This window comes from Bombyx mori, chromosome 28, assembly GCF_030269925.1.
Source record: "Bombyx mori chromosome 28, ASM3026992v2".
In the NCBI taxonomy this organism is placed as follows: domain Eukaryota; kingdom Metazoa; phylum Arthropoda; class Insecta; order Lepidoptera; family Bombycidae; genus Bombyx; species Bombyx mori.
In genome coordinates, this window is record NC_085134.1 from 8,996,312 (window position 1) to 9,068,400 (window position 72,089).

Here is a 72,089-nt window from a genome sequence, read left to right on the forward strand (position 1 = left end):
TATTTACGTACTCATTTTCAAATTGTAAAATCACGCGTTCGATTCTTAGCGTCCCCCGCCATCTTTTGTTTCGCAAAATGTCGGAAGGTGAAGAATTATCGCCGTGTGAACAAGATATTTTCGAAAGGGATTTAATTCTTGATGAACTCAAACGTATCATTCTACTCGCGAAGACGAACGAACAACAATTTCGCTCGCGTACTATAGACCTAGCGGCTCACCAAAGAAAGTTTACAAAGGTTCAGACTAAAATTGAAAAGTTTCTCATCAGATCCAAATCATTTAGCAAAGATGATAACATAAAGATTCGTAATGATTTTAACGACTTTTACTACGAAATTGTCGGTCACTTAAATTCGTTAAAGTCGATGGATGAGCGTCAGCGCCGTTTCAATCGGTCAAGTAATTGTTCATTTGATGCGATAGGTAACGATAAAAGAAATTTACCTACTTTACCTTTACCTGAATTCAAAGGCGATCCTACGGATTGGCCATCATTTTATGATTTATTCAAATCTTTAGTGCATAGCAACAATGCCTACTCTAAAGCAGAGAAACTTAGATATCTTCTACTTGCAGTTAAAAACGAACCGTATAACCTGATCAAATCCATACCTATCACGGAAGATAACTACCCGATCGCGTTAGAAATATTGTTAACCCGCTACGAAAATAAAAGGGTAATTGCGTCGAAACATCTAGATCGAATTTTAGACATAGAATCGTGTTCAGATAGATCTCCGTATAGTGTACGAAAATTGTTAAATGTCTATCAGGAAAACATGAAGGCGTTAGAGGTCATGGACTTTCCGACTCATGAGTGGAGTTTCGTTCTCCTACAAATTTTACTACGTAAAATTCCGAGTAGTATGAGAAAGGGATTCGAACGTTCATTGGCCAAGCCATCCGATATTCCAGAAGTAGACACATTGGTTTCATATTTACAACATGAAATCGCCGCGGAAGAAATGGTATCTCCTAGCTCCTCAAGTACCTCCGCACAGCACGCTAACAAACAGATATCGCGGGTAGGTAATCCGCTGCCATTACAGCCGCGTAGCTACAATGTAAGTCCGAACAGTTTTGCGCCGGTAAAGCGATCGTTTGCCGCCAACGTGTCATCAGACCAAACTCGACCTACGGCCGATGCTAATAAGGTTCGAACTTGCTTGAAGTGTAACGGTTCACACATGTTGACAAAATGTGCAGAGTTTTTAAATCTTTCCCCGCAGGATAGGTATTCCCTTGTACAAAACAAAAGTGTTTGTTATAATTGTTTGAATGTCGGTCACGACGTAAAAAATTGCATTTCTAATTTTGTGTGTAGAACGTGTCATAAACGACATCATAGTTTATTACATTTTACGAATCAACCGGCTCAAGCGCTAGCGGTTGCAAGCGAAACCAAGCAACCTATTGTTGTTCCGCTCACTCCTATGCAGGAGAAGCCGACTCCGATCGCGGTACACGGAAATTGCGCATCTAACTTACCTCTCGCTCGCACTGGAACAGTGTTGTTATCGACAGCACTAGTGGATATTGTCATAGGTAATAATATGACGATTTCCACTGTTAGATGCATGGTAGACACGGGGAGCCAGGCATCGTTTATTACCGAAGCTTGTGTGCAGCGCTTAGGTCTAGCGCGCCGGCATAGCAACGTGCCGGTGTTCGGTATTGGTGACACCGGACCCGTGCATCCAAAAGGTTTAGTTTCGTGTTCCATTGCGCCTAAAGGTAAACAACAACCTGTCATTCCGGTAAATGCGTTAATTTTGCCCGAATTAATTCCAAAAATGCCAAGTGTACCTTTACCGTATACCGGGTGGTCACATTTGAAAAATCTAAAGTTAGCTGATCCGGACTTTCATACGCCCCAGCCTGTTGAAATGTTACTAGGAGCGGATATACTATCCCACGTGTTACTAGGCAACACTATCGTAGGCCCGCCGGGCACGCCGATCGCTATGAATAGTGTGTTCGGTTATTTACTTTTAGGCAAATTAGATTTAGATTTTTCTGTTCCAACTTCATTTCAAGTGTGTTTTAGCTCGTTTGACAACGACAACCTTCAGAGATTTTGGGAGCTGGAATCAATACCAGAGAAACGGAGTTACACTCCAGATGAGGAGTTGTGCGAATCCTTTTTTCAAAAGACGCACACTCGTAATGCGGACGGGCGATACGTGGTCGCCCTCCCGTTTAAGCCCGACGCACCGTCTCTCGGCGAGTCGCGGTCCATTGCGCTAGCTCGGTTTCATAAACTAGAATATCGGTTAGAACGCAACCTCAAGTTGAAGGCTGATTACCACGCTTGTCTCCAGGAATACGTAGACCTCAACCACATGGAGCTCGTCGATGATCAACCTTCAGTTAGTGAAAGTTATTACATTCCGCACCACTGCGTGGTCAAAGAATCGAGTGAGTCGACGCCTACACGTGTGGTGTACGACGCCGGTTGTCGCTCAACTAGTGGGTATTCGCTCAATGACGTTTTACTAACGGGTCCTAAGCTTCACATGGACATAGTGGACGTCCTTCTTAAATTTCGTGTCCATTCAATCGCGCTTACTGCCGACATAAAACAAATGTATCGTAATATACTTGTTCGTGAAAGTGACAAAGATTTTCAGCGTATTGTGTGGCGCACATCACCAGAGCAAACTATTCGTGACTACCGTTTGCGTACAGTCACATTCGGTGTGAAATCGTCACCTTACCTCGCTCTGCGTACAATAAAACAACTCGCTCAAGATGAGGCCGAGTGGTTCAAACTCGCGTCGCCCGTTTTACTTAACGATGTTTTCGTCGACGACGTCGTATCTGGCGAGGACTCTGAAGTCAGCGCACTCGCGCTACAACAAGAGCTGATAGGTATTTGTAGGGCGGCTGGGTTTGAATTGCGCAAATGGCACAGCAACTCGCCAGCGTTACTCGCTGCGGTGCTGCCATCAGAGTCTCATGGTGAGCGGCCGGAGAACGTTCTCTTCGCTGAAATGGAGATCGACAAAAAGGTTAAGGTTCTGGGCTTACAGTGGAACCCTAAATCTGATTCATTCAATTTTAAAGTCCAAGTTTCATCGATTAAGTGTACAAAGCGTGTCATTCTTTCAGAAATAGCAAAAATATACGACCCCCTCGGGCTATTATCACCGGTCACATTGTTTGCCAAACATTTGATTCAACTCTTATGGATAGCCAAAGTCGATTGGGATGAGACGCCGCCTGTTGACATAATAAATTCGTGGTCTTCTTTCGTTGACGAGCTCCCACTCATCTCACAAATCTCATTTCCGCGTTATATATTTAACAATACCAATCCCGAACCGATACAAATTCACGGTTTTGCTGACGCTTCCGAGAAGGGTTTCGGAGCATGTGTATATATTCGTTACAAAGATCAAGAAGATTTCATTCAAACTCACCTGATTATAGCCAAAACTCGCGTCGCACCGTTGAGTGTGCGTCTCACTATTCCTCGCCTCGAACTAATGGCGGCAGTCCTCTTATCTAAATTAATTGAAAAGGTAATGCTCACTTACAGTGGTCGTGTTCGCTTCGACCAGGTCTACGCTTGGTCCGACGCATCCATCGTGCTAGCATGGCTACACTCATCTCCGCACGAATGGAAAACCTTCGTTTCGAACCGTGTCAGTGAGATTTTGCGCCGCATACCCGCGGACCGCTGGCGCCACGTCCCGTCGGCCGACAATCCCGCCGACGCTGCGTCTCGTGGCCTTTTGCCCGCCGCGCTCGTACAGCATGACTTATGGTACCACGGACCCTCGTGGCTACATCTGGGTCAGAACTCCTGGCCGATTCCAAATCCCGTAAGAGACACGTGCGAAGAAAAACGCAACGTATCGGTGTGTTCCAGCGCGTCAACGGCGCCGCCTATACAGGATGTTGATTTTATTACGCGATTTTCGTCGCTTGGAAAACTTGTTCGTGTCACCGCACTCATCTTTCGGTTTTTCAACAAATGTAAAAAAACACAACAATCGTTTTCAAGGTACATTACCGTGACAGAATATAATTTCGCATTAAATCGGCTCATTCGAATTACACAGCAATCCGTGTTTAGCGAAGACATAATCAATATCCGAGTGGGTAAATTACCATCAACGAATTTGCGTCGTTTAACGCCATACTTGGATGATACGGACGAGTTACTTAAAGTTGGTGGTCGAATCCATAAATCGCTTTTACAATTTGAATCCAAACATCAATTAATTCTACCTAAAAAAAAATGTGTGCGTGTACTAGTGTACACACGTAAGAAGTGAAACTTATTTATGGCCTTATTTTTCGAAAAATGATCTACATGCAACTTTCTAGAAATTGGTTAAATAAAGTTAAATTAGATAAAGTTTAAACAAAAGGATTTTATTATCATAGACATGAATACAAAAAAGTTAAATTAGATAAAGTTTAAACAAAAGGATTTTATTATCATAGACATGAATACAAAACAGATGGCGCGTAACGGAAAAATGTGACGCGTAACCGAAAAATGTGACGGTAAATTTTTTTCCAACGCCGATAAGGAAGTTTCACTTCAAAAACACCCTTTAACTAATCTTATTATTGACGATGCACACTTATGTAATTTACATGCCGGACCGCAGTCCGTTCGCTACGCGCTTTTACAACGCTATTGGATTTTGTCAAGCCGTAACATCGTGCGGCAGCGCATACATCGCTGCGTGCAGTGCTTCCGCGCGCGCCCGACGCACAATCAACCGCGCATGGGACCACTCCCAGCAGTTCGTGTTCGCCCCGCGCGACCGTTTCTAAAGACCGCGGTAGATTTTGCTGGTCCATTTTACGTGCGCGCCAATAAGGTGCGTAATGCAAAAATTATAAAATGTTACGTGTCGGTTTTCGTGTGTATGAGCGTTAAAGCGATACACCTCGACTTAGTTTCAGAGCTTTCCACAGAAGCCTTTATAGCAGCCCTGCGACGTTTCACGTCCCGTCGTGGTTTATGCACCGATATTTATTCAGACTGTGGAAAGAACTTTGTCGGGTGTGACCACTATCTTCAAGACCTTTACGAGTTTTTACGAAGGGAATCTGTGCAAAGCGCACTTAACCAACAAACCCTTCAACAGGGAATTACGTGGCACTTTCAACCTCCATACGCGAGCCATTTCGGAGGACTACATGAGTCTGGTGTTCGTAGTTTTAAACACCATCTTCATCGCGTTGTAGGTAATCGCATCCAAACGTACGACGAGATGCATACGTTCTTGTGTCAGGTCGAAGCGATCTTAAATTCGCGTCCACTTTGCGTTTTAAGTTCAGATGCTTCGGATCCCCTTTCATTAACACCTTCCCATTTTTTAATCGGAGAGCCCATGACAGCTCTGCCTGACGTATCATTGATAGATGAGTCACCGAATCGTCTCACTCGCTGGCGCTGGATTCAACAATCCATCCAGCACTTTTGGAAGAGATGGAGCAAAGAATATCTCCACGAACTTCAGCAAAGTAACAAGTGGCTTCAGGACAAGGGCGTCGCCCTTCGTGAAGGCACTGTTGTGGTGGTATGCGACGACCGCTTGCCGCCGTTGCAATGGAGGTTGGCGCGCATCCACGAACTTCATCCCGGCTCGGACAATATCACACGAGTTGTAACCATTAAAATGGGAAATTCCCTTTATAAACGACCCGTGGTTAAAATATGTCCTCTTCCCTTGGAGTAGTTCAAGTCATTAATTATTAGTTTTTTGAATTTATTAGTTTCGAGTAAGTTTTTTAAGCTTTACGTTCTTTCGATTTTAGTTTTAACTTTTGAATATTAAAAGCAATACGTACTTTTAAGGTGAGCGGCATGTTCCGTCCCGTAACAGTTTGTTCTAAAATACATATTTATATTATTTTTTTTATTGTGAATAATTTTTTTTTTTTTTTTTATTCTTTGAGTACGTAACGCGACACAATTTGGTTTATATGTATTATTCATTTCTTATTTTTTCTTGTACTGGGTCTGCGACATGTTGTGTGTATCGGAATGCACCATTTCCGTGGGAAATGGTTCTTCGGCGCGACACTAGCGCCACCACTTGCCTGCCTGTTAGTGCGGCAAAAAACAAAAAGAGAGTTTTTCGCGCGAAGCCGCTGTAGCCGCATCGGCACGCGCATTATATTTAAATAGTGTGTAAAGTTCCCCCTTTCTTATAAAAAACTGGAAAATAGTGACAGTGACCTATGACACTTTACATGTGAAGGATATATGAACTAATTCTGTCGGCAATACTCATCCTCGACCAGGACCTTCGGACGTGGTTGCGGGACGATTCACGGTAAGTCGTCAGACCTAGGCCATATCCTAATCACTCACCACTTAATTCCTCCCGCATTAGGAGAAGAAATCTCACACCCCCGATTACCTCTTCAGCCAACCTATAACCTGGGCCCAAGTACCTGGGCGACACCCTGGATGCATCCATGACATTCCGCCTCCATATAAAATCCGTCCGCGACCGTGCCGCGTTTCTTCTCAGCAAACTCTACCCCATGATCTGTAAGCAGAGTAAAATATCCGTTCGGAACAAGGTGACACTTTACAAAACTTGTATAAGGCACGTCATCACTTACGCGAGTATGGTGTTCGCTCACGCGGCCCGTATACACATAGACACCCTCCAATCCCTACAATCCCGCTTTTGCAGGCTAGCCGTCGGAGCTCCGTGATTCGTGAGGAACGTTGACCTACACGACGACCTGGGCCTCGAATCAATCCGGAAACACATGAAGTCAACGTCGGAACGATACTTCTATAAGGCTATGCGTCATGATAATCGCCTTATCGTTGCCGCTGCTGACGACTCCCCGAATCCTAATCACGCAGGAGCCAGTCACCGTCGACGCCCTAGACACGTCCTTACGGATCCATCAGATCCAATAACCCTTGCATTAGACCCCTTTAGAAACCTTTAGCTCTAACACTAGGAGTAGGGACCCCGGTAACCGTACTCGTCGAACTCGGCAAAAAGTTCGACGTCCAACCTAACCTAAACATCAGCCCTGCGCGGGGAGAGACCCAGACGTGGGGCGGCGTTCTTTCCACACTCACCCGTAGTAGGAAGCCGGGTGATGGTAGACCGTGTTCTCCCAACCGCTCCGGGGGAAGGTGTAACGCGGTGCCATCAAGGCAGGCTCTTGTCCCGCTGACCAAAGGAACCGGTGGTCGTGTCGCTGGCGGCCGCCGGTCCGGCGTCTGTGGGACGGCGGGATGGATGTAATGTGCTCTGCGTCAACCCTGTCCCGCCGTCTCAATAGTCCCGACTGGGCTCCGGCCTGATCCGTGGTAGGGCGGCGGCTGTGAGCGGCAGGAGTTTTCAGTGAGGTTCAAGTCCCAATACCCCACCCCACCTGCCGCGTGGGTGGGAACCCGGCGATTTTCTCCTGGGGAAAAAAAAAATCGTCATCCCGCTGAGTTTCTAGCTTATCATTTCAACGGGTCGCGATTCCGATCTGGTAGTAGATTCATTCACGAAGCAGCTACTCTTGAGGTGTTAGGTCTCCTTTGGAGGCGCTCGGGTAGCTGTTAGCAAATCCCACCCCTCCTGGCTGAGCCTTTGCTCGCCCACCTGCCCTGGTAAAACTGGAAAGGCCTCCGGGCCACCAGTAAATTCTCAAACATAAAAAAAAGTCAATATAATATATGAAACTGAACAGGCGTGTGTATTTATTTCTAAGGTTGACAATATTCAAAGTATAAACATTATTACGTCTTATCTACACTCTAAATAGAAATTCGAATTTCTTTACGACCGGACGAATCTCTCTCTCCAACTTTCTAAGCTAAAAGTTACTTGTATAGAATTGGGTTAAGGCCACTCACAGCTCTCTAGATTCTATACATACCATCTCTTCACTTTCCTAACATTGAAATGTATTGAAAGTAAATATATGACATGAATGCTTCCAAATATAATTGGAGTAATACAATTTTTCTGTCTCTCTGCAGACAGTTATCAGAAAAACGCATTAGAAAACAAGCCATCTTTTGTTGTTCAAAATACTTATGGCGTTTTGTTTTAGGGCCAGAAAAGTCAAACAATTAATTGAATATGCAATTTCGAAAAGGTCACATCTCTGAAAATGTAAAATGTTCAGGAAATGAAAAAAAACTGATTATTTTCTAAAGCAGTGTAAAATTTAAAATATTAACTTTTGAGATATATTTTAGTGTTAATCAGCAATTGAAAATTACTGGAATTATTATAAAATGAGTGTAGGTAAGCCTCAAAACTACATGTATATGAAAAGACGTATTTGACAAAATATGCGACATGTGCCCTTTTCGAAATTGCATGTTCAATTGATGTACTGTCTTTAACTTTGCGATTTACAGGTAACGCACTAAATTTTAATATAGAAACGGAGAACCGTTTTACTGGAGGGCAGTGTATTAGTTCGCTCGTCTTCTTCTTCTTCTTCTTAGTCGGATACTTCATTGCTGAAGGTCGTGTCCTTGAAAGCCCTTCGTGGCTCTTTGTACCCTCAGCTTCCATTTGCTTCGGTTTTCGGCTTCTCTCAGGGCGTTCGCAACAGAGAGTCCAGTGAGCGCAGTTATCTGATCCGACCAACGGTATGGTGGCCGGCCGGCGGGCCGAATTATACAAGTTTGTGTCAATAACTTTTGTCTCTAAAGTTTTTGCGCGGGCGGCTTTGTAGAATTCGCTCATAATATAATTAGGTATATAGGTATAATAATAATATAAACTTTGTTCTACTTCGTAGCGCACCTCCTAATAAATTCTTAATATTATAAAATGAAAGTTTAAGTAAACGGTTTAGTTTTCCGAGAATCTTAGGAATTGTTTATTTGCCGACTTTCTCTTAAAATTTAACGAAGGTCGAATTTTTTGTTGGTTTTCATTTTACACGCTTTATATTTGTATGTGTGGACGAGCTCACAGCCCACCTGGTGTTAAGTGGTTACTGGAGCCCAAAGACATCTACAACGTAAATGCGCCACACACCTTGAGATATGTTCCCATTAGAACATGTCCCCTCTCTAACTCTATTGAATTGCCCTTGCCTTCTATTCGATAATATGTCGCATTCCGCAGTAGCCAAAATATAAGTAATCTTGCAAATAAAAAATACACATTTATTAGCTTTGGCGATCGAATTAAATTTAAATGATAAACCCCGTCGCTAGAAAGTAATTCGCCTACGGCCGCACCCCACTTGTAAAGAATTACGTCTCCGTGTATAAAGCCGGGATATAAACAGGACGCGTAATTAGCGCGCGTCAGAGCGCTAAACTGACGCCGAGATGTGTTGTACTACTATGGTTAACATACCGTCAAACAGCAGAGCCCCAGCGCTATAAATACGCGGCGTTAGGACGCTTTGACGTCAGGCGTTGTAATTTTTTACAAATTTTATTTTAGCGTCTGAGTGAATGTGTATTAAAATACTAGATAATGCCCGAAAAAATGATATAAATAGTTAGAAAATACCCATGCTTATACAATGCCACATCTGAATCACTCGATTTCTTAATACTTTTAAATTTTCACACTCCTATCGAAAGGCACTATGATTTGGCGAATGCGTTGCGTCAACTCATCTAGTCAATTTGAAGAGCGCGACGTTAAGTACGCGGCGCTAAGTACGCGTTCTGTTTGACGAAGGCTTAAATCGCAAATGCAATTTTCAAAATAATAGGAACTTCAAAAATCTTTACCACTGCTCTTTCGACCAAATTAATCTTAACCGGCATTGTCGGGGAAATTTAATTGTGGCCACGACCAATAAATCAAGAGAGAACCCTTGTAAGTCGCTTTCGAACCGTAATTTGATACGTTAAACCACCTGCAGGAGAGCTCTGTGCTTGAGCGAGCTTTTCTTTAAATCTCTGCTTCGAACGACGCTTTTATTCGGAGCTTACCTTGGTTTTAGGGGTGTGTCGTACGTCATATTGTTCTATATGAGTCGACTATTATCAAAGCCGGCTATCTGACTTTTGGATAATTATTGGTAAATCAGAAAAACGAATTATTGACTTTGTATTCCATTGGCAGTCACAAAACTCTTCGGAACGACATCTTAGATAAATAACAGGTTAACTATTAACCTTTATTTAAGCGGCTTGGCTCTGCCCCTGGCATTGCTGAAGTCCATGGGCGACGGTAACCACTCACCATCAGGTGGGCCGTGTGCTCGTCTGCCTACAAGGGCAATAAAAAAAAAAAAACTGGTTTTGAACCGTATTCTTTGAAGGAGACGATTATATTCAAATGAATCTGTATTGACATATCAATAACATTTTTTTGTCCAAATGCACAGATTGCCACCTTTGATAATAGACGACTCATATGTAGGAAAGAGTTTTGTTATAAAAAACATTTAGTTTTGAGCACTGTAATGTTAAATTTGTTTTATCAAGACCCGAATTTATCTTTATAGAAGAGAAAATTTTAAATTGACTGATTTATTAGCGAACGTCATCGAATCATTTGATAAACTAAAAGTATCATAAAAGCATTTCATAGCTTTTATATATACAAATAAACAAAATAAACATTTTTTTTCCAAATCGAGAAGTGAAAGCATTTTTGGTTTAAGCGTCATTTTTGAAGGAAGGGCATTAAGGCTGAAAATTTGGAAAAAACATCCGAACATAAAAACGTTTAAGAGTAAACTTAATTGAAGGTCAATTATAACCGCTTAACATGCTAATACCAGATAAAACGCACCAATTACAAAAATAAAAGTCGTGTAACCAAATAGCATTTGACACCTCGATATAATATTGCGACGATAAATTAATTTTCTACTGGAAATAAGAATTGTAATGATGTTTGTCCAGAATATTAAATATTAAGAGGAAGTAATGTTATTTACACCGTGCGAGTGCAGTGTTGCATGGAGGCGCATATAATCTAATATATAAAATTCTCGTGTCACAATGTTCGTTCCCATACTCCTCCGAAACCGCTTGACCGATTCTCATGAAATTTTTTATGCATATTCAGTAAGTCTGAGAATCGGCTACTATCTATTTTTCTTACCCCTAAGTGATTAGGGTTGTCCCACCCCTAACATATTTTTTTTATTTGGACTTTTTTTTTTTGTTATAATGAGGTATTATGTGGTTGAATGAGGTTTTGTTATTTTTATTATATATTCCCTCATCGTTCACAGCACTACATACCTCTTTCACTCATTTACCACATCCTTACACACTTACAATAAGTTAGGTTTTTTTTCTACACTAGAAATTCCCTAGAAATCTTATATATGGCAAAACAATGTCTGCCGGGTCAGCTAGTAATCTATATATTTTATATAAAAATTCATTGCTGTTCGTCAGTCTCGCTAAAACTCGAGAACGGCTGGACCGATTTGGCTAATTTTGTTCTTGATTTATTTGTGGAAGTCCAGAGAAGGTTTAAAGTAGAGAAATAAATATAAAAATGCTCGGAATTAAATAAAATTAACAATTTTGTTTTTCCTTTGACGTGTCCCCCGTCGGACGGATTCCTTTTTTTGTTTTAAGTTACAAAAGCTTAGGTCTTTTATTTATCGATTGAGGCACTACAAAGTCTGCCGGGCCAGCTAGTGTATAATAATAATATAACCCTTGTGGATTTATTAAAAACTAGCTGAGTCCCGCGATGTTACCCCGCGGTTATTATCATACCGCGGGTGACGCCGCGGGGCGAAGCTTGTCTAAAAAAAGTAGCCTAAGTTACTCCGTATATCATCAGCTAGCTATCACTGAAGGTCTCTTCAAAATCGGCCAGCCGTTCCAGAGATTAGACTGAACATACAAACAGAAACAAAAATTGTAAAAAATGTTATTGTGGTGTATGTACCCTGTTAATGTGTATTTAGTAAAAAGTATTTCAATATTACAAACAGACACTGCAATTTTATTTATAACTATAGAAGCCCGAACTTGTTATATTTTGAAGGCACTAACCTTTGAATATCGAGAATTTGATAGATCGCGGTAATTGGAAACGGGATTGACGCAGATTATATTATTAGAAGGAGATTAATTAGAACTTGTTATGCAGGAGAGATCCATTCGTTCCTTTATTAATTAAAATTTTATTTTTTCGTGGAAGATACGTTATTTAGGGCCCTATTATCTTGTATGTCGATCTTTATGTTTTTATCGGTTTAAAAAAATCTAATAAGCATGCAATAATTGTATCCGATTAGATGCCAAAACTACTGAGTCGATGAAGTTTAGAAATATCTCGCAGTCTTCGGTACAATACAAGATATTTGACAGAGGCTGAAATCTCGCTTATCATATATACAAGTTCCAAATAAGGACATTCGGACCGTCGGTCGATCGAGCAATTACACTCGTTTTTTTGTTATTGCTCAAATGGGTGGACGAGCTCACAGCCCACCTGGTGTTAAGTGGTTACCGGAGCACCTAAGACATCTACAAAGTGCACCACTCATCTTGACATAGAAGTTCTAAGGTATCAAGTATAGTTAAAACGGCTGCCCTACCTTTCAAACCGAAACGCATTACTGCTTCGCGGCAGAAATAGGCAGGGTGGTGGTACCTACCCGCGTTGCTCCCAACAGGTCCTACCACCCATAAGTGAAATGCCCTAGAGATGCGCCCAAAAATATTGTTTCTCCTGTCGAGCATACGCTTAGGGACGCGCCTTGATCGTAAGTCTTCTGGAAAAAAATCAATATTAGCACGTTAATCACTTCTTACTCTTTCTAATTTCTTGGTGTATGCATGCATAACGGGATCCAATTCTAATTCGATTCAAACCGATTCGTTAGCTATCCTTGTATTCTATTTATTAGTAGAGTTGCCTAATTTGTCGTATCGATTAGATTTGCGGGTGATTATTTACCGACGGAGTCACGTGTAATAGGTTAAGTTGTTGAAAAGCTACAAAAGCTTTCGTTTTCGCGTTCACCTAGATAAGCAGCTTAAAAGTCCTTTGATGAAATTTCTCCACAAAAAGCATTTTGGTAGGCAGCGACTTGGCTGTGTTTCTGACGTTGCTGACGTCTGCGAGCGACGGTAACCACTTACCATCAGGTAGGCTCGTTTGCCTACAAGGGCAATAAAAAAAATTATATATATATAGCACTGAGGTGTATCCGAATCTTGAGCTGGGGTAAGATTTACTGGTGGTAGAACCTTTTGTGAGTATGCGCGGGTAGGTACCACCACCCCGCCTATTTTTGCCGTGAAGTAGTAATGCGTTTCGGTTTGAAGGGTGGGGCAGCCGTTTTTTTTTTTTTTTTTTTTTTTTTTTTTTATTGCCTTTGTAGGCAGACGAGCATACGGCCCACCTGATGGTAAGTGGTCACCGTCGCTCATGGACGCCAGCAATGCCAGGGGCAGAGCCAAGCCGCTGCCTACCATAAAACTATACTTGAGACCTTAGAACTTATCTCAAGGTGGGTGGCGCATTTACGTCGTAGATGTATATGGGCTCCAGAAACCACTTAATACCAGGTGGGCTGTGAGCTCGTCCAACCATCTGAGCAATAAAAAAAAAAAAGATTGGATTCGCTGGTTGTGTTCTGTCCAAAGTTGGTTCTATGTCTCAACATAATTGAGGGTATTCACCAAACTTAGACCTATGACCTGTCTGCATAATCAGTCAATAAGTAAAATTCTCTTCAACTGGGCAAAGGATATCGGTTCATTGACCCCTCGAAATTCACGATTCTCAGTATAACTATTTACATGCAAACGATTTAGTTAATTGATTAAAATACTCCTAAAAGGATTCTAAAAGTGAAAAGCATAAAAATTAATTAAATTAGGATTAAAAAAAACATTTGGTTTGGATGTAAAGTTTGATACCAAAAATAATTTCATTTTTAAACAAATACTAAAGAGATACCCTTCAACCTTTTCGTATGAATTCCATAAAGTTATTTCAGAGATTAAAAATTACATAGAACTCTTCTTCTTTTTCTCCACCTTATCCCACTAGGTGGGGTCGGCACAGCTAATTTTTCTCTTCCATTCTCTTCTATCAGCCGTCATCCAACACTCACTCCTCTCTCTCTCATATCGTCATTCACACTCCATCCATGTCTTCTTCGGTCGACCTCTTCCCCCTCTACCTTGCACTACCGTTTCCATACATCTCCTAGTCACATGCATCTTCTCTCTACGCATCACATGTCCATACCACGCTAACCGCCCGCTCCTTAATTTGTTGCTTACCGGGGCCACTTTCATACTTCCTCTGATATACTCATTCTTTATCTTGTCTATTCTTGTCACTCCACCCATCCATTTCAACATTCGCATCTCTGCCGCATGCACTCCTCTTTCATGCTTAACTTTCGTCGCCCAACACTCAGATCCATACAGCACGACAGGTCTAATGATCGTTTTGTAAATGTTTTAAATTACATAGGACTATTTTCTAATAATTTACTATCTCCTATTATATAAGCGGTGGCTGGTTTAAAATTCATAATATTTTTTTTCTCAAATCGAAATATAAACGAACCGTTCCAGTGTTTTGTGTACTAATTGTTTATCGCCGAGAAAGTTCACGGAATCTACTTATGTAATTTATAAACAGCATTTTTCTTAATACATATAAACCAAAAATTCTGAACGTTTATATTTCCACATAGAGCGTGCTCGCAGAAGTCTGAGTCTATATCCTTATATATCGAAAAATACAAGAATCTACGGATGATTCAGAAACAGTTTTAGATTAATTAATACATTCCTAATACAATATTTAATGACTGTATTGATGGTGGTGTGTTTCCTGATCTAATGAAATATAGTAAAATAATACCTTTATTTAAATCTGGTAGTACTTTTGACCCCTCTAACTTTAGGCCCATTTCAGTACTACCTACATTGAGTAAAATTTTTGAAAAAATTATTCTGGAACAACTTTTGAACCACTTCAATTCCAATAACCTGCTTCATAACAAACAATATGGATTCACTAGAGGTCGGTCAACTATTGATGCAGGTGTAGATCTCATTAAAAATATTTTTCAGGCTTGGGAAGAGTCGCATAATGCCCTTGGGGTTTTCTGCGACTTATCTAAAGCTTTTGATTGTGTTGAGCATAATACATTGTTGAGGAAATTACTCCATTATGGTATTAGGGGCGTTTCATTAGAACTTATTAAATCTTATTTATCCGGAAGAATCCAAAAAGTAGACGTTAAAGGAACCAGATCTTCCGGTGTCTTACTTAATATGGGTGTTCCTCAGGGTTCCATATTGGGTCCCTTCCTATTTCTTGTATATATCAATGATTTACCTAAGTTTATTGAAACCCGTCACGAGGTCGTATTATTCGCTGATGATACATCATTATTGTTTAAAATTAAACGACATTTGGAAGATTATGACGATGTGAATGATGCTATCTCGCGCGTGGTACATTGGTTTAGTGTTAATAATCTGTTATTAAATAACAAAAAAACAAAATGTATAAAATTTAACACACCTAATGTTAGACAAGTTGACACTAATATTACTGTAAGTGGAGAGACACTGGAGCTTGTGGATTCGACAGGTTTTCTTGGTATAACAGTTGATTCCAAGCTGCAGTGGGGTCCTCACATATGCAAGTTAGCGAGTAGGCTTAGTTCTGCAGCGTTTGCGGTAAAAAAAATACGAATGTATATTAATGAAGATACGGCACGCCTGGTTTATTTTAGTTATTTTCATAGTGTTATGTCCTATGGCATTTTTCTATGGGGCAATGCTGCCGATGTCGAAACGATTTTCATCCTGCAGAAGAGGGCTATTCGTGCTATTTATAATATGCACCCGAGGGAATCCTTGAGGGACAAGTTTAAGGAAATAAAAATTCTAACTTTAGCGTCCCGATACATTTTTGAAAATTTATTGTACGTGCGTAAAAACATTGAAGAATTCCCCAGAGTCTGCGATTTGCACAATGTGAACACTAGGAACAAACATAGGCTTGCGTTGCCGGCGGCTCGAATTAAGAAAATAAGCAACTCTTTTAGGGGGCTGGGTGTACAGCTTTTCAACAAGATCCCACTAAACGTTCAACTACTACCTGTTCATAGATTTAAGAAAACTGTTAAGGAACGTTTGTGCAACAAGGCATATTATAAAGTTAAGGATTATTTACTAGATGGCACTACGTGGGAATGAGGCGCTCGCTCCTGGCCTTTTCATTTTTCATTATTATTATTATTATTTTTAATTGTATTTTTTTGACTTGTTTTTTCTTTTATTGTGAATATTTCTGTTTATTTAAAAAAAAGAAAATATTTGAGAAAAAACAAAAAAAAAAAGCCCGCTGAGTTTGTTTCGCCGGTTCTTCTCAGGACTGTGGCTTTTTTTGGAACCGGTGGTAGAGTTAACATTGTTATTTGTATTTTGACATTCAACAAGTGTGTCATACTGACATCTAAGTTGAAATAAATGATTTTGAATTTGAATTTGAATTGAATTTTCACGAATGGTCCCAACAAAATGCATTTAATGTATTTAAATAAAAAATCATTATACTAATTAATTTTCTTCGGTTATCTTTAGTAGCAAATAAAATTTGAAATACTTTTACGGTTTAATCTTGTCTTTATTATTGTCATTAACGAACGAGTAAGTTGTTGTTGGTGGTAGAGGGAATTGTGAGGCCACTTAGCTGGATACGTCCTGTCGTTTGCTGATAGTTGAACAATCACTACAACTGAGGATTTAATATCAAATCTTTTAGTGGAGGGTGGAATAGTGAAACGTAATGTCCTATATATGGTGAACCATGAGTTTTATCATCAGTCCTCGATGCGATCAACGCAGCTGAGGACACAGTGGGCGCAAGAAAGTCCACAAGAAACACATTCAGAAGGTCCATGAATGCTGAGGCATTGAGACTTATCGACTCGAAGAAGACAGCCATAATATTGTCAATCCATACTAACACTAAAATAATTAAAATATGAATGTACAATGCTGCACTTTCTCCTTTCATAGCGCACATTATTCTTGATAATTTCTTTGTTCAATGATACTCTGTATCACATAAAATAATGTAGAAACATGTAACGAAAAATGAAATAATATTATTTAAGTTGCAAAACTGATATCGTGTTAAATAATGGGGCGGACTCAGGAAGAAGTGTAATTATGAAAATTAAATTTTCAAGAATATTAGGAGTTAAAAGGAGAGTGAGGAGATTGTTTGGAAGAAAATATTGATACTATTACTAGGGTCCCTTTTTTTCCTACCTATGCTGTTAGCCTTAAGAGGCTATTTCAGCGTAACCTTAACTAGTAGGTGACGACGACACGAACCCTAGCAAGAGCAGTGCTTCGCAGAATCTACCACCGGAACGGAAACGCGACTCGATGAGAAGATCCGTAGAGAAACTCTGGGCTGTGTCTGTGGGTTAATTTACTATTTACTCGTCCAAGCCCTTCGTCGCAAGCGACGGGTTCGACGAGAACGATGACCGGTGCGTTTGAGGTACCTAAAAGCTCCATTAGTGGATCGGGACGATCCGATGACGTGATACGGTCCCATTCCTACATCTGCTGATCATCAGCAAATGTACTTAAATATCTTTTTTTTTTTTTTTTTTTTTTTTTTTTTTTTTATTGCCCTTGTAGGCAGACGAGCATACGGCCCACCTGATGGTGAGTGGTTACCGTCGCCCATGGACTTCAGCAATGCCAGGGGCAGAGCCAAGCCGCTGCCTACCGTTTAATACTCTCCACAAGCCTCGTTTGAAGAAGGACATGTCATAGCGCTCGGGAAACACCGTGGAGGGGAGCTCATTCCATAGCCGGATGGTACGTGGCAAAAAAGACCTCTGGAAACGCACTGTGGATGACCGTAGTGGCTCCAGGTAGTATGGATGAACTCTACTCCGGTGGCGGGCGGTGCGATGGTAAAAACGAGATGCCGGTATCATCTCGAACAATTCCTCAGAGCACTCCCCATGGAACATACGGTACAAAATGCAGAGGGAACCGAAGTCCCTCCGCAGACCCAGAGGCTCCAAACGATCCGTGAGAATGGGATTATCGACAATCCGAACGGCCCTCCTCTGTATGGAGTCAAATGGAAGAAGCTGGTATTTGGGAGCCCCGGCCCAGAGATGGGAGCAGTACTCCACGCGAGGCCGGACTTGTGCTTTATAAAGCAAAAGCCTTTGTCCAGGCGTGAAGTACCGCTTCGCTCTGTTGAGGACTCCCAGCATTTTGGACGCCAACTTGGCTTTGCCTTCCAGATGACTCCGAAACTGGACATCGCTCGAAATCTCGACCCCAAGTATCCCAATACTCTCGGAAGGTTGCAGGGATACTCCTTGGAATTGCGGCGCCATGACAAAGGGGTCCTTCTTCGCAGTGAACGCGCAAACTTGTGTCTTTATCGGGTTGAATTGAACCAAGTTCAATTCACCCCATTCGGAGACTCGCCTCAGAGAGTTCTCCACTTCAGACACAAGTTTAGATCGTCTCTCTTGCACCGCGCTCCGAGAGAGACTCTGATGGCCGATATATCGCGCATCCCCCGTGCTGTCATCCGCATAGCAATGCATGCCATCAATAGACAGCATGTCATTGATATACAGGATGAAAAGCGTGGGGGAGAGCACCGAACCTTGTGGAACGCCAGCGTTAATGGTCATGGTATCAGAGCAGTCACCGTCTACAACGACCATGATGCTCCGCCCATCCAAAAAGCTAGCGATCCACTTGCAGAGACCCTCGGGGATTCCGTAAGATGGTAGCTTCGACAGAAGTGCCCTATGCCAGACCCTGTCGAAGGCCTTCGCGATATCAAGGCTCACAGCAAGAGCCTCGCCCTTGCTCTCCAAGGCTTCAGCCCACCTGTGAGTAAGGTATACGAGAAGATCGCCAGCTGAGCGACCGTGACGGAAACCGTACTGTCGGTCACTGATCAGCTGGCGATCTTCAAGATACTTCAGGAGTTGTATATTTATTATTCGCTCCATCACCTTGGAAAGCAAGGAAGTTATCGCGATAGGCCTATAGCTCGATGGGTCCGACCGGTCACCCTTCTTGGGGATAGGGTGGACGTGGGCGGTCTTCCATGAAGACGGAACCCTGTTAGCGCAATAAGAGAGGCGATACAGACGCGTTAGCGCAGGCGTCAGCTCAGGGGCGCACGTTTTCAGAACCACTGCGGGGATGCCGTCTGGCCCACTCGACTTATGGACGTCCAGGAGTCGGAGTTCCCGCCTGACTGCACACTGTGTAAAGCAGATCTCCGGCAGGGAACTATCACACCGGGGGATGTTCGGTGGTGTGGCACCCCCGTCGTCCACGGTCGAGTTCGAGGCGAAGAGTTTGACCAGAAGGTCAGCCTTCTCTTTCGCACTATGGGCCAGACTGTCATCGGACTTTCGCAGTGGTGGGAGACTAGACCTGCAAAAGTTTCCTTCTGCGGCTTTGGCGAGCGACCAAAAAGCACGGCTCCCAGAGGGATAGCTCTTTAGTCGCTCGCCAACTCTAGCAACGTGCTCCGACTTCGCCCTGGCAATAGCCTTCTTGTAGGACCTGGAAGCGGCGTTATATTTCCGCCTTTCCTCTGAGATGTTAGGGTCCTGACGTCTCCTGGCATTATCCCATGCCACGTATGCGGACCGCTTGAGGTGTGCAGCATCCCTGCTGGCATTGTTATACCAGGGTCTGCTGCGACCCCCAACGGGCACTTCAGAGGAGGGAATAAACAATTCCATCCCCTGGAGCACCACGTCTTTAAGACGGTCCGCACAGACGTCAGGATCAGCAGAGGAAAAGCAGAACCGCCCCCATGGGTAGGATGCGTAAAATTCACGCAATCCATCCCAATCTGCTGACAAATACTGCCAAACTCTTCGATACCTGGTCGTCGTTCGACGACTAGGACGAGAGAGTGGTGTGGCAGCACGGATAAGGCAGTGATCAGACGATCCAAGCGGAGCGTCGACCACTACACTGTATCCGGCTGGATCGGTGGTCAGCAGAAGGTCCAACAGAGAAGGCTCGTGCCCCTCAATATCTGGGACACGGGTGGGCTGTGTCACCAGCTGGGAGAGGCCGTAGGCCAGGGCGAAATCGTAAGCAGCCCGACCCGGCAGGTCAGTGGTTCTGGACCCCAACCACTCTTGGTGGTGAGCGTTAAAATCTCCAAGAACCACCACCTCCGCAGATGGGTACTGCTCAAGCACGCGGCTAGTCCCCTCTTGCACATGCTCTATCAGAGCTGAACCTGCATCACTGCTCTGGGACCTGTACAGGCACGCGTAGACTCGGGTACAACCCCCATGGTCTACGCGCAGCCACAAGAGGGACAGGTCCCGTTGTTCGAGGCCTCGTAGACGGCGACAACAGACATCAGCCCGGACGAATACACACACCCCGGCTTTACGCAGGAAGTTGTGCTCCAATACGTAGCCGGGGTATTCAAGGTACGAAGTATCATCCGGAGCAGATATCTGCGTCTCCGTCAGAAAAAGGAGGGCAGGCTGCGCCGTCTCAAGATGGTGGTGTACGGCGTCGAGGTTGCTGTGTAGGCCCCTTACATTGCTGAAATCCACATTAAATGTGGAATGGGGCATCGCCGACAAAACCCTTTTCCTTTTTTGTACTGTCATGTTTGATTTTTTTTTGTTTGGAGAGTGGGAATGGGTGGGGTAGGAAGTTCGAAGCGAAATCATGACGATACCTGAATAAAGCGCGGAACACAGTACGTGCTCGACCACGGGTTGCGTGAGAGACTGACGCAGGGCATGGAAGGGCCCCCAGTCCACCCTGCGTGCGATCGCCGGGATCCACTCCGGTCTCCGACTCCGGCACGACGACCGCACGGCAGGATTTTACACCGGTTGGCGGGACAGCTTCCCGGGGCGGAGTTTAGTAGAGACACCCGGGTTCAGGTCCCCAACTGACCGGCGGGCGGCGGCGAACACCGTTTCACTGGGTCTCCCTATACCCCCGTCAAACAATCACGTCCCGCGAGCTCGCACGCACGTCTGCTCCGCATGTTCCAGGCATCATCAAGATTCACCCCGAACAAGGAAGAGGAAAGGGAAGGAATAAAACTGGCTCTCCAACCCACACGCCGGAACACAGCTAGGCTATTTGGCGGCGGACTCTAGTTGGAGGGTGGTCGCCAGCCAGTCGGACAAGTCCTACCACCGATTATGTGTTCGGCTCCCGTTTTGCACCACCCAGGGGTCACTTGTAGGGAATCGCGGGTTAAACCTACGGAAGCGGGAAGCAATCAACCCCCAAATCCCCCAAACCCCCAAATCCCCCAAATCCCCCAAACCCCCAAATCAATATCTAAACAAGCGGTATTTCTACTCATTGAAATATTATTGTCTACGTCATCTACACTAATATTTTAATGTAATTGTTTGAATGTTTCGTGCTCGATTGAGCAGAAATGGCTGAAAAGATTTCGATAATAGTTCGAACAGAGATAGTTTATATATAGCCTGGATTCTTCTAAAGATTGTTCAACGCCCAGTTTGTCGGATTTATCTGAATGAATGTAGGTTGTAATTCTGCGTACGCAGTGATGTTCAAAACGACCCGTAGTTTATGAAAGATACAGTGACATTAGCTATATATCCCGAGAAACTGTCTTATTGGTTCTGAATTAAAATACAAAGCAGCAGAAGCAAAAGGCATCTCTGTCATCCACATCCCCTCTAGTATTGTGTTCTTAAATAGTGCAAATGCTGCAATCATAAATTTATCATGGTGCATAATTGTTGGGGTTAAGCCAGCGCAATTATCAGTTAAATTGCTACTTTTCTTATTGTAGAAGGCTCAAGACATATTATTATATACCTTGAGTAGCCTGAGTAATGTGGTAGCCATTGCGAATTTTAAATCCAATCAGTTTCAGTATAAGAGTGAAGGAGATATTACACTGTTTTTTTTTTAAACCAAATTTATTCTATGAAAACTGACCTTTGATAAAAAAAACCCTCAGTACGTCCCTGTTCGAACGCAATAAAAACACTTGAATATTCATGCGTTCGTGTTCAACTAATTTCGTTTGCAAATTACTTGTTGTAGAATAAAATCGCGTATAATTTTAAATAATACCGTAACGGTTAAGGTTCATCGCTTTGTTACGTTTGGAAATTTATGTTTCGTGAATACTTTTTGAAGTGAAAACTTCTTTAGAATCGTTGTGATTTCAAACCGGATGCAACGGAAAAAACGACAGGTAAGAGACACAAATACAAAAATGTGTAGGATGAAGCCAGCAAAGAATGAGACAGAAATATACATACTATTTAATACAGCGCCATCTGTGAGATTTTTTTTAATACTAACGTGTGTATGAAAGCTCTTGTAGTGAATTTTAATTTAGGATTATACGTGAAATTAAAATATCAATTCACAGAGGGCGCTACCTTACAATTATTTACTAATGACAAAATTTTACATATACTTAAGACGTTTAGGATAATTGTATTTTAATTTTGGAAGGTTTCACTTCTACCACCTGTGAATTGCACACATTTTGTTTTTTTAATTCACAATTCTCATTTGCTTTGCGTAATTTTCAATCTGTCACATTTTATTTATTTACGACTGTTGGGTTTTCGTTTGAACTTTTTATACGGCGCAGTGTGAGTGACAACAAAGGAAGTGAGGATCTGTAAAGGGTGCTCTTAAAATATTATTAACAAAAATAAATTAGAAATAAAGGGTTTCTGTAATAATCGCAATTTTGCGGATTCGCGGTTTTCTTTTTGTTTCTTCAGGATATTCTTCACTGAAATTTCATCATTATTTCAAGAAACGTAACGATATTCAAAAGCAATATACAATTTGAAATATACAATACTGATTCGTTGAGATCATGAATATTCGACCTTTAGACTATAATGCCGAGAAGTACAGGGCTTTAGAGACAAGTACAGAATTTAGGCAGAAACAATATATTTAACAACAACGGTACATTTAGCATCGAAACAAAATCAAAATATTTTTTAATCATCACGAATTTACCACAAATTCTGACAGTTCCAGTACTGAATAGAAACGGTCCGAAACTCAGGTTATGCTATTTTCCAATATAGGAGTGTAACTAGTAGCATTTTTTATTTGTTTTATTGCTGAGATGGGTGGACGAGCTCACAGCCCACCTGGTGTTAAGTGGTTACTGGAGCCCATAGACATCTACAACGTATATGCGCCACCCACCTTGAATGTCATATTCTGATTTACCCATACAGTACATACAAGTCTTCTTCAGTATGCTAATATTTCACCTTAATAACACAAATGACACACCAAATTGACAAGACTAATGGAACTATTGAAATCATGTGTTTATCCAACTCACGGCCCACCTGATGTTAAGTAGTCACCAGAGCCCATGGAAGTCAATAAAGTAAATGCCGCCAGCCACCCAGAGACGTGTGAGTTCGAGAGAGAGTTGAGAATTTTCAGTTTTTACAGTACAACGGCTGTCCCACCCTTCAAACCGAAACGCATTACTGCGTCACGGCAGGAATAGGCAGGGCGGTGGTACCCACCCGTACGGACTTACAAGACTTCCTACCACTGGTAAAGATTAGCAATAACAATAATTCCTCTTAAATAATAAACAAAAATCTTAACCTATATCTATACCTATAAGCCTAAATCAAAAATAGGAATAAAAAAACATCTATGTACATGATTTTGTTTTTCCGAAACCCACTGTACAGAACCAATCATATATATTAATAAAAATACGTAATCCAAATCCAAACATGTTTCCACCATTATCATCACACATGAGTAGAAAGTGAACAGAGAAATAATAAGGTAACAAAATACAACATACATTAACAGTAGGCAACGACTTGGCTCTGTCCCTGGGCGACGGTAACCATTCACCATCAGGTGGGCCGTATGCTCGACTGCATGGCAATAAAAAATTGTTTTTTTTCGAAAGTTTTTTTTATTCTTTACAAAAGTTTCTAAAATAGTGTTTCAAATGTCATGTATTAGAACTTCTACGCGAGAAAGCTACAATGTTACATTTTTATAGATGAGATATAAGATTATTAGGTAATGTTGTTTTATTAATAAAACTAAATATAAATATAAATAAAACTTCAATGTGTTGCTCTGAAAGAACAAAGAAACGACGTTTAAAGTTTATTTTATAATCTTGTAACTATCTAAATAGAAATTATTTTTTATAAAGTTTTACACAATGACATACTATTTATCTGTCAAGGCTTTTCGACTTTACAGCACATGCGCGGACGTTCCGGCACATGTCGACAGCGCATGCGTGACATAATTCAAATTAAAGAATCAAATTACAGAAAGGAATAACTTATATTAATAATAATAGCAAGTTATTGTGACAGTAAATAAAAGAATATTCAAATTTTCCTGCAATTCTAAAAACAATAGTCAACAAAACAATCATAAAACAACATTACGACTTTATACACTTTTTTTATGATCGGCGTGTTTATTATGCGATAAAATGTCTATTATAAAATCGTATAGATCTTTGTTTCATACGATATTATGTATATTTACTACAATTGTATCCTAAATACATACATACAATCACTAAGTTTCAAGGAGTTTTAAATCCTTGGACAAATCTATATCTATATGTAATATATAAAAACGAGTTACTGTTCGTTAGTCTCGCTAAAACTCGAGAACGGCTGGACCGATTTGGCTAATTTTGGTCTTGAATTATGTGTGAAAGTCCAGAGAAAGTTTAAAAGGTAGATAAATAAGAAAATGCTCGGCATTAAATAAAAAAAAAAAAAAAAAATTTCGTTTCCCCCGTCGGATGGATTCCTTTTGTTTGTTTTAAGTTTATTTTATACAAAAGTTTAGGTCTTTTATTTATCGATTGAGGCACTAAGAAGTCTGCCAGGTCAGTTAGTACATCTTCTTGTATACCTTACTCACAGGTGGGCTGAAGCCTTGGAGAGGGAGGGCGAGGCTCTTGCTGTGAGCCTTGATATCGCGAAGGCCTTCGACAGGGTGTGGCATAGGGCACTTCTATCGAAGTTACCATCTTACGGAATCCCCGAGGGTCTCTGCAAGTGGATCGCTAGCTTCTTGGATGGGCGGAGCATCACGGTCGTTGTAGACGGTGACTGCTCTGATACCATGACCATTAACGCTGGCGTTCCACAAGGTTCGGTGCTCTCCCCCACGCTTTTCATCCTGTGTATCAATGACATGCTGTCTATTGATGCTATGCATTGCTATGCGGATGACAGCATGGGAGATGCGCGATATATCGGCCATCAGAGTCTCTCTCGGAGCATGGTGCAAGAGAGACGATCAAAACTTGTGTCTGAAGTGGAGAACTCTCTGGGGCGAGTCTCCGAATGGGGTGAATTGAACTTGGTTCAATTCAACCCGATAAAGACACAAGTTTGCGCGTTCACTGCGAAGAAGGACCCCTTTGTCATGGCGCCGCAATTCTAAGGAGTATCCCTGAAACCTTCCGAGAGTATCGGGATACTTGGGGTCGACATTTCGAGCGATGTCCAGTTTCGGAGTCATTTGGAAGGCAAAGCCAAGTTGGCGTCCAAAATGCTGGGAGTCCTCAACAGAGCCAAGCGGTACTTCACACCTGGACAAAGACTTTTGCTCTATAAAGCACAAGTCCGGCCTTGCGTGGAGTACTGCTCCCATCTCTGGGCCGGGGCTCCCAAATACCAGCTTCTTCCATTTGACTCCATACAGAAGAGAGCCGTTCGGATTGTCGATAATCCCATTCTCACGGATCGTTTGGAACCTCTGGGTCTGCGGAGGGACTTCGGTTCCCTCTGTTATTTGTACCGTATGTTCCATGGCGAGTGCTCTGAGGAATTGTTCGAGATGATATCTTCATCTCGTTTTTACCATCGCACCGCCCGCCACCGGAGTAGAGTTCATCCATAATAGCTGGAGCCACTGCGATCATCCACAGTGCGTTTCCAGAGTTTATCTTTTACCACGTACCATCCGGCTATGGAATGAGCTCCCCTCCACGGTGTTTCCCGAACGTTATGACATGTCCTTCTTCAAACGAGGCTTGTGGAGTATTAAATGGTAGGCAGCGGCTTGGCTGTGCCCCTGGCATTGCTGAAGTCCATGGGCGGCGGTAACCACTCACCATCAGGTGGGCCGTATGCTCGTCTGCCTACAAAGGCAATAAAAAAAAACAAAAAAAAACATATTGACCAATACCGGTAACCCTTCTAAAACACCATGATTATTTTATAATGCAGTTCCACTTTACCACGAAAAGGAAAATTCCCATAAATCTTATTACACGGTACTTCTACAACACGATAACGAGATTTTTGTTTAAAATTATTTAGAAAATCACATTATGCAATATGAATGGTGCGATCAATGGCCCTATACGGGACGCCTGTGTGGGGCCAGTCCCTGGCCGCGGGGGTGGCGAAGCTGCTGCAACGGCCGCAACGCACCATCGCGGTCAGGGTCATCCGTGGTTATCGCACCATCTCCTTTATGGCGGCGTGTGTACTGGCTGGGACACCGCCTTAGGTTCTGGAAGCGGAGGCGCTCGCCGCTGACTATCAGTGGCGGGCTGACCTTCGTGCCCGGGGCGTGGCGCGTCCCAGCCCCAGTGTAGTCAGAGCGCGGAGGACCAATCTCGGCGGTCCGTGCTGGAGTCATTGTCCAGACGGCTGGCTGATCCTTCGGCTGGTCGTAGGACCGTCGAGGCGATTCGCCCGATCCTTGTGGATTGGGTGAATCGTGACAGAGGACGCCTCACTTTCCGGCTCACGCAGGTGCTCACTGGGCATGGTTGCTTCGGTGAGTTCCTGCACCGGATTGGAGCCGAGCCGACGGCAGAGTGCCACCATTGTGGTTGCGACTTGGACACGGCGGAGCACACGCTCGTTGCCTGCCCCGCATGGGAGGGGTGGCGCCGTGTCCTCGTCGCAAAAATAGGAAACTACTTGTCGTTGCCGAGTGTTGTGGCATCGATGCTCGGCGACGACGAGTCGTGGAAGGCGATGCTCGACTTCTGCGAATGCACCATTTCGCAGAAGGAGGCGCCGGGGCGCGTGAGAGACGCACAATCCCGCCGCCGTCGAGCGGGGGCCAGGGAGGCGGATCTCGCCCAAGCCCTGGCCCTCTAAGTGTTTCGGGTCCCCCTCACATGTCGGTCTGGGGACCGGCGATGGGGGCTTAAGAAGACGACGTGCAAGCTGCTCTGCACGCGTTTTACGCAAGAGCATCCGGGTGATGGAAGGCCGGCTATCCTCGACCCACGCTGGTTCTGGTCCAGCGGGGTATTCCGTAGGATAGCTCACTCTAACCGGCGCCATCTAGGCGGGCTTCAGATAGCCTGCCGACCGAGAGGGCTGGTGGTCGTGGCGCCGACGACCGCCAGTCCGGCGTCCCGAGGGGGAGGGTGATGGAAGAGATGTGCCCCGCACTAAACGCTTCACTTTCCCCCTTTGCCTCTTCATGAGTTCTGTCTCATGCGAGGTTTGGACGTTGGTTGTTGAACGACAGGAGGTTTTAGTCAGTTCGACTCTGACATACCCCACCCTCCATCCCCAGTGGAGGGCGGAAGTCCGGCGATTTCCTCCTGACAAAAAAAAAAAAATGCAGTATGAACACACAATATATGGGAATAACCGAAATTTTACTGCTTTTTTTTGGAACGAAGTTCCTTATAGGACGATGCGGAGGGGTACCCTAACCGGGGAAAAACGTCCGTAACGTAAGATTTTTATTAGTAATGCACACAGTGTATAACTTAACTTTGTAATAAGGTACAAAAAAAAACGTTTTTTTTATCATTCATTGACCACGATCTCAGAGCGTTCGTTTGCGCAATACACTAACTCTTATGCAAACAACCGTGAATGAAGTGTACCACAATAAGTTCGCACGTTACCGAATGACCGTGGGTTGTTGCGAAACCTCCAGTTTTGTTTTCTTTATACCTCCAATAGAACTCAAAATTAATATTTTTATAAGGAACTTCGTTCCTATCCGGTGTCCCACGACACCACACATCTTTTTTATGTATAATAGTAAAAAAATCAATACAGGCTTAGGGCTGAGATGTTTCACTCAGTAAAAATACTATGCTTTTTGTACTGGCTTCTAGTCTCATATAACAACACTATTTCGCACAATTCGTCGTCATATAACACGTATCTACCGTGTTATATCCTTTTTTAAATCTGATTGGAGTCTTCAGCCGGAGTCCTTGGCAATGGGCAAAGGCAATCCAGGGCAAAGTTGATATCCATGAACGAAAATTATCTATTGACACAAAAAAAAAAAAAAAAAACATTTTAAATTAACGAAAGAAAAAAATAATGGGACAGGGATTTGCCTGATCCCGAGGGACCTGGGCGGGCCCCCCGGCGCGCACTCTGCGTGGCTGGGGGCTCCGTCTGTGGGGGAGTTTTGCTGGACTTCCACCGGGCGCGTCCGTAGGTGGCGGATAACGGGATCCTCTGGGAACAGTCCCACTCCCAGGGGTATCGTCCGGTCTTTTTCGTTGCAAGGATTTCTAGGTGTTAGGTAGGTAGGCTAGGTGTAGGAGTAGGGTAGCCTAGTTAGGCTTTGCAACGAAAGAGATCGGATGACGCGGACCAAAACCAGCAGGGGGAGTTGCGGGCTCTCCACGCCCTTCACTCGCTGAAGGGTGCTCCTCCTGGAGACGCTCGGGCTCCCTCTCTTTTCCCCTTTCTTCCCCCTTTTTCGTTTTTCTTCGGGTCACGTCCGACCCGTTTCGGACGTAACCCACGGGTGGTGGTGGGCCACTTTTGGCCTGCCCTTTGATGGAGAAGTGAGCCGGCGTTGCTTACGCATCTTCCGGCCGCTGGTCGCCATGTCCCCGGCTTCGGCTACAGGGGCACGCCCTCCAGAGGGGGGTACCGGTATACCGGCGTGGCTTCGTGGTTGTTGCTCTAATGAGCGTCGGGCGGTGGTCTGTCGTGTTGCTCGTTGCACTCGGCGGGCCGCCGGCGAACCCGTAATCCTCACCGCGTGGGGGACGGGGGCCGCTGCCGCGAGGCACGGGGCCGCGAGGACGTAAACCTCTTTAAAAAATGCCCCAATCCTAAGCTCTGGTGCCCGGCGATGGGATGAATGGCTGGAGGGAGTCCAGTCCCGAGGGTACCAACCAGACCCCAGGGGACCGACCCCTGGTTAATAAAAAAGGAAAATAATGAATAATGGCACTTGTTAAAAAGTTATTACCCCAGGAGGGTACCTCCCGCTCCGCGGGAGGAGAATCCCTCCGTGCGGTCGAGGAATCGGCCGCACGCTGCCCCACCGTTTCTGGGGGGGGCAAACAATGCCACGACGAAGGGGGCGACAGCACGGGTCGCGTAAGGGATCGAGTTCCCACCGTGCTCCTCGAACGATGCGACAGCCTGTTCTCGCTTCACTCGGCGCGAAGCTCCGCGAGGGGCGACGCGTCCAGTGGGAGGGAGACGCCAGTGCTGTTCGCAGACAGCGCGCAAAAGCGGACGCGGCGGAAGCGGAAGTCGGCTCGACGGCCGGCGTCCTCCGCTCCGTCTGACTCGTCCGAGGGTGAGCCTGCCAGCGCCAAATATATGGCGTTGGCGGAAGGGCCGGCGACTGCTGCGGCGTCGCCCGCCACTGATTTAGGGACTCGTTCTTCTCGCGGACTGGCTGCTGCCTCCTCGGCGCAAGCCAGGGCCGCCCGCCGTGAGGCCAACGAACGTATAAAAAACGGAGAGGTTGAGCATCTGGAGCGCTCCCTTACCGAGGTGGGTCCTTCCGACCCCCTCCGAACATGTGACATCGCCCAGAAATTAGTGTCTGCGGTAGTTAAGAAATCGGCCAAGGGCCTAAAGGGCGACTGCGTGCGGGCCCTAAAATCGGCTACCTCTTCCCTGGAGGAGCAAATGGCGAATGCGGTAAGCCGCACCACCAACGATGAAACGGTGGGTCTACGGGAAACAGTGGACCTGCTGCACGCCCGACTGGCCCAAATGAGTGCCGAAAACGATCGCCTTCGGCAGGAGAACGGGCAGATGAAGGTCGACATGGCTGAGATGCGCACGCTCGTGAACGACTTAGTCGAGAAGCAGTGCAACTCGGCCCCTGCATCTGCTCCGCTCGAAACAGAAGAGGTCAATGAGGCCGAGGAGTTGAGGCGGCGGCTCCTAATACAGGAGGCACGCAGCTCCAACGTGGAGCGCGCGAGACCGCCCCTCGCTCACGAGAGAAAGGGAGAAGCCCCAACACCGGCACCCCGCAGGATCGTGAAGACGACCACCACCTCTAACGCGGTATCAAGGGCCACCAAAACATATGGCGGCCCCAAAACCAAAATGGGCGTAACTCCTGCGGCACGCCCCGCCGCGACTGCTGCTGCGAGGGCAACAACGTCCGCCCCTCCGAAGACAACGGCGTCTGCTCCTGCCCCGTCCCAGCCTGCGAAGGCGGGGCCTGGCAGGAGCCGGACTAAGAAGAAGAGGGGCATCAACGCCGCAAAACCGGCCCCGACCCCACAGCCCCGCCCACTGCCCCCTGCCCCGGCGAATATGGAAGAGGCCTGGACGACGGTAGTGCGGCGTGGGCCTAAGAAAGTGGCGGCGCCTGCTGCGCCGCGTCCCAAGCCCGCCCCTGCGGCCACCGCTCCCCGCCAAGAGGGTCGAGCGGAGCCGAGGGGCCAAAAAGGAAGAGGAGGAGCACGCAGAAAGCCGCGCGCCCCGCGGTCGGCTGCAGTTGTATTGGAGCTGCTGCCGGCCGCCAAAGAAAAGGGCATCACGTACCACGACGTGATGACCCAGGCGCGCGGTGGCGTAAATGTGGACGCCCTCGGCGTGGAGGGTGGCGTCAAGGTCCGGCAGACGGCCAACGGGGCTCGTCTTTTGGAGTGCCCCGGCGAAAACACGAACGCCGCGGCCGAAAAATTGGCGGCCCGGCTTCGAGAAATTCTGCCGGACCCCGAGATGGTGCGCATCGCGCGGCCCGTGAAGATGGGTGAAGTCAAAATCACGGGCCTCGACGAGTGCGCCACGAAGGAGGAGGTCGCCGCGGCCATCGCGTCGCAGGGCAACTGCGCCCTCGCCGACGTCAAAGTCGGGGAACTCCGGGAAACATATTCGGGAACCCGGACGGCGTGGGCGCGTTGCCCCATTGCAACGGCAACCCTCCTGGCCACCCCTCCACAGGGGCGGCCTTCCGACAGCCCAGGAAGGCTGCGCGTGGGCTGGGTAGTGGCCCACGTGCAGCTGCAGGATGCCAGGCCGTGGCGCTGTCTTCGGTGCTTCGGCACCGGCCACGGTCTCGCCAAGTGCCCCTCGACCGTGGACCGCAGCGGCTTGTGTTTCCGCTGCGGCCAACCGGGGCACAAGGCAGCCTCCTGCACCACAGCCGCGCCGCACTGCGTCTTGTGCGACGCGGCCAAAAGGAAGGCCGACCACCGGGCCGGGGGCCCGGCGTGTAAGTCCGCCCCCTCCTCTACAAAAACGAGGAGGGGCGGAAAGAAAAAGAAGCCGGCTGCAAAAAGGGCAGCCGGTGAGTCAGCTCCCGCCGCGGCACCAGAGCAGCCGCAAGGCGGGACAGACGAGGGAGCGATGGACGTAGCCCCGTAATGGGTTGCGTCCATCGCTTCCTCCAAAGTAATTTGAACCACTCCGCCAGGGCACAGGATCTCCTCGTTCACACCATGGCGGAGTGGTCAATCGACGTCGCTGTCGCCGCGGAGCCGTACTTCGTCCCCACCGACCAGGACTGCTGGATCGGGGACGTCGACGGCTCCGTGGCCATCGTACTGAGACAGTCCGCGGCGTTACCCCCCTTGGATATGGTGGCCAGGGGACCCGGGTACGTCGCGGCTAGGATCGACGGGACCGTCGTGATCGGGGCGTACTTTTCTCCGAACAGGAGCCTCGCCGAGTTCGAGCGGTTTCTGGGCGGGCTCGAGGTGCTCTTGCACCGCTTCGGGTCCCGCCCTGTCATCGTCGCGGGGGACTTCAATGCCAAGTGCACGGCTTGGGGTTCCCCCCGCACGGACGCGCGAGGCGAGGCCCTTTCGGAGTGGGCGATCGCGACCGGCCTCTGTCTCCTAAACAGAGGCACGGTCGCGACTTGCGTGCGGTGGAACGGGGAATCTCACGTGGACATGACGTTCGCGTCCCCGTCCGCCGTGCGCCGCACCCGCGGCTGGCGCGTACTCGAGGGGGCGGAGACGCTCTCGGACCACAGATACGTCCGATTTGAGCTCTCCGCCTCCTCCTTGTCATCGTCGTCAGCCGCGGGCGCCCGCGGCGAGGAGGAGCTCCCGCAAGGTGCGCCCCGTTCGTTCCCCAGGTGGGCCTTGAAACGGATGAACAAGGAGTTGCTGATGGAGGCGGCCGCTGTTGCTGCGTGGGCGCCAAAACCCGCGCGGCTCGCGGACGTGGATGCGGAGGTCGACTGGTTCCGGGGCACCATGGCAAACATTTGCGATGCCGCCATGCCCCGGGTCGGCCCCCGAGCACCACGTGGGGGTGCGTTCTGGTGGTCGCCCGAGATCGCAAGACTCCGAGAGGAGTGCGTGAGGGCGCGCCGCCGGAGCGCACGCCACCGCCGCCGCCGTCGTCGCGACGCTGCGTTCGCGGAGACGGCGGCCCAGCTGCACGCTGACTGTCGTCAAAAGCAGACGGCGCTGCAGCTGGCCATCGGCGAGGCCAAGAAGCAGAGCATGAAGACTCTCCTGGAGTCGCTCGACGAAGATCCCTGGGGGCGCCCATACAAGATGGTTCGCAGGAAACTGCAACAGTGGGCGCTCCCGGTGACCGAGCGGCTCCAGCCTCGGCAGCTGCGGGAAATTGTTGCGGCACTGTTCCCGCCGGCAGCGGGGGGGGACTTTGAGCCCCCCCAGATGGACGCCACGTGGGGCACGCCTCCGCGTCGCCCCAGCGTTCCTGCTGCCGAGGAGCCCCCTCCCCCTATCACGGGGGCGGAGATCCATGCGGCCGTGTCCAGAATGAGAGCGAAGGACGCGGCCCCCGGCCCTGACGGCGTTCACGGCCGGGTCTGGAGCTTGGCCTTCGAGGCCCTAGGGGACCGGCTCGGGGGGCTTTTCGAAGCGTGCCTCGAGTCGGGACGGTTCCCGTCGAAATGGAAGACGGGCAGACTGGTCCTTCTGCGGAAGGACGGGCGCCCCGCGGACTCACCCGCGGGCTATCGCCCCATCGTGTTGCTGGACGAAGCGGGCAAGATGCTCGAGAGGATCGTCGCGGCCCGCATCGTCCGGCACCTGACCGAGACGGGTCCCGATCTTTCGGCGGAGCAATACGGCTTCAGAGAGGGCCGCTCGACTATCGACGCAATTCTGCGCGTGCGGGCCCTCTCCGACGAAGCCGTATCCCGGGGCGGGGTGGCGATGGCGTTATCCTTAGATGTAAGGAACGCCTTCAACACCCTGCCCTGGTCGGTGATCGCGGGGGCGCTGGAGTATCACGGCGTCCCCGCATACCTCCGCCGACTGATCGGCTCCTACCTCGAGGGCAGGTCGATCCAGTGCATCGGACACGGTGGGGCGATGTTCCGCTTCCCCGTCGAGCGCGGTGTTCCGCAGGGGTCTGTCCTGGGCCCCCTGCTGTGGAACATCGGCTACGACTGGGTCCTGCGGGGCGTCATTCGGGGTCCCCTCCCCGGGCTGAGCGTAATATGTTACGCCGACGACACGTTGGTCGTGGCTCCGGGGAGGGACTACCGGGAGTCTGCCCGTCTGGCGTGCGCAGGCGTGGCACACGTCGTCACTAGGATCCGACGGTTGGGGCTCGAGGTGGCGCTCGACAAAACCCAGGCCCTGATGTTTCACGGGCCGGGACGAGCGCCGCCTGTGGGTGCCCACCTCGTGATCGGAGGCGTCCGCGTCGGGGTCGGAGTGACCGGTCTTCGGTACCTCGGCCTCGAACTGGACGGTCGGTGGAGCTTCCGCGCTCACTTCGAAAAATTGGGCCCTCGGCTGATGGCGACAGCCGGCTCTCTGAGCCGGCTTCTTCCAAACGTCGGGGGTCCCGATCAGGTGGCGCGCCGCCTCTACATGGGGGTGGTGCGGTCGATGGCACTATACGGCGCGCCCGTATGGTGCCACGCCCTGACCCGCCAGAACGTCGCCGCGCTGCGACGTCCGCAGCGCGCGATCGCGGTCAGGGCGATCCGAGGATACCGCACCGTCTCCTTCGAGGCGGCGTGCTTGCTCGCCGGGGCGCCACCCTGGGACCTGGAGGCGGAGGCGCTCGCTGCCGATTACCGGTGGCGTAGCGACCTCCGCTCTAGGGGGGAAGGGCGCCCCAGCGAAGGTGTAGTTCGAGCGCGGAGGCTCCACTCTCGGCGGTCCGTGCTGGAGGCGTGGTCTCGCCGCTTGGCGGACCCGTCGGCCGGCCTCCGAACCGTCGAGGCGGTCCGCCCGGTTCTCGCGGACTGGGTGGGCCGCGACCGCGGATGCCTCACCTTCCGGCTAACGCAGATGCTTACCGGCCATGGTTGTTTCGGCCGGTACTTGCACAAGATAGCCGGAAGGGAACCGACGGCGCAGTGCCACCACTGCGCGGACCGCGACGAGGAAGACACAGCGGAACACACGCTGGCGCGTTGCTCTGGATTCGACGAGCAACGCGCCGCCCTCGTCGCGGTCATTGGAGAGGACCTCTCGCTGCCGCGCGTCGTGGCTACGATGCTCGGCAGCGACGCGTCCTGGAAGGCGATGCTCGACTTCTGCGAGTCCACCATCTCGCAGAAGGAGGCGGCGGAGCGAGAGAGGGAGAGCTCTTCCCTTTCCGCACCGATCCGTCGCCGTCGAGCCGGGGGCCGGAGGCGGGAATACGCCCGTACGTCCCGGCCCCTGTAGGTGGCGGCCTCCCCCCGGTGAAGGTCAAGGGGCGACCTGAGGGGGTGAGGCCGCGCGGCGCGCTACCAGCACTCTAGCGCGCTGCCGTGGAGTGAATAGAGCGACCGGTCGACGGTGTATCGCGTCCCGACCCGGCAGGCTGGTTCTGGTCCAGCGGGGTATTCCGGGACACCAGCGGCACCGTCTGGGCGGCCCGACGGGCTGCTGTACCGAGACGGCCGACGTTTCAGAGCCTTCGATTCGCCTCGAAGGCTCCGTCGGCTGGGCGTCCTTGGGGTGAGCCGCGCCGTCTGGTTGTAGTGTTGACCGCGGTAGCCCCCCTACCTCATCCGGGTTCTGACCTCGGAGGGGATCGGACGTCGGGTGTAAGAGTGCAGAGGAGTCGTTTAGTGGGTGGGCTCTAAAATCCTTGGGCCCGCGGTCTGCTCACAACACCATGCAGATCGTTGAGTCTCACATACCCCGCGCGCCCCTTTTGCGCGGGGACCTCGTAGGAGGTTCGGCCCTCTACCCGAAAAAAAAAAAAAAAAAAAAAAAGGGATTTGCCTGATAATTTTTAAAATTCACACATGTTTCAAGTCCGTATCGATTCATCCCATTAATCGATGTTTTTATGCAGGCTACCTCACTATAAAGATAAAACTGACAGACCTCAAATGTTCAATATTAAAATAACCCCACAGTAGTTACAAATAAATCAAATTAATAAATATCGTGTTAAAACAGTGGCCATTTTCCACAAAAAAAAACCTCAAATACTTAATTTTATAACACAAAGAATTCTTTTCAAGTCGTCCCTGAAATATCACATGTACCGCTTCCTTAAAAACGAAACCCATCTTTATTTTGTCGGACGAAAAGAGTACTTTCCTATTCCCCGAATCGAAGATAAGACGTTATGTCCCTGATGTGTAGGTTTTAGTATTCTGTTTTGCTCATTGCAATTATTCCGATCAATTACTTCGACGATCAGTAAATAAAAAAGGTTCTTCTCCTGAATAAATTAGTATTTTGCAATTCTCCTTTGTTTGAAGTTAGAAGTGACACGAACGCTAAAGAAAAACATGCTTTTAATTTTTTATGTGCTGATGAGGAGGCGATGACGGAATTCTTGTTGTGATATCTACGGGATATGTTCGTCCTAAGGAGATATACATTATTGACGCGTCTTCATGAATGACTGACACATTGAACGAATAACATCGTGGATATCAATCGAAATAAAAATCAAAAATGCATAATTTACAAATTAGTGAAAAACATTTTTTGGCCTACCTGATCGCTGGTAGCCTTAAAGACTATCCCTGCTATGCTCGGAACGGAAGGTAAGCTCACGGGATCAACCTAAGGGAATTTGCTACCATTAGCTCTAGCTAGAGAAGCGCTTCGCTGAATCTACCACCCGATCGGAATCGCGACTAACTGAGAAGAATCTGCAATGCTTAGATTTCACAAATTTAAACAACTTTACTATTACATTTCCACCCTAGAGCAAAACACAGACACATTAACAACTACGGCCAGTGCTTGTCAGAGATCCACTATTACGTCTAGACAATACCTATAGAGAATACTAAAAAAATCAATACAAAATAGTTGGCATTACCAAATAAATATTTAGTGACAAATTTACCAAATATTTAGGGAATATGAAAGCCATTTCCCACCTGGCTCGACCCTAATCTAATTATCATAACTGTTTATATATATAGCAGGGAAAGGCCACTTGTAGCAGACATCTCTATATGGACGCTGTTATGCAAGTGTTATCGATGCTAGAACTTGCATGTACCACCACTGCCTATTTCAGCCGTGAAGCAGCCGTGCCTTCCCCTTGAAGGTTCTGACGTTTGTCAGTTTATTAAGAACTCCAGTGTCAAAATCAATAGCCGCGTTTTATGAATTCTAAGAGGTCTCTTAACATAGGTAAAAAAATTGAGCTTTTAAATCTGAATTACGGATATAATTACGCCTATTTCCGCCGTGAAGCAGTAATGCGTTTCGGTTCGAAGGGTGAGATAGCCGTTGTAACTATACTGAGATCTTAGAACTTATATCTCGAGGTGGGTGGCGCATTTACGTTGTAGATGTCTATGGGCTCCAGTAACCACTTAACACCAGGTGGGCTGTGAGCTCGTCCATCCACCTAAGCAATAAAAAATATATATATAACTTGACTGTTTAGACAAGGGGACTAGATTATGTAACAATAGCCAAGCATTTCGAAATCTCTGAAAACTCTTCTTCTAAACCGTTTCCTGTTGATGGATCCGTCTCGCTTACTCTCATCCACGTTAAAGACATTTAATTTGAATAAAAGCATGCTCGGGGCCCATCGGACCCGTTTCGGCTTCCTAAAAAAGGTTAACCCTTTCTTCGCTGTGTGTCACTCTTCGTTTTTCGGGGATTAAGAGCAACAGAACGGGGGCCATAAAATTTTATGTTAATTCTCATTCGAACGTCAAAGGAACGGTTAATGTATTGTTTTAGTAAAAACATTCAACAGAGAAGGTCTCGTAATTTCGTGAGCTTTTTTTGTTGTTTGAGAATGTTGATTATGCGATTTGTCGTCGGCCATTATTATTTATTTATTTATAACTTCTTATACTGGAAAGTATAAAGGCGGACTTAATGCCATAGGCATTCTCTAACAGTCTACCTCAGGGGAGTGCAGAGATGAAGCTTGGTAGGTGTAGTGTGAAGGTGATATTACTTAAACATATGTGTATATATATAACATACATAATATTTATAGATACAAATACTCGTACTTAAATAAATACATATACATAAATATATACATATACATATCGTAAATATATACATATAAAACATGTATAAACAAATATTATCAATGAGATGGCTCTGCTAACTCTCTGAGAAACAGTTCTCGAACCTTCGTCTTAAACGCTTCACGTGTAGTGGCCGACCTTATTTTGAGTGGGAGCGCATTCCATAGAAGTTATTATTAGTTTTATAGTTATAATAGTTATTATTATTATCATTATTAGTCAGTGGCCAGGCACATAAGTCTGCGCGGATACCACTGTCCTGTCTATTTCACTAATCAACTATCTATGTGCTCTTGGTTTGAAAACTGAGTATTCGGAAAGTAAATAATATAATGACCGGAAATAGATGCTGGGATAGGATATTGGGAAGTAAAAATGGCTTCAGTTTCGTCTGCAACTTGCGAACTTCGAAGACAATAAATACCTCGAATAAATAAGCTGTGAAATGTGAATTTGTTAACAATCTGAAAGAAATATGCGATTAGGCTTGTGTTCACATAGCATGCTCTATATTGTGTGAACTGCTTATGAGGCTCACACATATGTAGTTATATATAAACAATGAAACTGTTAAAAATTAACGGTTTAATTTTGTTTTAATTAAACTTACAACTTAGGTGGAATGTACTCTATTCCGGTAGCAGGCGGGGCTATGGTAAAAAGAGGTGATGGGATTATCTCAAGCAATTCCTCCTATTTATTCCACAGAAAATGCTTCGGTTGTGGTCGTTTTGACAAGTCAAATGATCATTTTCATTCTCGTTGCGTATTGTTGTATTACGTAGATATGTGAACGAGTTCACGGCCTGCCTCATGTTAAGTGGTTACTAGAGGCCACAGGTAGCGCAAAGTGAATTTTAGCGACCCACCTTGAGTAACTAGAAGTCTGACTTATATTATTACGGTCGTCTGGTGTAGTGGTAAGTGACATGGTCACTACACAAGGGGGTCGCAGGTTCGAATCCCGCCAAGGGAAGATATTTGTATGATAAATATAAATGTCTTTTTCAGGGTTATAAATGTATATTAAAATATATGTATGTGTATAATAAAAATCTTACATTTATTTCCGTTATCTGGTACCTGTAACACAAGTTCTTTACGAACTTATCACGGGACCAGTTAACGTGGCGTGATTGTAAGTAAATATTTATTTATTATTATTATTTCGTCAATTTTAGATGGTGCTAAACTGAAGCGCATCACTACATAACTACTCTGCGGCAAAAATAAATTGAACGGCTGTGCCATCCCGTCTGGGCTCACATCATGCCCTAATTGTGTCTAGCCATCAAGCAACACGCCCAATTTAAATTAAAACGCTCATATAAATTCTACAGAACAACGCTACAAAGAAACAAAGGGAATGATATAAAATTTTAAGTCACTCTTTGTATGCTTTGTTGAACAAAGCAAACTTTTAGAGCTGCCGAGGTATTTTCAAAGAAAGCAAGTCTAGATGCATTATTTCCGTGATTCTGTTTAAATAGTTCTAGATTTAAAAATCACCAGATCCCACAAAGTACATATTTATTAAAAGAACTAGCGAACCGCCCCCGCTTCGCTTCGGAAACACATGAAACCAAAAAAAAAAAAAATTAAAATAAAGTAGCCTATGTTCATCAGGGACAATGTCGGCTTCTAATGGAAAAATAATTTTTCAAATCGGTCCAGTAGTTTCGGAGCCTATTCGAAACAAACAAACAAACAAATCTTTCCTCTTTATAATATTAGTATAGATTGTTCTCTTTGTAAATGTTCGGAATCAAATTAATAATAAATTAGCCTTTATTGCTGTTAGAGCTTAACTTATTTAACTAAACATAAAAGGATAACAATAGAGGTAAGAAAACTATAAAATTAACTTATACTAAAACATATCTCGGCATTCGGCTTATCTCTCCTCTTAACAGCTTGTCTTTCGACAAAGGCCTCCTCTAAGGATTTCCATTTGCTTCTGTCCTTTGCTGTACGTAACCATTCTGGCCCAGCTACTTGCTTCAAGTCGTCTTCCCATCGCTTCGGCTGTCTTCCTCTGATTCTTTTGTTTTCTCTAGGGTACCATTCCGTTATTATTCTGGTCCATTTTTCTTTCTTTTCTCTCATCATATGTCCCGTCCAGCGCCATTTTAATTTTCTGCATATTGATTGAACTTTTCCAAATTTAGTCTCTCCTTTGATCTTTTTTAGTTCTATTTTATCCCTTCTTCTTACTCCCAATACGCTTCTCTCTATCCCATTCTGACATATATTCAATTTATTTTGTTGTTTTTCAGTTAAGGCCCATGTCTGGCATCCGTATGTAAGACATGGCAGTATGCAAACATTGAAGACTTTTCGTTTCTCCGCCATAGGCATTTCCTTATTTTTCATTACTTCACTCAATGACCAAAATTTCTTCCAAGTGTTTGCTATTCTTCTTTCTATTTCTTTCTGCATGCTCTCTGTCGGTGATACTAATTGGCCCAGATAAACGTATTCACTTACGTATTCTAACTCTTGATTGTTAACTGCAATAGCGTTTTTTTGTGAGGAATTGCTCATTACTTTTGTCTTTGTTATATTCATAGTAAGCCCTGCATTTGCACTTTCATCTGCTAATTGTTGTAGCATTCTTTCCAAAATCATCGGGCATTCGGAGAAAAGTATTAAATCATCAGCAAATCTCAAATGACTGAGTTTGTCTCCGTTCACGTTAAGTCCGAAATTATCCCAATCCAGTTTCCTAAAGATCAACTCCAACACTGCTGAGAATATTTTCGGCGAAATAGGATCACCTTGACGGACGCCTCTTTCTATTGGGAACTCTTCACCTAATTTTTCAAGTTTTATTTGTGCTGTGCTTTTCCCATAAATATTTTTTAGGATACGTATGTACTTTTTATGGACCCCTTGTTGTTCTAATGATTCCCATATGTAGTGGTGTTCCAAGGAATCAAACGCCTTGTTGAAATCTACAAAACCCAAATAATATGTTTTGTTGTATTCTCTATATTTCTGAAGTATCTGGCGTAGGACGTGTATGTGATCAATGGTCGAGAAATTGCTCCTAAATCCAGCTTGCTCTTTTGGCTGGTTTTCGTCAAGGGTAATAGTTAGTCTAAACAATAGTATTTTAGAAAAGATCTTGTATATATTAGACATTAAGCTTATTGGCCTATAATTGTTAATGTCTCTTTTGTCTCCTTTTTTGTGCAACAAAACTATCACTGATCTCACCCAGTCTTCTGGGATGACTTCTGCTGTTATTATTTCGTTAAACAAATTGGTTAGTTTAGGGACTATTGCCGGCATGAATGTTTTGAGAAGTTCATTGGTAATTTGATCAAGACCGGGCGCTTTTCCTAACTTCTGCGTAGTGATAGCTCTTTCTGTTTCTTCTTTTAGAATAGGTGGTATAGGTTCAATATCTTGCATGTCTTCTGTCGTAGTCGTGGCAGGTTTTTCATTTTTGCTTGTGTACAACTCCTTATAGTATTGCGTAGCAATATTTAATATTTCTGATCTTTTTGTATTACTTCTTCCTTGTCTGTCCTTAATATTTGGCATCCAATTCTTTTTCGATTCTAGTTCTTTAAACGTTTTCTTCACTCCGCCTGTTTTCTTAATATGATATTGGAAAGTATTTGCCCTTTTTTGTTTTCTGTCTTTCCTGATATTTTTGTTGATATTTTTACTTATTTCTGCGATCTCTTTTCGTGTTTCTTTGTCTTTATTGCCTTGTAAAAGCAATTTTCTTTCTTTAAGTAATATAATAGTTTCGGTAGATAGTATGGATTTATTATTTGTAGACACTTTTCGAGCAACAGTTTTGAGAGTATTTACAAAATAGCAGTATGTCGCCTCAATTGTTTTATTGTATTCCTTTTGTTCTCTTCTCTCTAGAAATTCTTTTAAATTGTTCATTATCTCTAAGTTATTTTTAATGTCCACATAGGGAGTCAATCCAGTTTGCAGCCTTCGACTTTTCTTTGTATGTGACGCTCGTAACGTTGCACGTATCATTTTATGGTCCGAATTAAAATTTAAATTATGTAAAACTGATAGATCTTTAAAAACTTTTGGTTTATTGGTCATAATGTAGTCGATTTCATTTTTAAAGAGTCCATTTGGGGAGGTCCACGTCCATTTCTTATTCTTTTTCTTTTTAAAGAAACTATTCAAGATACTTAGTTTGTTTTCTAAACCGAAGTTAACCAAATGTTGTCCGTTTTTGCTCCTATTGCCATTGCCATATCTTCCTACAATGTACTCTTCGCCACTACGACATTCCCCAATTTGTCCATTAAAATCACCCATTATTATTAAATTTTTGTGAGCTGTATCAACAGTACTTTGTAATTTTTGGTAGAATTCCTCTATTTTGTTTGTGTCTTGTTTTTTATCTGCTTCAGTTGGCGAGTAAACCTGAATAATTGACCATAATTCGTCTCTGCTATTTTGTACGGGAAATTTGATGTTGAGTATTGCTATTCTTTCGGATATGCCCTTCAATTCCTCGATTCGGTCCATATATTTTCTTTTTATCAAAAAACCAACTCCGTATTGTCCTGGTGTTTCTCCTTTATAATGCAGTATATACTTTCCGTGGTCTTCTATGCCTTCTCCCATTCTTCTCACTTCACTTAATCCAATAATATCCCAATTTATTTCATCGATTGCTGTTTCTAGTTCGATGAGTTTCTCTGGGGTTCTTAGTGATCGTGTGTTAAGTGTCGCTATGTGTATGTCGTAATTATTATTCCTTTTTTGGTTATCTATCCTTAGAGGGTGCTGGTCGTTTTCTCCCACGATGACCAGTCGGCTTGGGAGAGAGTGTAGTTTTTCTATTGTATGTATTTTTGATTCTTTGTTTTGTTGTATTTTCCGATTGCCGGGGATTGGTTGCTACTGTTGCTTGTTTGTAAGGACGTTAGTAAGAGAGTTCGATCTCATTCTCATCACGTCAAATGCGTTGGCTCTATTGGCCTTAGATGGTACGGTGGCTTGCTGTTTTTTAGGTTGAAAGTCTGAAGAATGCGGTGAAGAAGAAGTTTCCCTTTTTCTTTTTTCGTTAGTTGTGTCCATTTCCTTCACTATAAGCTTATCATATTTCAAATACGCTATTTTACCCTTCTTCCTTTCTTCAATCAACTCCGCCTGTAACACCTTCCTTTTGGCCATTACATTCTTTGGATAATCTTCGGTGACATATATCTCCTTAAGATATTTTTTATTTTTTACTATCTCATTCTTTTTCCATCCGTTTACGAAAGAACAGCAGACTGGCCTCGGTTTGTTACCTTGGATACTTCTTTTACCTAATCGGTATAAATTGTTTATTGCATTTTCTTCGATATCAATATTTATCTCGCTTTTGAAAGTTTTCTTTATCATATCCATTAATTCTAATGTTGTTTTCTCTTTTTCTTCCACGCCAAATATAATTATATTGTTATTCCTTTTTTCCCTCTTCAAGTATTCTATCTCTTTTTGTTGAGCTTCTATTTTTAACTTTAAGCTTTTGTTTTCTTCTATGATCGGGATTAGTTTTTCATCAATTCTAGACATTATGTTATTTGTAATAGATTCAGACTGTTTTTGCATTTCTAATTTCATTTTTTCAAACAAAAGTTGAAATTGTGTTTCCATTTTATAAATTTTACGTGAAACGAAACGTAATCGTAAAACGATAGAAAGTTTTTCAACACTGGCAACACTGATGTATATGTTAGATACCTACCCGCAAGTTAATAATTTTCTTGTATTTTGGAACTATCAAATTCGAACAAATATCACTTGCGAAATAGGCTAACCTTAAAACATTGTTGATATATTTTCTTCTTTGCTGTGATGTAATGTGCAAATAACGTCTTCGTTGATATCTGCAAACCTTTCGGGCCTCCTTTTTCTTGTTGCACGATAATATTTTGGAGTGTATAGTGTATGTAAGTATTTTATATTAAGTTTTTAGTGGGACTTTAATGACATTAGTGTTTACTCTTCGAAGACCGGAACCGGAATCAAATTAATATTAATGTTCAAATCGGTCATATTACCGCAATAGATTTACATAGGGTACAGGATGAACCCGTGCGATTTTAGATCCTGTCCTACAACCTACTACCTACTAACAGATTTTAAGAATTGTGTTGTAGAGGAAATTAATGTTTAATACTAACGAATATAATAATTGTTACTTCCAATCAGAATAAAGATATAATTATTTTCTGAATTGACTTCACTGTTTATGAATACCAGTAGTCCCCCAGTAGTCGAAATTCGACTATAATTAATTGAAATTATAAGTTTGGATATAATAATACTTCTATAATCACAGAATTCGCCAAGACTACGCTATAGACAAATAATATTAAATACCAACAATATTAATCTATTCTCAACTTGACCACATACATAAAACAATAGGTATCAAAAGTTTCACAATGAACAGAGTGCATATAAGTGGGAAGATCGGTACTTTTTGGTTAATTCACACTGGCACACGAGTTTTATTTTAAAAGAAGAAAATATAAATGACAGATAAGATTGACATAACGATGTTACGAAGGTGTTATGTAGTATTTTTTTGAAAGAATAAAAGATTTTTTTTTAAAACTAAATATCCACTAAATTTCGCCATACCATCCCACATATATATGTGTTGTGTCAAATACAGGGTAGTGTGTGTAATGTATTTTTATGCATAATATAAAAATACAATAGTACATATTCTGCACTCCAGATATATTATATATTCTGCAACCAAATTGCTTTCAATTTTAATTATGTCTACAACTCGCGTAAAACCTCAAATTCTTAATTTAATAACGACTATAACAGTCAATCAAATTATAATTTGCGTAATTACTGGTGGTAGGACCTCATGTGAGTCCGCACGAGTAGGCAACACCATCGCACCTATTTCTGCCGTGAAGCAGTACTGCATTTCGGCTTCAAGGGAGGGGCAGTCCTTGTAACTCTACTGAGGCCCTAGAACTTATATCTCAAGGTGGGTGACGCATTTGCGTTGTAAAAGTCTATGAGCTCCTCAGTAACCACTTACACTTAAACACCAGGTAGGCTGTGAGCTCGTCCACCCATCTAAGCAATAACAAAAAAATCCCGGGGCTTCTTATACCCTATCTTCAATTTCGTAAAAAAGGGCACAACCTAAATAAACCGATCAGCGTACTTCGGCGACGCCCCTAGGCCGTTCCAGTGCCGAAACCAATCTCTTAAATAAAATCAAACATCGTGGCATACATTTTCCCTGGGCTTATCCCGGAGCAGAAAATATCGTATTAATCTCGAAAGATTTTGATTTAAGGGATCTTCAAAGAGATTTTTTTAAATGATTCAGTTAAATAAACTTATTTTGTTGGCTGGGTGGTAGTTTTACGACCAATGTAATCTTGGGTGTTGGTGGGCAATATCACAATTTACCGCGAACCAACTCGAGGTTTGCGATCGAAGTTTTGGGGAAGTTTACGACGAAAGGAAGATCTTCCACCGAGCGGGTGATATTTACTCGGTAGACCGACGGTCCGAATGTTGTTGTTCGGAACTTGTATATATGCAAGCATATTATTATCTTGAAAATGGCGTAAGCGAGATTCAGACAGCTGTAAATTATCTTTCGTTGTATGATGGCTACCCGCCACAAAGTTTCATTTGTATAAATGTCCCCGACAAATCAGAAAGCATACTTGCTTCATGGCCGAAACAATATTACGTAGGATTGTCTGCTTCTGTAAGAGAATGTATCGAGTAGGTAAGTACTCGCACACAACTAAACGCAGCTTCATATCGTCTTAAGTTTGTACCGGCCAGTCATTATTATCTTGCCCTTCTCCCAGTCAGCTGGGGTCGGCGCAACATGTTATCTCCTTCCATACTCTTCTATCATATACCATTTTTACGCTCACTTCCCTCTTACCCATATCGTCTTTCACGTAATCCATCCATTTCTTCTTAGTAGACCTCTTCCTCTATATCCTTCCACATTCATAGTTAAGCTTCTCTTACCAACCTCATTTTCATTTCGTCTCATCACATGTCCATACCATCCCGAACGCGCGCTTCTCAGCTTCTCTGTCACAGGTGCCGACTTCCTCTAACATATTCATTCCGTATTCTACCCATTCTCGTTACTCCACACATCCATCGCAATATTCGCATTTGTACCGGCCAGTATTTTATTGTCAGTTAGTTTTTCTATATAAGTACGTGTTATGATTATTTTCAGTCAGTGTCCTTTGTCAAACTGACCAGACCAATACTAGTAATGAAAACCTCGCCATTGTTTATCTTCCGTGCACAGCTTCACGTCAAATCTGTTGTGAATATTATTTACCAAACGGTGAGCAGCAAGTGGCTAAAGACCTAGTACAACCAGCCAGTTCAAGTGATAAAAAATACTGGATGGTGGCACTCAAGTTCATACTATACTATCCAGCAATAAGCAATTTATCTTCAAATAAGCCTAAGCATTTTGGGATGGAAGCTATAAAAAAAAATGAGCCTAATATTCTCCAAAGTTCAAATCGCTGGCATCAATCTAAAAGTCGGAAACTTTATATGAAACCAGAAAGCTCTCTCCTACTTGTATATCGATCAGGCTTCTAGTAGAGCTTAATTACAGACGCATTAGACTTTTTTGTATAGATGGCTGAACGAGATAACGGCTCACATGTTGGAAAGTGGTCACCAGAGCTCATAGACATTTAAAACGTTAATGCCGCCACACACCTTGAGACATGAGTTCTAAGTCTCAATTTTGTAGTACCACAACTGCCCCCCCCCCCTTCAAACCGAAACGCATTACTGCTTGACGGCAAAAATAGGCAGGTCGATGGTACCTATCCGTGCGAACTCACAAGATTTCCTGCCACTAGTAAATTGTGTAATAGTAAGCTCGTTGTTACTTTTTCGTTTTGGGCGCTATATAACAAAATAAACTATTAGCGTCGTTGAGTAAATTGAGTTTTTGCCCGAAAGAAAATTCCTTTTGAAATTTTCGGGGAAAACAGAATATTTGATGGCGGACCAATTGTTTGATAATTATAAATTTATGGAGTGTTAACAATTAGTTTGAAAGTATAACGATTTGATAAATATACGTCATTACACATACACACACACACACACGTCACATTTTACAATAAGTATTCGTTTTTTCGGTTTATCGGCTTTAAGTCTTTGTCTCAGGGATGCACCACTTCACTTTATTGAGAACTAGCGACCCGCCCTCGCTTCGCCTTGGAAACATTAAAACACACATGAAATCAAAAAAATAATTTTTTTTTTTTAAAAAGTAGCCTATGTTCATCAGGTACAATGTCGGCTTCTAATGGAAAAAGAATTTTTCAAATCGGTCCAGTAGTTTCGGAGCCTATTCGAAACAAACAAACAAACATATCTTTCCTCTTTATAATATTAGTATAGACTAGCTGACCCGGCAGACTTCGTAGTGCCTCAATCGATAAATAAAATACCTAAATTTTTGTATAAAATAAACTTAAAACAAACAAAAGGATCCGTCCGATGGCGGACACATCAGAGGAAAAACAAAATTTGTTATTTTTATTTAATTTCGAGCATTTTCATATTTATCTACCTTTTAAACCTTCTCTGGACTTTCACAAATAATTCAAGACCAAAATTAGCCAAATCGGTCTAGCCGTTCTCCAGTTTTAGCGAGACTAACGAACAGCAATTCATTTTTATATATATAGATTCTTTGCATTTTGGAAATCAATTTGACTTTACCTTCCAAATAACTTTGATACTGAGCACTGCTTGTAATATCAACTTCAATCTCAATACTCTGAGAAGCGTACAGATATACTCATTGGACGACGCCATGACACTACGCTCTAGTGATAAATATTGTTGTAAATTCATATCCATCAAAAATAAATTCAGATATTACAAATCTACGCCATTATAACTTTACTTTGGTAGTTTAACATACTTTAAGCTCGCTAACAAGTCGTAAGCTTTCGCATACATTGACGAAAACATTAAATGAGGCGCAGCTTATTCAGTTCGCAACAAAGTTTGGTTCGGGCTTAAATAAGCTTTTTAGAATATTACTAAAATGCTTTTGATAAATGACATGTTGTGCCTTATGTTGACTGGATAACCCAATATATTTACATAGATACCATTACGAGTATGATCAGTATGTAGATCTATTACTATAATATGAAATTGAAGTCTTTCATTATGTTATTGAGCATATGCATTAAAGAAAGCATGTCCCAGCTGTTGTAATCGAATCTCATTTGTATTTATCAGCTATCCCACTCTTCAGACGGGAATGTATGGCTATTTCGCCACAAAAGACAGACAGCACAATGGTACCTTCCGGTGCGGGCTTGCAATTCAATGTACATCCGGTAAATGACTATTGGCGATCGCGCAAAAGAATCTGAAAATATTGCTGGCTGTGACTAATTCTTTAGTCGAACAAATCTATTATTGTATGGTAATGCATAGACTCCAATTCGATAGTCATGATCGACTCATAGTAATATTCAACAATTAAAGCTTACAAAATCGCAATCGACAAATTTCACCACATGTTGTTCAAGATTGGAAACCTTACGTAAATACAATTTTGAAAACGTATGTGGTAGGCAGCGGCTTGGCTCTGCCCCTGGCATTGCTGAAGTCCATGGGCGACGGTAACCACTCACCATCAGGTGGGCCGTATGCTCGTCTGCATACACAGGCAATAAAAAAAAAAAGTATATGTAGAATAAAATTTTACTTATTTCTATTGAACATTTTTCTCATGTGTCCCTAATTTTTGTATCATCTAACCATATAACGTTACATTGTCCTGAAACCAGAACAAAAAACCCACACACGAAAAGAGCCTTTAAAAACAAAATCCAACTCTCTTTGCGAAAATCACCTAGAGTAATTACAACCAACTGCTTCGCCTCAAACTCTCTAATTACTGTTTGAGAAGTTAATAAAAGTTTTAAAGATAACGCGGAGGGCACTCCTGAACTTGTTACGATCCTCCCGATATAGATCTTAATGCAAGATTCGAGGCGAACAGGGAATGGACTAGAATGATTTTAGGGAAGAAGACTTTTATATGTCTTTAATGGTTTACCGTTTGCCAACATCAGAAGCAAAATACTGTCACCAATTTATATTAAGATGACATTCTCGATAATTTTTTTAGCAAGAATTTGGCAATTAACAGCCCCAAACTTGGATTTCCTCGTCTTTAATGGACGCCAAACCATATAAAGTACGCACAGAGCTGGAATACCAAATCTCTGAATTGCTTCCTCGTGGTAAAAGCCCAAAGGCCCAACCCATGACTTCCACCTGAAATCAGAACGGGTTCTCCATAAACCATTGTAATTTGAAGTTTTATTTACAATTGAGATTAGATAATACAACTTATTAAGACTTGCCATTCTGAATGCTAATATTAGTTCTCTACTAAAGCGTGTAAATTTTTTGTCCGAGAAGTTCGTCCTAATAGAACTTGCCACTCCAAAATTAGACCCTCACTTTATTATGCGGGTCACAACCTCTACTTGTAACTGCGAAAAAAAAAAACGTTTTAGCAATCCCAACATTGAATCAATTCCGAAGAAAACTCAACTACCCTCAAATATTGTAATAAAAGTTCCTTTCATTGCAGAACTGTTGTGGACATTTTGTTAAAGTAATTTTAACCGTATTAAATCTATTACACGGGTTGACGCAACACTTCGACGCAAGCCTTTATTTGGGTTTATATTGGAATATCTATCGATGAGAAAAGTATAATTTTTTTATTTTTTTTTTATTGCTTGGGTGGGTGGACGATCTCACAGCCCACCTGATATTAAGTGGTTACTGGAGCCCATAGACATCTACAACGTAAATACAACGGCTACCCCACCTTTCAAACCGAAACGCATTACTGCTTCACGGCAGAAATGGGCAGGGCCGTCTTACCTACCCGCGCGGACTCTCAAGAGGTCCTACCACCAGTAAATGTATGTAGTTATATGTTAGATATTGTATTTATTTATTTTCATCATCCACTGTTCACTAATTTCTTCCGAGAAATATTAATTGTGTTTGGCTTTTGTTTCGCAAACACACGTTGAACACGCAAAGTACTTAGCGCCTGTTTTTGACTAATCAACAATAGTCGAACAAAACATTACAAAACATATTTATCTGTGAAAACTAATGAATTTGCTATATTGAGAAACATGATGGGATTTTACGAGAGTTGAAAGTGTTAGTGGCCTAAAGATCATGATATACTTACATCTAATAATACAATGCCTTTTATACAATACTAGCGACCCGCCCTCGCTTCGCTTCGGAAACATTAAATTTTATTATTGATAGGCGAAGCCCGCCATTTTGCGCGCGGTACGACAATAATTGCGGGTGACGCCGCGGGGCGAAGCTAGTCTAAAAAAAGTAGCCTAAGTTACTTCTTATATCATCAGCTATCTGTGAAAGTCCCGTCAAAATCGGTCCAGCCGTTCCAGAAATTAGCCGGAACAAACTGACAGACAAAAATTGTGAAAAAATGTTAATTTGGTGTACCCTACGAATGGTGTACCGTATATATATTCATATGCATGTAGTAAAAAGCGGTTATTTCAATTCTACAAACAGACACTCTAATTTAATCTATAGATAATTTGATTTTTATACAAAAGGACACATTTAGTTTTACGCATGCTGTTGTAATTTCGTGTAATAAAAGCATAGACTTTGGCGGTAGCCATCACAGAACACAAGATATTTGACAGATGCCTGAATCTCGCTTACAAAAGTTTCAAGATAATCTTGCCTATATACAAGTTCCGAAGAACAACATTCGGGCCTTCGGTCTAGAGAACAATATCACCCGGTCGGTGGAAAATCTTCCCTGTGTCGTCTATCTACATAGCCTGCTAAATCTACAAAGTTTTGATTGATGGCGGCGTATTATGATCCGTGTCGCATTATAAACTCTATACCATTCTATCGGTTGATGCTTCACGACAATTATACACTCTGTTATATTGAGGAACTGTCCGTCTAGAGCAGTGATTCTCAACCTTTTTTTTTTGTTGCGGCACATATTTAACGATTTCAAAATTGGCGGCACACAAAAAAAAAGTAAAAATTATTTACACACTGCATAAATAGTTTATCAAAAAATTTTAATATACGAAATAAACTACAATATACTATATTTTTTTTTTGTGGATTTAAATTTATTATATTCATGTTTAAAATATTTTTCTTTTAAAATGATATAATTTTATAATATTAACATTATTATATATTCGCAAAATTTGGCGGCACACTTTTGAAATTTGGCGGCACACAAAAGTGCCGCGGAACAGTGGTTGAGAATCACTGGGCTAGAGGAAAAAACAAAATAACTTTTTTTATTGCAAGTTAAACATTTATAAATTTAACACGAACTTTGCTCGGTATTTTTGAACATCGAATAAAAAAAAAGCAATAAACAAATAAATTCAATTATCTCCACTTCACGCAGATAGGTTCGATTGTAAAGTATCCGAACAGGAAATTAAAAGAACAGATATATATCTTACTAGAAGCACCGACTATCAATCTTATACGAAGGATATTTCGGTCCATTAAAGAGATTTTTCTTTAAAAGCCCGCCTGGCACAACCTTAGTTATCGGTTGGGTCGTTTACAATCACTTGAACGTTAATTCCGATAATATTATTAAATTATTCACACAAATATGTTTTGTCGACTGCATCTGATTCAGAAATTTTATATAGTTATGTTTAGCGTGTGGTTGAATCTGAACATAGCACTATTATTTCAATGAACTATTCACTTTCTGCTATAAACCTAAATATGTAATAAACCTATAAGCTAAAATATTTTAAATACCCGTATAGTTTCTTAAATCTCCCAGTAGTTTCCTAGTCTATGAAATTACTTTCATCAAACATTAATGTGGGGTTTTCTATTCGGGTTGGGCCAGTGAAACAGATGATAAGTTCACACAAACTACATACAACATTTTTATTACGTCTTTCTTAATATAAGCAACGAAAATATAAACGTCTTACGTCTAAAGAGTTACCGCGCGTCTGTCTGTCGTTGCGTTCGGTAACTACCCTCCTCTCACTTAAAAAATAAAACTATGTGCTCAGCATTCATTCGCCGACTTTCTTGCCTCCTAACACGACATCTCCTATCTCTCTTACTCAGTCATGCTCCACATCTGTCATTCATCCGTTACCGTTCCGTTTCGTTCCTACATTAATATCACCAAAGTCATCACCGCTAGTATAATCAGTTATTGCGTTAGTCACTTGCATGCTATGGTTGATAGATGTAAACGCGGCACCATCCTCCGGCGTGTCTCTTGACTATGATCGATCACGGAGTATTGTGTCTCAAATCGATTGGCCCGTTTTGTTCTTAGCTTCGATAAAAATTGTAAACATTTCATTATTCTTCTGAGATGGGTAGGTGTAAATTTACGTAGATAATTTCCTATAGAACTTGGGATTAGTGGGAGAATATGATAAAAGTGCAGAGAAGCTGTAAAGTTTGTAGCTGCAGGTGATTTGGCTCTGTTTATTTCATTAGGTTGCATGTCAAGGATATATAAATTATCATTATGTCATTATCATTTCAGAACTTCTGGCTTAAGCAAGTTTTTCTTCAATTTATCTCTTCATTCACTCTTTATTAAGTCTCCTCCAAACTCTTTAATATGTCCAAAACATGTCACATAATTATTGGATTAGCCTAGTGCCCTAAAATACCATCACCTTTACTTTCCCGTAGGTATCGTAAAATTTGACAAATAAACTTACCATAGATTTGCAGTTGTGTGGCGCATACGAGATGTGACATTTGTTATGCATGGAACTGAAATTTTGATCCTTTGTCTCAAGATGTATAGCGGAATGCACAGTATTGTTGGAGCTCCAGTAACTAGTTAATATCAGTCGGGTCAGCTTGTCTTCTCTACAGTAACAAAGTATACACAGACAGAAAGACAAGGTGGGAGTTTAGGTAACTATTCAATTAGAAAGAATTGCGCATGACCTATCTATTATAATGGTTATAGCGCGAGCAGATCACACAATCTGAGACAATAATGTACTAAGGCTTTTTAAGTACATATTTGACTGAGGACGATTTGCACAAATAAATCTTCCTCAGTCAAATACTTGGTAATACAATGGTTAAATGACTCATCACACACTCCTATGTATCCAGTTTTACGATGCCGACCACACGAAAAATCTAAAAGTTAGTTAGTAGCCCAAAGGAAAGGTCATTTGCCGTAGATTCCGTAACGAACTCAATCACTGGGCAAATAGGTCGTAGGATTATTTACACATCACACAGTTAACTTCAATGGACATTAATCAAGCAACCCAATACGTGCTACATAGGAGTACATTTAACTCACAAATCATTATCATGATCATTACGATTCATTTGGTGTGACGTGGTTAAGCAAAACTATCACAGCGTTATTACCGCCACCCAACCTGAGTACCCACACCTCCATAAGATCGAAATCTCCCCTGTATTGTAAAACAATATCCCGTTCCTTCGAAAAGCAACGCATTATTTATTGTTTCACAGCAGAAATGGGCAGAATGGTGGTACTTTCAATGTTAGCTCACAATATACTTTACTGGTCCTTCTCCTCGCGTTGCTTTCCTCATTACTGAGTGGTGTGACTCCCACTGCATTATTCTCTCAAATTTCCCTCCATCTACTGCGTTAGCTGATGCCCTACAATATGACGTGACTTTACAGGACGCTGGCATGATATTAAGTAAACATTGCTATCGGTGAAGCCTTTAGTGGCCTTTGACATCAATGAAAAACGAGCCAGTATCGCACCGTATCTTCTCAGTGGGTCGCGTTTCCGATCCGGTAGTAGATTCTGCGAAGTACTACTTCTCGCTAGGGCTAGTGTTAGCAACTTCCCCGGGTTAGAGCTCTGAGAGCTCACCTACTTGTTCGATTACGCTGCCAAGCTTCTCAAGGTTATTAGCTTAGATAGGAAAAAAAATTAAAAGTACAGGATAACACTATTCTTAACCCACCACGAAGCTAGGTAATAATGTAACGGAACTGGCTAAACGTCGCTGAAACATACTTTTTAGTATACCGCTGCCTGTGAAGATGATAAGTAGTTAATAGCAGAAAGCATGCATTCAAAGTATTGAGGTCATGTGAGACGTCCATATTGCGATTGTCCGCGCTTCAGCTGCCTTGCTATTGTTTTTCCTTCTATTTCAAAGTAGGTTTTATGCAAGAGAGAGACAAAATTTAAATATTTATTGTATAATTTAATTTTTCGAAATTGTGGTAGCTTTGTATGGGAGTCTTCCTCCTCCTCCTCGCGTCGTTTCCTACCTGCAAAAGGTTGTGACCATCGTATTTCGACAGGATTTTACTTCTTGTAATGGGGGTCTTAACGATGTACATAACTATTCTATGGGTATAAATGTTTAGTAGCGCTGGTATATTTTTTTATCGCACCCAGTGTGTTTTTGTTATCACCCTCCTGCCTATATTTACTCAGTTATTCAGTATTATCAGTATTCCTGTATGAATTCCTGAAAAGGCGAAATGACCCTTAGACAATAAATTGATCAAGTACACTGATGTAATTATTAAAATTAAATGGTAATATAATTACTATTAAGTGTTCCTACGATCTATCTCATTTTCTAATTAAAAAATGTCTCATATTATTGTTACGCCGGTTATTGAATTTGACAGTCATTGTGATGAAGGCGAGCAAAAGGTTTTTATTACATCTTAATTATAATATATGATTTTCTGTTTGTAATTTTATGAGTTATATAGCTTTAATTTATGTCATATGGGTTTTTATTATTAAAATACACAGCCAAATGTGCTCATTTGTCAAGGAGTAGAGTTAGCAAACATCATAGACAAAAAGGAGGCGCGAAATTCAAAATAAGAATTTACAATCAACATGATAAATAAATTTTTTATTCTTGGTTACCTCATCCGCAGAACCGTCCGATAGGCTTGAATAAACACAAGATGGCGATACGGCGTCGCATTGCAAGAGACCCGGCTGGCGTCATGCCAAATGCGTGCGATGTGTATTCGGCATTTGAACAAAGCACTTTCGCTACCTGTGCAATGAAGCGCGGCTGTTTTTTAATGATATTGTGAAATGTGGTCACAGTAAACTTTGTATAATTGATCTAAGCTGATGCTGATTTAGGTATGTATATCCTCAGCCTTCTTATATTGTCCACGAAGCAGTAATGCGTTTCGATTCTACATTTCGACTTCAGTGACATTTGAGGCCTCGTATCTCATGGTATCGGCACTCACATTGTCATGTCGAAAGTCCAGGAAGCACTTAACATTAGCGAGCTTATCCAACCTCTCTTCCACCCGCTCTTGCATAATAATATAATAATAAATAATAAAAGCCTTTATTCAGACGCAAAGGATATTTACAAATAATAAACTTAAATTAACGACTCTGCCGAGTCGATGACATCGACAACTTTGTCTGTTTGCCCAACTTTGGCAAAGGCCTCCTCCATTTCTTTCCACTCTACTCGGCTTAGAGCTTTCCTTGTCCATGGTTTTCCTGCTACCGTCTTTATCTCGTCTTCCCACCTCCGAATCTGTCTGCCTCGTTAAATTTTTCTATCTCTAGGGTACCAAATAAATAAATCATCCGATCCCAAATAAGGATTTCCTGTGTTATCGGTACTAGAGACTGCCATACATATACATTTAAATGTATATATATATAGATAATAAGCCCATGATTTTATAATGATTGCCAGTAATTACGCAAATTATAAAGTGGGGAATGGAATCTGGTCTTTATCTCGGCAGTCAGATGCGCTAACCACTACACCTTACAACAACAACAACAAAAACATACACACTTCACAGAGAGCTTTATGATCAAAAGCCTTATTATGTTATACCAAAACACCGATTCTCCGAAGTGTACACACTTGTAATATATATAATTTGGAAAACAATAATTCCCCTAATTAAGCTATGCTCATGAACATGTTTTACGGAACCGATTTGTGGTCGGCATGATCTTTTTTAGGAGGAAAAGCTTTGATATAATAAAAGAAAATATTGTGTAATGATATTATCATACATATTTGTTTTATTTGAATTCGTAACTATGCATTTTTGTTACTTGCTCGGGTGTTCTGAGATCTGGCTTCAATTGCTGCCACTAAAAGCTTTTATCCCGCTTTTGCTGATGCCCATGAGCGACAGTAATCACTCACTAGACAGGAGGCCGAAGTCGATTATCATCGAAAACGTATTATACGTCATACTCCTGAAAAAATATGGAGAATCCATTCAAAAAATGTGAAACAACAAAAGCGGTTATGCTGATGTGTGTTGAAGGGTTGGTTTCGATCATCAAATGTCATTATTTACTGACATCGTGCCCAAGTCACAGGCTTCAGCGTCTTAAACAGAGCATTAGATATTATTATATTGACTTTTACCTGCGGCTTTGCGTGTGTCAGTTATTAATTTTCTTGACGAAATGTGCCCAATATTATCTTCTGTACCCTTACAATGTGAATTCAAAACATTATGGTGTTCGATTGAGTAGTTAAGACGTGAAAGCGATGAAACAAACACACTCGCTCACAAATTTTGCGTATACATATACATATTGCCTTTGTAGGCAGACGAGCATACGGCTCAGTATACTCTGATTCGGGGGCGCGAGGTATTATGGTTAAAAGGAAATGAGGGGGTCATCTCGAGTAATTCCTCGGAGATTTAATGGTCATAGGTCGTCTTCTAAGCCCGCAAGTGTATGTACCACTACCCGACCTATTCATGTAGTAAAGTCAAAATGGCACAAAATATGAAACTTTTATACTATATGTTTGAAATTTGAACCTTTCGGTAAGTGGCGGTATTCCAAAAGAGACTCCGATAGCCACTTAACATCACGGGGCTCGTTGAAACGCATACACGTTTACGCTATTATGATCAGGAACATAAACTGCCTGACATGTGTAGTACGTAGTATTATATAAATCAATAGTAAATAAATAGCACAAATAGAGTTCAACCTTCTACACTTAGTTTAGATGCTCAAAAAAATTAATCACTACTGGCACTAATTGTAGACAATACCACACACCAAAATCAATACATTTTATAATAAATAAAGAACGATATAAAATTTACACGTGTAAATAAACTCTGTACACATGTCATTAAGAAGGATCATACAGTATATTAGCCTAAGGCTATATTTGGTTGGTTTGTCTGAGAAATACCAAACAAGGCGACGATCCATGTGGCATGGTATGGTATACGGCATATTAGATTGAGTCAGTACTTGTACACGACCCTACCTTTTTATCCTATTACTCTATCTCAATCATCAGTCAGTATCAATAGAACTAATATCTTTATCCCACTCTTCCACTTAATGATTCTCTTTCCGCTGTTCTTATGGCCTGATGAAATAAATCCCAATTTTTACCGTCAACCAGTTGTACATTCGCTTTGAGGAATATTGTGTCTGATAATTTAATGGTGAGTTTTAGCTTTAAAATCAATTGGCTGGGAGCTCATCTGAGAATATGTGTCTCTAAAAATCGAATATATTGTACTAAGATTCGCTAATAGAAAATATCAATAATTTCTCTTAGGGAAATATTATCAGCAAAGATCTTTTAAATTGGACCATACACTGTCCCATATCCGCCAAAGCAGCGGGCAGAAAATGTCCCTCACATAATGCTCGTCCACATGACGGGCTGCGTTCGGTTATGCCCAAATTATCCTCAGCCTCTGAAGGGCTATCTTTAAACATGCGACGCTCTGGATATGAAATTTGTGAGACCTCATTTGTGGGGACATTGGTATATACATATTTTATTTTGTATGTTGTTACAGAAAATGTTTGTGCATTTTTATTGCCTTTGCAGACAGATAAATGGTCCTGACGTTAGGTAGCTATCGTTCGATATTGTTACTAAAACACTTACGGTAATGAGCTATTTCATATCCAACCTGCTGCCTAGTACATTAAAAATTAATCTAAACTATAGCGGATTGGTTGAATATATTTAAGCAGTCAACATTTTCACGTCTAGTCATTTGTAACTAATAATTATCTATATCTATTGAATAATACAGAATTGATTTTCGCTTATAATAATAGGCAACAAATTTTAATGTTGAAAGGAGCCTATGGACTTAACAAATCGAATGCCATCAGATGTCTAATAACTTTCGGCACATTATCTCTTCTCAACTAGAAGTTTGGTATAGGAGTTTTTTGATCGCCCTGATATTGATCTTTAATAAGATATTCTTAGAAGAGCCCCTGTAGAACTTCAACTAAGCTTTGTTTGTTTTATCCGTATTTAATTCCGGAAGTTAAATAAAACTGAGCGTCCAATTATTACCGGTGTAGTAATTTAGCTCCTCTAACTCAGAGTTCCCCAAACTTTTTCGTGTCGTAGACCCTTTGCCATGTTTTTCCGTGTTGGGTAGACCCCCTACTTACCTGATATTGATTTCCTGTAAATTTCTATCTAGTAAAGTTTAGTGTTAAAAAATTAAAGTAAAAACACATGTTAATTTATACATTTATTAATAGAATTTAAATTAAAACTACTCAAAATAAAATTTTGTATCTGTTATGTAAAATATACGTAACATAAAATAAACTATAAATAAAATAACATAAGCAATAAGTCAATATTTTTAGTGAGAAGGATGAACCTGATGCTTTAATAATAAATTATCAACATTTGGCGTCAATTTTGTAAGGGTTAATCTTAAATCTCTTCGGCTAATAATGTCTTGAAGATAGTATGATGTAAGTAAATAGGTACTATCAGTGTCCTTTACTGGTGGTAAGACCTCTTGTGAGTCCGCACGGGTAGGTACCACCGCCCTGCCTATTTCTGCCGTGAAGCAGTAATGCGTTTCGGTTTGAAGGGTGGGGCAGCCGTCGTTACTATACTTGAGACCTTAGAACTTGTATCTCAAGGTGGGTGGCGCATTTACGTTGTGGATGTCTATGGGCTCCAGTAACCACTTAACACCAGGTGGGCTGTGAGCTCGTATACCCAACTAAGCAATAAAAAAATAAAAAAAAATCATATTAGATGGCGTTACCAACGGTATTTTGAAAACCTAATACTTGTCGATGAATCTTCCATTGGAATTGGGATCAGTCAGTTTGGGGTAATAGAAAAATTCGCAATGCCTGTACCAATCTAAATATTTGATGTTTGCTTTGGTTTTCACGAATCGTGGGTAAAGTTAAAAATATTTTTACGGTTTTATCTGGTAGCTTTTTATTGCCATTATTATTGTACTCCGACATTTCGAAGCGTGACTGTAAAATAACTAGATAGCTGATGCTTTAATTATGAATAACTTAATATAAAATTTCAATAAGAAAAACTTAATGTTTCTTTTTATTGGAAATTCACAATAAATGCATCATTTATATTCGTGTTTTCAATCATTCTTCAATCGAAAATGTATTAACCGAAAAATACAATTCTGTATCAAAAGTGCCTTATTGAAATGCCTCGAGTAATCAATTTGCTCACAATATATTAGTTTCAGATTGAAATCGATTGATCCCAAATTGGATAGGCCTTTCGACGGATTTCAGAAAAAGCGTGTTGTATATGTTTGGTGTTTTGCGAAAATAATTCAGATGTCGGGCGATGTCACCTAAAACAAGTCCATATAAAGATACCTTTTTTTTTAACGCTGGGGAATCCATTTACGAATACCCGGTCGAGGTGGGGGGTAACGGCCCGGATTATGTCGGACTCCGGCACCTCCTGAGAGGAAGAAGGGGAGAAGAGAAGGGCCGAGGTCCTTCACCCCCCCAATTTCTCACAGGAGACTACGCCTTGAAAAAGGCGCGCGAAGCACTTGCCCCGCAGAACGACTACCGACTAGACCCCATCGAGCTCCACCATACCTTGACTACACGAAACTTCCGGTACCGCAGTTCGCGCCGAAAATATAAAGATACCTACCGTTTATAAAAAAAAATTGTATTTTTATCAAGAGGCTATTTTTGAAGCTCATGGACTTGTGACCCTCCTGTGATGACTTATTCACAGTGCTACATTATAACTAATAATCACTTTAACAATTATCTACAAAGTTATTACAATGAAATAATTGAAAATTTTTAAATACAATATTGTTTAAATAAATAATTGAATGGTATTAAAAAAGAGAAAGAAAATCTGATCGTCCTGTTTCTTTGTCTCTTGCCTTCCTTCTTTTCTTCTGTTTCTTTCATCTGAGTCATTCTCAACTTCCAATTTCTAGGTCATTAGCAATTAAATTTAAAACCCAATATCCATAATAATTTCATCTATTCTTTCAGTTTTTGTCGAAATGTTCTCACGTTCATGAAAGTTATAAACATATGTGGAAAACTGTAACATGTGGAACTACTTGTAATTTCATACAAGACGAGGGTCAGGCTGATGAAATTTGACCATCTAAGCGCGACCTCTTCCGCTATGACCTCGTAGCAAAAATCTCAAGGCGCTGTTTATTAGTGAGAGGTCTCCATACGGCGGCCACGACGAAGACAGGTCGCGATATTGCAGGATTTTTTCCGTAAACAATAAGTTACTTAAATTATGTGTTAAGGTGTGCTTGTTTAGTATATTGCATCCCTTTTTAACGTTTATTATAATGTATGTTCGACATTCCTCTCTATTTTTCGGGGCGAAAATCACCCCAATACGATCAATGGTACTGTAGGTTAAAGGGTTACTAGAATGGAAACTTTGAATATTATTTAGATGAGTTAAATAAGGAATTTTCAATACTCCGTACTTAATATAAGTAACCTAACCTTAATATAATTACTCAACGTATTTAAGTTGAGTAATTACTAACTCCAAAAATATCCGCGTTAGATTTCCTTCAGTATCCTTACTTTCATCCAGTATCCTTGCTGATATTATTAAGAAATCGGGGTCAATGTTACTTGGCTTTTTCTCATGTATGTTTTGAGGTAGTCTAATTTGATATTATTTTTCCTTTATGAATATATATTATTCCATTACTGTATAAAGTCACTAATAGTAGCTCTTGAGTAACTTGAGTGGAACTTAAGCAGGAATAGTGTATAATAAACAATAAATGTTTATCCTAAGCCATTGAGTATATGTCCAATAAAAACCCAGTATCTCAATACAGCACTCGTTAAATCCCAAAGATCAGTGATGTCAGTGATGCTAGTTCTGCGGAAATCTTCGAGACATCATCAATAAGCCCAGAGATAGTATTAACGCGGTCATTGTCATCGAAAGTGATTTTTATTGTCCACTAGCTGACCCGGCAGACTTCGTAGTGCCTCAATCGATAAATAAAAGACCTAAACTTTTGTATAAAATAAACTTAAAACATACAAAAGGAATCCGTCTGACGGAGGACACATCAAAAGAAAAACATAATTTATTTACCCTTTAAACCTTCCCTGGACTTCCACAAATCATTCAAGACCAAAATTAGCCAAATCGGTCCAGCGGTTCTCGAGTTTTAGCGAGACTAACGAACAGCAATTCATTTTTATACATTATATAGATTTTGGTTTCCGTTTAGCTCGAAGTTCGATTCATCTCAAAAATTGAACAGGTCTTGTGTAGACCTTGACCACCTAGACCACCACGCCTTGAAATATGAGTTCAGGCTCTATAATGGATTATAATAATTGCTATCGAAAACCGTAATTACGGCATTAGAAGTATTTGACATGAAAATTATTATAGTAATAATTCTAAATTATTATAATTAAGTATTTAATGGCATTTTCTCTCTGGATTTGAAATTAAGGCGAATTTTTCTTAACTAATTATTCTAAGAAAAAACGACCTTCTATCATATTTGGTTTTATGATTAAATTTAACTAAAATGGTAACGATTCTGTCAAAATTGGATAAATTTGGACTTAATTGGGAATACGAATTTTTTTTTTTTGGCTTTCGTTAAAAAATAGTTTCAGACCGAGCCGCAGTTAGCCCTTTCGTGCTTTATTCAGGGAGTGTTAAGAAGTTAAGAAGGGAGATATCAGTAGTATTTGTTAAAAGCTTAATGCTCAAAGTTTTACGGCCACTGCCCCCCCCCCCCCCTCCCCCCATTACTACGTACCCTACAATTTGAGTAATCGAAGCCAGTAGGCGAGTTAAGCAAGAGTCAATGCCACACTGCGCCATTCCTTGAAAAGGGTCGACATTGAAACAATACCGAAATTAATCGTAGCTGCACGTCCGATGACAGCGCCCGGAAAAAAGGAGATAATGTAGACTCCTTCAGGTTAATATAAATTTGGAATTTAGGAATTTTTACATCCTTAAAGAGACATCAGTAATGCAATTCTTCTTCTTAGTCAGACGCTCTTGTCAGTGGTCGCGGTTGCGTTGATGATGTATCTACATGCAGAAGTAATTGATAGGTCGCCCATGTTCTCCAGGATTGTCCTCCTGGCGAGGCGCTTCCAGACCTGGCATTTCGATTACATTGGAGCATGGTGGACCTAGTTGGAGACTCTGTTACTAGGTCAGTCCGGCGGGTTGGTGATCGACCACGTGATCTCTTGCCTGCCACCGGGCCTTAGACTACCAGCCTCCATTAAAGAACTGTAAAACTAGTAGTTGTGCAATTGTACAGTAATGCAATTAAGGTTTCATAAAAATAGACGTAAGCGCCTAGAGTGGGCTTTAATTAGTACCGCTAACTACAAATGAGATCTGATTAGCGATACCAATCAACCTTTCTGGCGAGCTAAACTTAAAATGTCAGAATAAAAAATATTGAAAACTAGCTGACCCGGCAGACTTCGTAGTGCCTCAATCGATAAATAAAAGACCTAAACTTTGGTATAAAATAAACTTAAAACAAAAAAAGGAATCCGTCCGACGGGGGACACATGAAAGGGAAAACAAAATGCATTTTCATATTTATCTATCTTTTAAACCCTTCTCTGGACTTCCACAAATAATTCAAGACCAAAATTAGCCAAATCGATCCAGCCGTTCGCGAGTTTTAGCGAGACTAACGAACAGCAATCCATTTATATATATATTTATTAAATTCTATTGAATGGTTTTCTCGTTCTATTTACAAAGACCTTATCGATTCTTAAAAAATAAATGATAGAAAGATTTTTAATACGACTTTTATCAAAACTTATTAAGTTTTTGTATTTTGTATACATTTTGGTATATGTATCGTGTATATATTCATATTCATGTAATAAACAGCAGTTATTTTAATATTACAAACAGATACTTCAATTTTATTTATTTGTAGAGATAGATATTAACACAAGTGCTTGACGACGAGACTAATATTTTTTGTTCAATTATTGATGTAGATGTCATTGAAATAGACCAATTCAAATATATATTTCGATAACTTTAACTCAAAGAAATGCTGCTTCGTAAATTTTTAAATTCAATTCCAAATAAGATGTTAATTCTTTTAGCATAACCAAAACCCGATATAGCCACATTCGAAATATGTAATATAATACGTACTGTGACGTCAGTGTCTGCGTAAAAGCTCCAACCTTTAGGGCACTTCATTGTCAAGGATTTCGTACTCATGAGAGGCCTATTGTTAATAAATAGCGTGAATACGTTTTTACGCTTAAATCGGTAATGTCCTAATGTGATAGAATTGATTTCGAATAAAACACAGACCACAAAAACCGTCGGGCGTTTATCAAAACATTCTGAAATGATTTAAAAAAAAATACAGAACATACTCTGTGAATAGCTTTTGAGTGAATAAATGGATAAAGCTTCGAAACGAAACTTAAATTGTAGAGATATCACTGTGAATACGGCTTCCTTGAAAAACTAGATTCAAATCCTGCTTTACGAAAGAAATACTTACTTGCCACCAACTATGGGGTAAACTAATTTTGCGAGCTTAATTTTGATTGTATGATTGTCCTAAATTTTTTTTATTGCTTACATGGGTGGACGAGCTCACAGCCCACCTAGTATTAAGTGGTTACTGGAGCCCATAGACATCTACAACGTACATGCGCCACCCACCTTGAGATATAAGTTCTAAGATCTCAGTATAGTTACAACGGCTGCCCCACCCTTCAAACCGAAACGCATTACTGCTTCACGGCAGAAATAGGCAGGGCGGTGGTACCTACCCGTGCGGACTTCTACCACCAGTAAACCTAGGACACAGAACTCAAAGAAAAATACGGGGCAATAATGTGTGAATGCTCGGCTTCAGCATATAAAAGCTGTTGATCAAACTAATTTCATACTACCCACGCGCTTTACAAAGTCATAAAGCTCCAACGGTGACAAGTAAACAGAAGTTAATTCATTATCCAGCTTACAAAGTGCACCTGTGTGTATGGGAGTTCTTACTCCTTCATGGAAAGTTTGAAAATTAAATGAAACAGAACAAGATGGGAGATCGTGGACAGTAGGCGTGAAAGAGACAGCCTTCTCAAAGGGATGACTCCGAGTTGGAAAGTTGAGAATTATAAAGGGAATACGCATTTTGCGAAGACTGGGTGGGTGGACGAAATGTAGAGTCGTAGTGATGTGCTGTTGTCGATGAAGATGATTTTAATGCTCTTTGTATTATTCTCTTCTTTGGTAGCGGGTTTGATCAAAACCGGTCTTCAAACCTTCAAGTCGAAACGCATGACTGATACATAAATCATAATATCGAAGGGTCAACGGTTATTTGGTTCTTGCGACATTTCGCTCAATACGCGACATTCGTCTTTGTGTAGTGCGTTTTATTTGATACCAGCTGACCCGGCAGACTTCGTAGTGCCGCAATCGATAAATAAAAGACCCAAACTTTTGTATAAAATAAACTTAAAACAAAGAAAAGGAATCCGTGTTATTTTTATTTAATTCCGAGCATTTTCATATTTATTTACCTTTTAAACCTTCTCTGGACTTCCACAAATAATTTAAGACCAAAATTAGCCAAATCGGTCCAGCCGTTCTCGAGTTTTAGCGAGACAAAGAACAGCAATTCATTTTTATATATATAGATTAGCACCAACATGACGATGTTTTTAATTGAACTTCAATTAAGTTTACTCTATTCAAATAGCTGAAGAAGTTTTTTTTTGTTATAATACTTTTTCCAATTTTTTAACTTTAAATGGCTCTCATGTAAAGTTCCAAAAATGTCGCTTAAACCAAATAGCCTTCGATATGATATATGACGTTAGATACACAGGGTTGCATACACTGTCGTCACATCCGCATGCATTTTGCCCAGATGCAAAATAACACCATAGAAAACTAATAAATATCTTGTTTAATAGTTTTATGACTTTGCAAATCACTACTCATTGTAGATGAACATGATGGAAACAGATGCATTTCGTGAAATAACTTCCCCTGTATGTACTAAATCAACTGACTTTAGTGACATTGTCCCTCCGCGTCACAATGACGACCATAGACAGACAAACTACCATGACATTGACGTGTTGTAAGTTTGACAACTGACAGGCTTAATGTCATTTAATGTTCTGACGAGTGACATTGACATTCGGTCCATTATCTTACATTGACAAATCAAGTATTTTATGTTTTTTTTAAGAGATTTTATGACCTGGTAACTGAGACCTTTAAGTCATGTCTTATTTTAATTTATATTATTCATATTTTTATGAAAAATAATATTATGGAGTGAAATGAAATGAAGATGATTAATTTGAGACACTAATCAACTGGGGTGAAATTAAATGAAATTAATTGAGATGATATGGGATGAAATATAATCTCAGTAAAATGGTGGTCATTTACTAAGATTTTTTCAGTGGACTTTTTGGAATATCCCGAGAAGTTACGTCCAGCGGCTTTGTTTCATTTTCCCACATTTGTGCACTTTCACAGGTATTAAACAGTTAATAAACCACCATTATTAGACATTTAAACCCGAAGAAACACTAAATAGACAAATTATAACAAATCACACAACTTAACTCCTCGCGTTCCCGCCATAAAGTCCAGTATTTTATGTATTCATATACAAATCTAGCATATACACATATGTACATATCTATTAATACAGAGTACGTTTGAGGCCAAAGTTAAATACTTAACCGTCCAAAAGAAGGTATCCAAAATAAATTCAATTTATTTTTAATTAAAATCGTTTGGATTTCAACAATCACTTTATAGGGCCATTTCGAGTGCTCTCAATAAAATGTAACCTAATTTACTTTGGACTGTGGTTGAATAACGAGAAAAACTGTTTCACCTCGGCTTCTGCTGAGACGAATTCTTACCTAAACGTAATTGAAAAAATCATGAATAAAAAGCTATCAAGTTTTTTTATGGAGACACAGACGTTTTATGTCTAAGACGTAAGCAAAAGAAATTACCTCTGTTCAAATTGTTACTGTAATATTGAAATAGTTCGTATAATTCGAATAAAACGGCCGTCTGGTGTAGTGGTAAGTGACATGGTCACTACACAAGGGGGTCGCGGGTTCGAATCCCGCCAATGGAAGATATTTGTATGATAAATATAACTGTCTTTTCCAGGGTTATGGATGTCTATTAAATATATGTATGTGTATAATAAAAATCTTACATTTATATCCGTTATATGGTACCTGTAACACAAGTTCTTTACGAACTTATCACGGAACCAGTTAATGTGGCGTGATTGTTTAAAAAAAAAAAAATTTCATTGATATTTAAACCAAGCAAAGAATAGCGCCTAAGATATTTACAAGATACGCTTGCGATTACAAATTCCGAATATCATTCTGTCGGTCACCCGATTATCTGTCGGTCAACAGAGTTGAATCTCCCAACACGAGATCCATTTCTCGTTCCCTGCATAACTGATGATTGTCGACGGAACAATTAGAGACTTTATAATAACACTATCAGCGTCGTCTACTTTGAGTACCAGCTTGACCTATGTCATTCACACAGGTTCCTGAGAATAAATCAGAGTTGTAGCCTTAATAATAGTTGTATCTATCTTTATACAATCACCCTTGTTTGTTATGGCGCCTGTTTGTAGTGTGACTTACATTACCTTGCATTGGTATATCTTTATGAGCAGCCACAAAACCCACTGCTGAAAATAGAATTATTACAATAATGTCACTAGATTCGACGTTGAACGAGCTAAGAAACTTTTTTAAATTATATTAGTGATGTGACCCCAAGTCTTCGTAAGTGGCAGCAAAAAATCGATAAAAAAATCATCGAAACGCATGCCCCCCCGTCCCTATTCCCAAAATTACGGTGTTGGTCCACCGCATTGTAATGTTGTTGAGTGTAACCCTTATCTACCACTAAAGAAACAATTCCTAGAAAGTTCTGAGCGTCGCGTGTCCCTTCTGTAGATTTCGTATTTTAAACTTCCACGTTTTACGGCTGGGCTCTTCCTTGCAGAGTTTTGTTTACGTGAGATCTATTTTCAGGACGACGGGTTTTAATCTCGCATTTTTTAAGGCGAATTGACATACCGCAAGCTTAGCCACCGGGGCCGGTGGGCAAAATAATGAAATTGCTCTTTGACTTCAAGACCCGACTTCGAAGTCACAACTTATATTCTTTAAGCTAAAATCTATACCAGTGGGTGCAATAGTATGTTATGTTCGTGGACTCATAACATTGCTAGAGATTTCTTTTTATAATAATAATAATAATTGCATTTATTTACTCAACAATACAAATACAAATAAATTTTCAATTAATATGAAATAAAAATTCTAATTCTAAACAATATTACAATATATTATACTAACACAGTGGAGATAGAAAGGCCGCAGCTCAGCTTGGTGATAGCTGAAACTATCGCTGTTATTCTGCCGCTGTCTGTAATCTTAATCTATAAACTTAAATCTAATAACACGTAAATTTAAAATTAGGTGGTATCATAATCTACAGAATCCGCCTCCGCACTTTACTGCTTAAGTAGAAATTCCTTATAAAAGTATTTGATAGGGTTTTAATCCTTCTGACATTTTATATGATTGTCTTCTATATGTTTCAAACTATTCATTTGATTGTAATGAGTTATTAGTTTAATTGTTGTTAACTTGGATTTTTATGAAATTCTACACAGTGATTGCCTATCATAATACCACATAGGTTATAATATAGTGTCTTTAGGGTAAATAAATAGCACGCATTTAGTGTTAAAGAAATATATGTTTTTCATACAGTTAGCAATGCTCTCGGGTGGAACGTGGTCGCATTAACTTTTGGACAGTAAAATTCAAAATGACATTTTGACGCCAACTGTTGCACCCGGAATTCGGTGAAATCAACAGTCCGAAAAAAACCGAGATCCAGATCTAAAAAACCTGATTTTCTCTACATCTAACATGAAGTTTGTGTGCGAGAGAGAAGGTCCATTCATTAGGTACAGTTTGCAATTGATAGCTGTTTGTATTCCTTGTGTGTGGTTCAATTTTAGTAGCATAGTGATAGCCTTTTTTATTGCTTAGATGGATGGATGAGCCCACAGCCCATCTGGTGTTAAGTGGTTACTGGAGCCCATATCCTTAGACATATATAACGTAAATGCGCCACCCACCTTGAGATGTAAGTTCTAAGGTCTCAAGTATAGTTACAACCGCTGCCCTATCCTTCATAACGAAACGCATTACTGCTTCACGGCGGAAATAGGCAGGGTGGTGGTACCTACCCGTGCGCACTCACAAGAGGTCTTACCACCAGTAAAATTATTACATTACAGTCTATTAGTAAATGGATGTATATGTATTTGTGCGCAGTTGCATGTTATGTATACAGCATGTGCGTTTTTTTATATGTATATAAATTTATTTTTCAATAAAGCAATGCAACTATTTTAGCACTCGCTTCATCACCCTCCTTCCTTGGTTGACCAGCAAAAAATACCTTAGGAATTATGTCCGCATCTGCACTCATGTGTATAAATAATATTACTTCGACCACAAAGTTCATTGCACGGTTTCATTTTAATTATTATTAAAACTGCTGTCCTTTCGCTTAGTTAACTTCCATTATAAAGCTAATGCATTTTCTCTGTAGCGGAGAGTGCGTTTTATAACTATGTCATGTACACCTACCAGGTATCGTGGGAGTGTGGTCTTTAAAACGATCTGTGTAAGGTGGATATTTGTCTGTAGTGAGTTAAACCCAGACTAAACTTTCGGATGAAATGATTTTTTATTGACAGAGCGAGATGCGCTGAGGCCAGCTCTTATCTGAACTTAGTGGAAAATTAATCTTATTTGTTGCAGCTTAAGGTTTACACAACGTAATTCCAGCCTGCTTTTAAAGCAAATCACGTGCTGATCGTTTCTGAACAATGAGATCATTGTATTGTTTGCTAATCATATAAGAACAATCACTGATATTACCAGTTGGTTAAGTTAGTTAAGTAGTTAGTTAAGACTACTCTACAATCAAATAAGTCTTATGATTGTCTACTTTCGTAGGTGATAAATGTAAAAAATTATCTGATAGTTTATATTATATACTAAGATGTTTTATTTATAGCATCTACTTTACCGTTTTTACAATTCAATTTGAACTCGACACAGGTGACATTCAACATATGACCAACAAAAGTAAACAAACGCACGTACGAGTATTAATTACATTAAGAAAATTAGCATCTGTTTGCTTTGTTTGAGCACCGGCATATTCGCATCGCTGGATATGAATACTTCGGGCCGTTTTTTTTTTCCTACCTATGCTGATAACCTTAAGAGGCAAGTTAATTCACTCATCAAGACCTCCGTCGCAAGCGTCGACGAGGACGGGAACCGGTGCTTGAGGTACATAACAGCACCGTTCATAGATCGGTATGATCCGTAATAACGTGTGTTGGGCGACATAGACTGTTAACCATTCGGTCTACAAGATCGGGTATGATCGGGGCGGTGAATCCTTTAAGGCCACAACGACTTCAATAAATAAATTAAAGTGTCCTTATAAAGTCCAGTGCTCCTTGGAATGTTGGTCATTTGTTTTCTATTTAATACAAAAATACACAAGACAGCTTACAATATAAATGAAACCAAGCAAATGAAAGAAAATAAATAAAATTATTTCATTGAATTCCATCCGAAGACTGCACGGAGATAAAGCTACTAGAAAGACTAGAATTGAAAGTATATTCTTCAATACTGGTAGTAATCCACTTAGTTGGAAAAGCTAAATTTATTTAACAACATACATTCTCAGTGAGAGTATGTTTTTGGGGTACCGTTTTATAGAATGTACTTTAAACAGACGCTGAAATAAATACTGTTTGAAAATATTAAAACAGAGTCAACTCGGAGATCAGTCCCTTTCCAAAATGGCGGTTTTATTTTATGTATTTATTTATTTTATTTATTTAATTCAATTCAAAAGTCAGAGCACAGTTTTGCACAACACCAAAGCATAATGTTTTTCATTGTTTTGAAAAACAGATGTTCCGATGTAAAAACGAATGCTCCCAGTTTGAGCTCACCTACACGTCAAAGAGAAGCTGAAATAGCCCCTTAAAGCTATCAGAATAAGTAGAAAAAAAACTGGTTAGGGCTTTTTAAACGCTTTTTAAAGAATAATTTACTGTAGCTTTAGGTATACCATGGAAGGGAGTTAAAACTCGCAGCTTTATGGTACGTAACAAAAGTACCTATGAAAGCGCACTTTGGAAGACCACAGTAAGCTTAGTGCAGGTATAGGTAAGCTCCACTATAAAGACGGACGATGATAGGCTTATAGAATAGAAGATGACGTAATAATCTCTTAGAGTATTTGTTGCTTTGTTTATCTAGCTATCGTGTACTATACTTTACTTACTTCTTCCTAATCATAATTTTTTTTAAAATAAATTACGTGTATTGTCGCTTCCAGAACTATGATTTTGTGCATTGGATGTTCGCAAAAGTTAGAAGTTTCTAACAGCGAAATCTCGTTAGTGCTACGATTGTATCGGTCCTAGTTTTATGTTAGACTAATCGGAAGTCTCGTGGGAAGTTATCTAATCCCGTTACGTGTTATGTTTCCTCAATAAGGTTAGTCGATAATATTAATTTCTGGCGTGGATCTACTCACGTTAGGAACTTGTTATTTTGAGCACTTAGTATTCAGTAGATTGTATTCACCAGTCTTCAAAATCGAAGGAGTTTAACAGATTGATAAGATAAAGTTGACTATTGGAGTAGTTTCTTTGTTTTATTTGCTGTAAATAGGCTGAGCTGAAGAGCCACTTAATCGTTGCCCGAACACATCTTGATACTTGAAGTCGTCGCGGCCTAAAGGATAAGACGTCCGGTGCATTCGTATGTAGCGATGCACCGGTGTTCGAATCCCGCAGGCGGGTACCAATTTTTCTAATGGAATACGTACTCAACAAATGTTCACGATTGACTTCCAAGGTGAAGGAATAACATCGTGTAATAAAAACCAAACCCGCAAAATTGTAATTTGCGTAATCACTGGTGGTAGGATCTCTTGTGAGTCCGCGGGTAGGTACCACCACCCCGCCTATTTCCGCCGTGAAGCAGTAATGCGTTTCGGTTCGAAGGGTGGGGTAGCCGTTGTAACTATACTGAGACCTTAGAACTTCACAGAAAATCAGCATGAAGTGGGGGCCTCCTAGAGGCCACCGCATTTCGACTGGTGAGTGAGAGTCCCGGCGCCCTTATCCCTCTACCTCGGGGCCCAAATAGCAACTGGCACTTTCATTATACTACACGTATCGCAACAGATTTTCTAGGGACTGTTGCGTTGCGTGTGGGAATGAGTATCAGTTGGCCCCTTCCTGTCTTTTTATTCCCTGTCCCACAATTCCTCACCTTCTGTGACCTTTCTCCTTCCCTTTCCTTCCCCACCCCTTATGCTATTTTTGATTTTTGTGATGGCGACGAGTGATACAAATAAAATACCCCAGGAGGGTACCAGTCTCTTAGAGACTGGAGAATCCCTCTCTGAGCGAGAGCGAGAGATGCTATCCTCTCGCTCTGGCTCAGGCTGCCCATCGTATTCTGGGGGGGCACATCAAGCGTCGTTTATCACAGCTGCTGGGTGCAAACTGAGCCCACTAACGAGGAAGTCCCCCTCCACTTTAGCAGTGGATTTTTCTAACATCAGGGGACTTCACTCGAACTTAAATGCTGTCCACCACCATCTCGAGACGGAGAGGCCAGATTTGCTTTTCCTGACGGAGACGCAGATTTCCTCCCCAACTGACACTTCATATCTAAAGTACCCGGCCTATAGCCTGGAGCACATTTTTGTACCACGCGCAGGCGCGTGTTTGTGTACGTCAGGGAGGGAATTTGTTACCGTAGGCTCAGCAGTCTTGAAGGCAGAGACCTGTCGACCCTTTGGGTGCGCGTCGATTATGAGGATCACATTCGCGTCTACGCGTGCCTTTACAGGTCTCATAGCGGAAATTCGGAAATTGACCGGCTCTTCGAGCACCTGCAGGTGTCCACTGA

General features: G+C 41.8%; 2 protein-coding genes across 2 annotated transcripts; one reads left to right on the forward strand and one right to left on the reverse strand.

The window, feature by feature from the left end:
• Nucleotides 1-1,796: 1,796 nt before the first annotated feature.
• On the forward strand, nt 1,797-38,970 carry LOC119630728 (uncharacterized). Its single transcript, XM_062676715.1, has 3 exons — nt 1,797-3,866; nt 29,695-30,159; nt 38,941-38,970. The coding sequence occupies exons 1-3, from the start codon at nt 1,797-1,799 to the stop codon at nt 38,968-38,970; spliced, it is 2,565 nt and encodes an 854-aa protein (XP_062532699.1).
• A 3,517-nt stretch (nt 38,971-42,487) lies between these two features.
• LOC119630729 (uncharacterized) lies at nt 42,488-42,976 on the reverse strand. Its single transcript, XM_038021094.2, has one exon. The coding sequence runs from the start codon at nt 42,974-42,976 to the stop codon at nt 42,488-42,490; it is 489 nt and encodes a 162-aa protein (XP_037877022.2).
• Between the last annotated feature and the right edge of the window lie 29,113 nt (nt 42,977-72,089).

Bases quoted from the DNA above. Each gene is read 5' to 3' on its own strand.
- LOC119630729 (XM_038021094.2), bottom strand. From the start codon at position 42,976: ATGATAAAGAAAACTTTCAAAAGCGAGATAAATATTGATATCGAAGAA.
- LOC119630728 (XM_062676715.1), top strand. From the start codon at position 1,797: ATGCCAAGTGTACCTTTACCGTATACCGGGTGGTCACATTTGAAAAAT. The intron at 3,867-29,694 runs GTGTGTTCCAGC...AAAAACGGAGAG, and splicing joins AAGAAAAACGCAACGTATCG to GTTGAGCATCTGGAGCGCTC. The intron at 30,160-38,940 runs GCGAGACCGCCC...TAAATTCTACAG, and splicing joins GCAGCTCCAACGTGGAGCGC to AACAACGCTACAAAGAAACA.